The sequence below is a fragment of the Centropristis striata genome, chromosome 3 (genome assembly GCF_030273125.1).
Source record: "Centropristis striata isolate RG_2023a ecotype Rhode Island chromosome 3, C.striata_1.0, whole genome shotgun sequence".
Taxonomy (NCBI): Eukaryota; Metazoa; Chordata; class Actinopteri; order Perciformes; family Serranidae; genus Centropristis; species Centropristis striata.
Window position 1 is genome coordinate 8,289,623 of NC_081519.1, and position 72,089 is coordinate 8,361,711.

The 72,089-nt window shown below is 38.5% G+C and overlaps 6 protein-coding genes across 6 annotated transcripts in view; 1 reads left to right on the forward strand and 5 right to left on the reverse strand.

Moving 5' to 3' along the window:
* The first annotated feature begins 7,074 nt into the window (after positions 1-7,074).
* oxtra (oxytocin receptor a) lies at positions 7,075-18,110 on the forward strand. Its single transcript, XM_059330283.1, has 2 exons — positions 7,075-8,506; positions 16,760-18,110. Exons 1-2 carry the CDS (start codon positions 7,579-7,581, stop codon positions 17,011-17,013), a joined length of 1,182 nt encoding a protein of 393 aa, XP_059186266.1. The 5' UTR covers positions 7,075-7,578; the 3' UTR covers positions 17,014-18,110.
* Positions 18,111-20,661: 2,551 nt separating this feature from the next.
* On the reverse strand, positions 20,662-22,503 carry cav3 (caveolin 3). The gene is made up of 2 exons (XM_059330017.1): positions 22,387-22,503; positions 20,662-21,003 (listed from the first exon to the last, which is right to left on the reverse strand). Exons 1-2 carry the CDS (start codon positions 22,501-22,503, stop codon positions 20,662-20,664), a joined length of 459 nt encoding a protein of 152 aa, XP_059186000.1.
* Positions 22,504-26,250: 3,747 nt separating this feature from the next.
* LOC131969005 (caveolin-2-like) lies at positions 26,251-28,301 on the reverse strand. The gene is made up of 3 exons (XM_059330110.1): positions 28,107-28,301; positions 26,755-26,942; positions 26,251-26,515 (listed from the first exon to the last, which is right to left on the reverse strand). Exons 1-3 carry the CDS (start codon positions 28,299-28,301, stop codon positions 26,341-26,343), a joined length of 558 nt encoding a protein of 185 aa, XP_059186093.1. The 3' UTR covers positions 26,251-26,340.
* Positions 28,302-34,502: 6,201 nt separating this feature from the next.
* gpr61l (G protein-coupled receptor 61-like) lies at positions 34,503-38,929 on the reverse strand. Its single transcript, XM_059329542.1, has 2 exons — positions 38,628-38,929; positions 34,503-37,073 (listed from the first exon to the last, which is right to left on the reverse strand). The coding sequence occupies exon 2, from the start codon at positions 37,022-37,024 to the stop codon at positions 35,732-35,734; it is 1,293 nt and encodes a 430-aa protein (XP_059185525.1). The 5' UTR covers positions 37,025-37,073; positions 38,628-38,929; the 3' UTR covers positions 34,503-35,731.
* Positions 38,930-40,539: 1,610 nt separating this feature from the next.
* Positions 40,540-46,194, reverse strand: parp3 (poly (ADP-ribose) polymerase family, member 3). The gene is made up of 11 exons (XM_059328970.1): positions 46,029-46,194; positions 45,519-45,731; positions 45,292-45,417; positions 44,931-45,110; positions 44,626-44,764; positions 43,742-43,965; positions 43,014-43,169; positions 42,808-42,894; positions 42,544-42,721; positions 42,288-42,431; positions 40,540-41,546 (listed from the first exon to the last, which is right to left on the reverse strand). Exons 2-11 carry the CDS (start codon positions 45,711-45,713, stop codon positions 41,374-41,376), a joined length of 1,602 nt encoding a protein of 533 aa, XP_059184953.1. The 5' UTR covers positions 45,714-45,731; positions 46,029-46,194; the 3' UTR covers positions 40,540-41,373.
* Positions 46,195-49,606: 3,412 nt separating this feature from the next.
* Positions 49,607-72,089, reverse strand: part of grm2a (glutamate receptor, metabotropic 2a) — a 43,579-nt gene continuing 21,096 nt past the window's right edge. The window contains exons 3-6 of the mRNA XM_059328969.1: positions 60,970-61,807; positions 58,343-59,406; positions 51,803-51,980; positions 49,607-50,780 (exon numbers count right to left, since the gene is read on the reverse strand). Of these exons, the coding sequence (XP_059184952.1) occupies positions 50,707-50,780; positions 51,803-51,980; positions 58,343-59,406; positions 60,970-61,807 (2,154 nt within the window). The 3' untranslated portion in view covers positions 49,607-50,706. The remainder of the gene's footprint in view (positions 50,781-51,802; positions 51,981-58,342; positions 59,407-60,969; positions 61,808-72,089) is intronic.

Below are 72,089 nucleotides of genomic sequence, written 5' to 3' on the forward strand. Positions count from 1 at the left end.
TCTTCAATTAAATGGAATATTTCCATAATTCCCAAGCTTAATTTCCCATTCCCACGTCTCCGCTCTCGCAAGCATAATAACAACGATGGAAGACTAAATCGTCACTTTACAAATGTTGCTTCTGGCTGTGCGAGGCCTACACTGGCATCCAACACGGCTGGTACAACACATCTGTGCTGCTCACCTTGATTGCTACAGACGAAGATTACGTCCTAATTAACTCTGAATGTAAGATGTTAATGTTGGACTTAAGCTAACGCCAGCCTGTATCAATCACACTGCAGTTAAACAAAGCAAATAAAATGAATGATACATAGTTGGTCTTGTTGGTCACAATAACCCCGCCCTATCCCCTGACGTAAACAGTTTGTGGTTCAAGACCAGCAGAAAGTTGGTACCGCTCTGGAACCAGTTTCCCTGGCTGAGAGTCGGGTCTTTGGCTGTCGAAAACGTGAAGAACTGGATCAAGAATAGGCACCGGCTCCAAATCGGTCCTGGAACTGCCTTGGTTGAAAAGTACAACCACAAAGAAAGAGAAAACAAGTAACACTAAATAGAATGGGGCCATATCTGTGTTTATTGTGCTCTGGCGTATCAATATGGTGGCTTTGAAAAGGGGCTATAGCAGACATCTTGCCTCCATTCTTCATATCTTTGTAGCTTTTCCATGGTGTAGTTATTTACCTGTTCCAATGAGGTCATGTCTCGAGCTTGGTTTATCCGTCTGCTTTTTTGTTTGTTTGTTTGTTTGTTTGTTTGTTTGTTTGTCAGCAGCATTTTGGAAAATCTAACAACCCAATTTTCATGCCATTGTGTGGACAGGTATAACATGAGCCAAGAAGGAACCCATTACATTTTGGAGCGGATTGGAATCACACAGCAGATACACACTTCATTTTTCTCCTTTGTTAACATTGCAAGATAGAGCATCTGTTGTTAGCAGGCTGCGCTCTCTGATTGCCCTTAGTATGTATTTACCAGTGACTGAATATCTGCTAAACAGGAAGTGGCCACCTGATAATTGTGGACTTTATGAGCCGATGGAGAACACCATGTTCCCCATAAAATGATTTAGCAGGCTGCTGTGGATTGTGGGATACTTAGGGATGCAAAGTAAACGTTGTGCGCTTCAGATTCACACTGTACAGTATTTCTCAGCTGTATTAGGAGGAACTTTGAAATGGGACAGATGTTGCCTGCTTGTTATGACATATTTAGTCTAGAAATGCAGACATTTAGGAGGACCAGCACCTGAAATGGGACACAGCGTATTTCTATCTCCATCTTGCACATTGTGTACTTACACCTTAACTTAGCATGACCAAACTCCTGACACTTCAGTCTTACCGTGTAATCAAATGGTCCCAGTAAATCCTTTCTGGCAAAAGTCCTTTAAAACTTCTCTTTACTTTGTCACTGTTATAAAACCTTGAAAAACACATCAGTTAATTCCACATTTAAGACATTTTTTCACAAAATGGCGAGCCCTCATCAATCAACTAATTGCTTTCTGCTGAGCGGCAGCAATGTTCTAGCTGTGCTCAATTTTCATTGCTGATTTTATTTCACTGGGACAATTGCATTTGTTTTTTGTATTTTGTTATTATTTTTTTCAGACTATATCCAGTTTCATTCAGCACGTGCTGGCTCCTTTCATGTGGCTCACCAAAAAAATGAGTTAGTGACAGTTCAATGTTTTCATTTCAAATTCACAAGTCCCAGCGTTAAATTTAATGGATCATCATTCTTCTTTTTTTTCTTGTCCTTTTTGTTTCCAGTCAGCAGTAAATCATCTTCAGTCTTCATGTTACTGCTTTGACATTCCAGTTGCTCTTCCATTTTCCAAAACCCAAAGCCACAAAAAGGGGGAACAAATCTCTGGCGAAAGTACATGTCCGAAGGCCTTTTCCCGCAGGATTTGCAGCTGCTGGAAATTTAAAGAGCTGCACAGTAGCGCTGCAGGCAGACAAATCTCACTTTTCAGTACTTTGACTCTGTTCGCATTGCTGTTAGTGGGTTTAATAAATCATTATAACCATAGTGCATTTTCCTAATTTTTCAACAAGATGTGCTTTAAAAGTCAGTGTTTGGTTCCACATATCTTATGTCGTATATTACCAGAATACACTGAAACAATATTTAGGCAGCAGAATCACAGATAACTGATATTTTACTTTGAGATTAATGCAGATTCTTACTTTGTAGGTTTTGTTATACTGTAACTGTACTTACGGTTGCAAACCCTCTCACCTGTCCAGTTTCATTCATTAACTGAGGAATCTTTGCATTATGAGCTCTGCATTTATGTATGTTTGTTTTCTTGAGTAATTAAAGGGATAAGAGGAGCAATATCGGGAGAAATAGGTGATGTTTCAACCATTGAATGTGTCAGGAATAAAAATGTTGTGAGGGGACAGGGCAATTTATTTTGTATATAATATGTATATGTATATGTAATATGTATTTACACGGTCACCCATAAATTTGGAATTACATTGTTTTCTGACATAATCCTCTGTTAATTGTGGTTTCATTTTCATTGTGATATAAGATAAGATAAGCTTTTCCTTTATTAGTCCCATAATGGGGAAAGTTTCCAGTATAACAGCAGCACTGATACTATTAACAACAATTAGTAAACAAGCACTATAAAACTGAAAAATATTAACAATTTAAACAAAAGGAAAATAAAATGTAAGAACATTATATACAATGTAGACAACAGTCAACAGTTGAAGATGCAACCATTGCAAGGAGAATATTCCACATATAAATTAAATTTAAAAGGAAATGTGTTTGGAAGAGACTGATTAATAAAGTTCTGAGAAGATTTACACTTTATCTGTCAAGAATAAATCACATTGTCACAATCATTTCATGGAAAGAGGTAAAAAAAAAAATATATTATTCCAACATATGGCCGACTGTATATAAAGAACTTTTCTTGTAGCACAAAGTTCTTTAGATAAAAATAAAAAGACATTAGATGATAAAACATATAAGTGAATCTAAACAAGCAAACAGACATAATAGTGGGGCGGATTAGCTGAACAATCGTTCACTTTGTGATAAAAGCATGAAATTTGGTAGATGTGTTGGTGAATATGTTTCGAACAAATCTGGATATTGGGCCACCTCAAAAGCGCCCCCTAGTGGCCGTGGCAGGCATTTGTTATACAAATAAATCAATGATGAATAAAAACTGCCCTTTTAATAATACCAACTGGTGATGAATTGTATATTGCTGGAAAGCCTGATTAGTCACCTTTACAACGAGGTACAGCTTGTAAGGATCGTGCATTCATGGAATGAGCAACGGGGCTAAACGTGTGGGTAGCACCCCCCAAAAATGTGCATCCCCTGTGGGGCGGATTAGCTCAATAAATCACAAGAATTGTTTATTTTGTGATAGAAGCACACAATTTGGTGGATGTGTTGGTGGATATGTTTCAAACAAATCTGTATATTAGGCCATCGCAAATTCGCCCCCTAGTGGCCATAGCAGTCATTTTCTTCGTTAAAATTACAAAAAATATTTAAATTATTTCTTAAAATATTTAAAAAATTTAAACTAAATATACGAACGTAAATTAAAAAATGTAAATAAACATATTAAATTAACAAAAATCCAGTTAGACACTCAGTTATTATATTATTTCAGTTATTTTTCCTGCCCCACCACAATCGGGCTAGCCATCGAGCTAGCTAGCAAATGAGCTAGCTAGCATTTGCTTCCTGGGACAAGCAGTGCAGTGGACTGTCCATCAAGGTATGTCTAAATATTTTATTTCACCTGTTATAATTATGAATAAAATATGCTATGAACATCATAAAGGCTAAAGAGAAAAACAATCATCATGGGCCTTGGCGGAAAAGTAAATTAGCAAGATAGCAAAAATAGGTACTTAAGCTAGCTAGTTAGCTTGGAACATGTATCAGTGGCTGTTGGGTGTGAAAGCTTAATAAGACACTGTTAAATTATGTCCTGTGGAATGTGGACATCCCTCTCTGCACACACACACACACACACACACACACACACACACACAGGCACACACACACACACACACACACACACACACACACACTATATGTAATGTCTCCTTTGCCCATGTGGTTCTTTTTTTCTTTTTTTTTAAATGTATTTTATAACTCCATCACAGTTAGTCAGGCAGCTTAGGACCAGATTTGAGAAGAAAGGGGACACGCCGGACAAAAGCACCAACATTTTTCCACATGCTCTCTATCACTATAGGTTTCAACTTTTGGTAGGAGCCACTTCATCAAGATTGCAGATCGGAGATGGCAGCCATATAAGCCATAAGCCATAAGTCTATGAGAACCAATATATCTTCCAAGCCACTTAGAAGGTCAATCTTGGTGTCAAAATATACATTTTCTGGGTCAAAGAATCATTTAAAGCTATTTAGAATATCACTGGATGACTCACTGTAAATAATTTGTTGATCAAGATCTGACATGAGATGAAAGCGTACCCTTGATTTTTTTGAGCAGTGTACATGGCAGCTTAGCCACACTCTCCCGTGAACATTGATTCCAAACAGTTTCAACTCAGGATTCCCTGCTGCAGCACTTGAAGCGAGTTGCCCAGTCTGAGTGAAAATGAACATATCTATTTGATCAAATAATCTTCTAGTGATATTCTCAATAGCTTTAAATGATTCCTGGACCCAGAAAATGTATATTTTGACACCAAGATTGACCTTCTAAGTGGCTTGGAAGATATAGCATTTCTCATAGACTTTATATGGCTGCCATCACCGCAATCTTGATGAAGTGGCTCCTACTAAAAATTGAAACCTATAATGATAGAGAGTATGTGGAAAAAATGTGTTGCTTTTGTCCGGCGTGTCCCCTTTATTTGGCTAAGCCGCCTGACTAAGTCACACACCTCAGTACAAGGATTTTGCCAGAAAGAGTAACCTGCTACAAGTAACCCTAGTAGAATTTTTAAAATGTATGATTTTTTTCTCTGTCTAAATGTGCTTTGTTTTTATTGTTGCAGGTCATACAATATTGAAAATTATTTTTTCTTTTTAAGGAGCAACAGAAGAATACAAGCCAAAGAGGAGGCCGTAGCCTGTGAATGGGAATATCAAGACCTAATAAAATGTTATACAAAGTTAATGTTCTTTTCTATTAGACTGTAATAAAGCTTTTGTCACTTTAACATGTCTCTAAATTATATTTGTGGTGCTGAAAACATGAAACAGCAGCTGAAGGGTAGGCAAAGCATTCCTCGCCAGTAACCACCGGCGGCCATTTTTAAAAATGTCCGCTTTTAAATGGCCATTTTAAAAAATGGCCGCCACAGCCATCAGAATTTTTTTTGCGATGGCCCAATATCCAGATTCATTAAACATGTATTCAGCAATGAGTGTACCAAATTTGATGCTTTTATCACAAAATGAACGATTGTTCAACTAATCTGCCCCACTACACAGGGGATGCACATTTTTGGGGGTGCGACCCACACGTTTAGCCCCGTTGCTCATTCCATGAATGCACGATCCTTACAAGCTGTACCTCGTTGTAAAGGTGACTAATCAGGCTTTCCAACAATATACAATTCATCACCAGTTGGTATTATTAAAAGGGCAGTTTTTATTCATCATTGATTTATTCGTATAACAAATGCCTGCCACGGCCACTAGGGGGCGCTTTTGAGGTGGCCCGATATCCAGATTTGTTCGAAACATATTCACCAACACATCTACCAAATTTCATGCTTTTATCACAAAGTGAACGATTGTTGTAAAATATTGAGCTAATCCGCCCCACTATAAGAGAGACCATTAAGAATAAAAAATATGTGAGCTTTTTCTAATGGAAAAGCAAAAAATCCAAGTTGAGCACTGCACTTGGCAACACAAATGGGAACACGGAAGAAGTGTGTGTTGTGAGGAATTGCTGGAATGTAGCACATTGACATTAACATGGATGTCACACAACGCTGCCAGTAAAATTTTAACAGCAAGTTTGTTTAATTTTTTATCATGTGTATGAGAGGTTATCATTTTCACTTGTCTTCTACAGTAACCCAGTGACCATCAGTGCAATATAATGAGCAAACAAAAACACTGGGAGGCGTTCTCCCTCGTGTCATTAAAGAAAACATCAACTCAAACAAACTGTTATTCATGTCTTCTCTGATTGTTTGCTTCAATCCTCAACACATCAACAAGGTTTCCCCTTAAGCAACCGACTCATGAATGCAGACCAAGATGTCTTTTGATATGGACAGTTGACAGCAGTGAGTGTAAACATGGAGCATGTGCAGAGCTTTTCCCAGTCTCAGAGCTTCAGAGCTATAAAATATCCCAATATTATGTGCCAGCAAACTCATCCTCCTGTTCATAATCAGTGGGAGGGTGTTTCCTTGGTGATGTCACTCTGTAAAATGCATTTACTTTTTACTTTTACTTTTTTCCTTTTTTTTTTTTCTTTACTTACTTTTTTTAGACCTTGAGCATTTTAATTTAGTCTCTCAGTGGGAGTTCATAAATTATTATTTGTTATTTATTACTGTTTAATTATCAAATATTGAGGTCAGATTACATACTGGATATATTTAAGTATCCAGCAAAATGTTTAATCTCATTTGCTCTCCAGATTTTTGCACAATAAAAATATCTTATAATGACAACTGTATATATATAGTATATAATATATATAAATAATACAATACACACACACACACACACACACACACACACACACACACACACACACATTTTATATATATAATATATATAAATATATATAAAATTTTTAAATATATTTAAAATATTTAAATATATTTTATATATTTTTCCACTTCACTGTGCAGCAATTGCTTTCTCTTCAATCTGGACTACACAGCTGTGTAATTTCACACTTTATCCTACAGTACCTGACAAGATGAGGTGCAGGGCAGATCTGGGGGTTCATGCAGTGAAGAGGGAGGACTGATGAATGGCTCACATCGCCCCCTTGTGGCGGTGAAGGGTGAGACTGTTTATTGTTATCACAGACTGAACCGGGGACAGATATAACGGGCTGGAGGGCTGTTGTGCTGGTCATTTCCATTCTTACCAGACATGACGTTGGAGCATTCAATTTCTGTTGATTTTTTTTCTTGATTTTTTATTTTATTTTCCAGACTTTGATTTTGATTCTTAATGTAAATATATGTATTTTTTTCTCGACCACAGTTGTTTGGATTTGGGGTTTGGATAATTTCCTTTGTAATGTAAGTGTACTCATTATTTTAGACCCTAGTTTTGCTACCTTGTAGGTCCATGTTGTAGATTTTCTTAAGTTTACTTTTCTTTTGCGCCCACATTTGGCAAAATATTTCACCCTAGAAGTAGGCGTATTCAGTTTTTGAAAAGCATGGGAGACTGATTGTTGATGACTTAAGGACCATGTTCTGAGCCGCATCAGAGCTCACCCCTCGTCTTGACACCTGTGAGGACACAAGGAGGACTTAGTCACCTAAAGAGCCTTTAAGTGACTGCTCCAGTCATTGCATGACTGCACAACCCTGACGCATCTGCAGAGGACCAGACTGCGACAATGGAGAGTATTTCAAACGAAAGTGACTTTTGGCAATTTAACGAATCCTGGCGGAACTCAAGTCTCGTTAACGGGACCGGTTGGTTAAACCAGTCGAACCCTCTGAAGAGGAATGAAGAGGTGGCGAAGGTGGAGGTGACTGTGCTCGCTCTGGTGCTGTTTCTGGCGCTGGCGGGGAACCTGTGCGTCCTGCTGGCCATCCACACCACCAAGCACAGCCAGTCGCGCATGTATTACTTCATGAAGCACCTGAGCATCGCCGATCTAGTTGTGGCGATATTTCAAGTTCTCCCTCAACTTATCTGGGACATTACCTTTCGTTTCTATGGACCGGACATTCTGTGCAGGTTGGTGAAATACCTACAGGTTGTTGGGATGTTCGCCTCCACTTACATGTTAGTTTTGATGTCGGTTGACAGGTGTTTGGCGATCTGTCAGCCTCTTCGTTCCTTGCACAGAAGAAAAGACCGTATTTATGTGATCTTCTCCTGGGTCCTGAGCCTGATTTTCAGTATCCCGCAAATGTTCATTTTCTCCCTGATCGAGGTGGGCTCTGCCGGTTCAGGAGTGTATGACTGCTGGGGCGACTTCGTTAAGCCTTGGGGTGCCAAAGCGTACATCACATGGATCAGCCTCACCATATATATCATTCCAGTGGCGATACTGAGCATCTGCTACGGGCTGATAAGCTTCAAAATATGGCAGAACTTTAAACTGAAAACCAGGAGGGAGCAGTGCATCAGCCTGACGCCCAAAGCCTCCAAATGCAACACACTGGCCCGCGTGAGCAGCGTGAAGCTCATCTCCAAGGCGAAGATCACCACGGTGAAAATGACTTTTGTCATCGTCGTGGCTTATATCGTCTGCTGGACCCCCTTTTTCTCTGTCCAGATGTGGTCTGCGTGGGATCCAGCAGCGCCCCGTGAGGGTAGGTTGAATTTTAAAATTGGATACTGAGTGCGCGCCAATGCTGCGCAAAGGCTGGTGTTCTCATAATGTCATTACGCATCTGAAACAGTTTGAAACACTAACACATTACCCATCTTCCCACCATGCCTTTGCGCATTTCCCCATCGCGCAATGGAGAGGAATGAAGATGCCCCATCTCTCCTGCTGCGCGCATCATGCTCTTTACGCACGAGTGTGCAGGCTCTTATGTATCTTTTTGAAGAAAACTGAAAAACATTTTGAGATGTTTTTATTCTGTTTTCGTCATCCGGAAGGGCCGGGCACTGCAGGGGTTATAGGGCTGACTCATAGAGAGCCCGGTTCTGAACAAAACCAGGGTGCGGTGCGGAGTTTTCTTGAATGAGCTGATTGATCAATGAGTTTTGACCCTTAATGAAAAGTAAAAGCAAAAACGTACAATTTTGGAAAGTGTCTGCTAAAAACAAACGCTTGGAATTGCTTCGTGTGCGTCATAATTACTAATTTTAATGGAACAATATCTCCACAATGCACATTTATCAAAACACAGCCACTGTGTCCTCACCACCCAAGTTTGAAACACATTATTAGAACATGCTGTCATTTCCAAATTGACTGACACGTTTTCTGATGCTGTTAGGTCATTTACATCAACAGGAAAACTGTACTTTGCTTTTCTAATGTGTCAGATTGTTAGCTTCTGTATAATGATATGCCACAACTGCTCAGTGTGGTTAGAACACATAATGATAGGGCTTTTAAAGTGCAAAAAGCTGCACACAGAATTTCCCAAGTTTCCTCCCTGACCCTCCTCAAGCTGCAGAGACTGACTGACGGTTAATCATTAATCAGATTAGTGTGCGCAACCACGCGCCAAGCAGCTTTTATTTGTGTCTGTGGGGCACGTTGGAGTGCGTCGTTGACATTTCACCACAATAGGCCAATAAGCACTATAAACGATTCCTATATTCATCGATCCACTGGGCCGTGGCCACACCCATATAACAACACACACACATTTAATATGCCAATTTGACATGACAATGTATTTGCATTGGGCATCATTTCATTATTTCATTACATTTAGACAAGAAAAGGCACACTCGCATACTTGTGAAAAGTAAAGATGTGTTTAGCAGCTTTAATTTGTTTGTTGTGTCAGGGAATTTGTGTACAGGAAAAATGAAGAGTTAATCTAATTGGAGCTTCTAATTTGAAGGCTTTGCAGAATAATATGTCTGCATTCCCTCAAAGAAAATATACATAACTTGTTTTCCAAGTAGTTCCCATCCCTTTTAACTTTCTGTTCTGGTATTTCCTCCAATATTTGCTTCGCAGACTAAAATAAAATAAACTGTATAGCCTACCTACATGCTAAAAATAAGATAATAATGTCAGGATGTCTATATGAATAGAGAGTAAACAATCTTTGGTGTTTCAGGCCTGGGTCTGTTCTTGTGCTTCTGTGGGTTTGAATACAACGTTCCAGCTGACTGATTCTGTGTCTCTGTCAGCCTCCTCAAGCTGCATTGTTCCCTCTGTTTACACTTTGGTGCTAAACATTTGCAGAAGACACTATAGCTGCCATTCAGTTTTTCAGCTCTGAGGATCTATATGGCCATAATTGGCTCTGACGCTGCACCTGACATCGATATTCAAAGTAGCCAGAAAAAGAGCAACAGAAGCACTGCGGTCCTTGAATGGAAAAGAAAATGATTGATTCATTTTCTGTGGTGGAGCCAGGCCTCGGTGCAGGGAGGAGGCTGACGTCTGATGGCTGTCTTCCACGTGAACAGTGCTTAGAACGGCTAAAATTGGCAGTGACACGTGCCAGTGTTTGTGTACAAAAGATATGCTGGAGTGTCACCTGTGTGTGCAGATAAAGTGTCCATTAGAGTCATCGTCACAAAGTGAGCCCAGAACACACAGAACAGAAAGCCCTTTACTGAGGGAAGAACTGCTACACTGCAAACTTGTGTTTCAGCAAACCAGGAAACAAAAGGTTATTAGGAATATTTTGTAGCTGTAGTTAATTGTTGGTAACTGTAGTTAATGTAGTCACTTTGAAAAAGAGTCCAAGTTGTATTTATGTGTTTTGAATTTTAATTGAGGGCTGACTGGATCAGGTTTTTTACCTCTAAATCTGTTTGTGTTGTATTGAAAGATTAGCAGGCAGTGAAACTCATTATTAGTGTGTAACCTTCCTATATGAGCTAACCTGCTGACAGAGCAAATATTTAGATAGCAGCAGATATATAACTAAGTTAATATTACACAAGTCATTCCATATAATTACCTGTATTATCCTGACATGGCATGTACTCTGTCCTCAACATGTTATATTAAACTTATGGGGAACAAAACATTAATAGAGGACTCATGGTCATTTTCCCATGCAGTAAAAACGTCTATTGTTTCAGCATGCCATCGGAAATGATTGCCTTGTTTTCCTCTGAGATTCAACTAATAAAAATCCTTTTGACCAATTTGTACCATCAATCAAGCTGACGTTTCAACACAAGTGGAGGTTTCTAACTTTAAGGTCACTGTCTGTCTTTAAAAGGCCGCTCTTGTATAGGATGTACTACACACTTTACCCACCTTGTTCCCCCATTACTACAGTAATCCCTCCAAACAATTAACAACACAGTGCATAAGTTGTCAAAGTTCTTAGAGTGACATTTTGAAAAATATGTTTATTCACTTTCTTGTCAGGCATTAGAAGAGAAGTTGGCCTGTCTCCGTCTAGAGATATTTCTCACTTTCTCAGATGTTGACTGTTTCTAGTTACCTGGCCAACAAACAGTTCAGCACATGGCTCCACATTAAACTGCACATTCTGGTTTGTACACTTAAATAGTTTAATTAGTAAACTTTAGCTAATAGTAAATAGAAAAAATATGCTTATCGTAAGGAAATCTTATAGGAAACCAGTGTTGGAAAAAGTATTGAGATCACTTACTTCAGTGAAAGTGCTAATACCAGACTGCAGACTTACTCCACGACAAGTAAAAGTCCTGGATTTAAAACTTACTTAAGTAAAAGTACAAAAGTATCAGCATCAAAATGTACTTAACATATCAAAAGTAAAAGTACTTGTTAAGCAGAATGTACTATATTTTATAAGATTATTTGTATTGCTGCATTCATGTAAGAAGGGTTTTAATTTTTGTAAAGATAGGGCTCATTTTAACCACTTAATATACTGTTTTATATATATACTGTTAATATAAGGTTTAATTTTTAAAAAAATATCGACCTGAGAAGTAACTAAAGCTCTCAGCTAAATGTAGTGGAGTAACAAGTACAATATTTGCCTCAAAATGTAGTGGACTATTAACTTACATTAAATGGAAATACTCAAGTAAAGTACATGTACCTCAAAATTGTACTTAAGTGCAGTACTTGAGTAAATGTATCTAGTTACTTTCCACCACTGTAGGAGACATATGAAAACTCAATGTTTGCAGTGCCTGTATCCATACATCTGGGTGTCTGGAGTGCCTACCAACCACAAAACTGTGAAATAAGACAACACAGTTGTTTTTTTGACAGCTGGCTGAATCAGAAAGTGATTAAACAACTAATTTTATTGATATTGCCCCCCAGTAGAACTCTCATCCCACACTGTCAGATACCAGTGCTTTGTCATGGCCACAAAATGTGAAACTGACTCACCAGGTACCTCTTTGCATCAGCTTTGTATGTGTCAGGGATGGTGTGTCACTTTGCACTAGTAACATGCATGGTGGCTCTTGAGGAAGCAGATAATTGAAGCAGTAAAACCACTTGACTAAGGTTGGAGTAAAACAGGGTTGGGCTTAAAAACAAGTACTTCGCAACATTGACTCTTGGTTTCACACAAATATGAACACTGGTCTCCTGGGAAAAAGGAGGTTTGTTTGACCCATTCACCACCAGTCACGGCCATGGCAGACCTTCTAGTACTTTGTAGTACATTTGTTACTCTAAGCGTGTAATGTTGCTGTGCATGGGTATACATTGGACTTAATGGAAAGGCCAGTGTGTCTCATGCAGACACTAAAGGGTGCTTCATGCATTGAGATCACACGCTGAGGGCTGTGACAAAGTGTTGCTATCTGAGGAGTTAGGAGTGAGACCGAACTGGGTATACAGACAGACATGAGAAAAAATGTTGTTTTGAACATTAAAGCACAAGGTCGCCCATAAAGTTGGAATAATTTTGTTTTCAGACACAATCCTCTGTTAATTTTGGTTTTATTTTCATTGTGATATGTTTGGAAGAGATTGATTGATTGATAAAGTTTTGAGAAGATACTTTATCTGCCAATAATAAATTGTCACAAAAATTTCATGGAAAGAGATAAAAAAAATATTTAATTCCAACTTTATGGGCAACCGTGCATGTCCTATCTAAGAGGCAAAAATTAGATACAAGTATGGTTTATAGTTTGTACAACTACTAACTTGTCATTTGCAAGTGCCTTTGGTGCTCCAAGTGTTAATTGGAAAAAAGAAAATGTTAGTCTTTGTTATATTATGCTAAGCTTAACTTACGGATTGTTCACTGCAGCATCATATTTACTTGAGAGTGAGAGATCTCTAACCAAGACAAAATGCTGAACTACTCCTTTAGCCAAAATTGGACTAGTGACGTGGCACACACTCTATATGAAATCTTGGCTTGGTTACAATGTCTGCATTAAACCAATTATTAAGGCCATAAACAAAGAGCCAAATTGCTTCATCCCTGGAAGTTTCAAACCTAAACTGCTGATTTACTGCTAAGGAGCGTGGACCTTTAACAGATTAGACGTTTACCATTTTTAGCACCCCATTAGGCTTATCAATATCATTTTTGGAAATGTCACTGTCCCATTCTTCTACGCTTTGTGACATCAGAGGAGTCTCTGACTTCACATTGAACGGCCAGACAGATTTCATTATTTAAAGGACAACAACACCTGAAGGTTAAAGCCGGACTCAAACACAAGCTCCAAGTAAAATGTGAGATGAGAAAGATCTCCCCCTGCTGAGCCTGGTGCCCTCTGACTCTGACTCACACTATTGATTTGTGTTAAGTGCTTGACGGACACAAAGCCCAGCGTTCAATCTCTAAGTGTTACTTCCTATTTGTAGTGCTTTTACAAGCAGCAAGAAAAGGCAGTATCACACATACAGAAAAACTTCTTAAAGCTGTTTTTTCTCACAAATATCACTTAATGTTAAAATGAAAATGAGATTACGGCAGTGCTTGTTTACCTCCAGGGAGCAGGAATCAGCACTAAGTGTTCTCGTTAATGACTCGCTGAAGAGTCTTTCGGGGCTGCCCGGTATCTGCTCTGACAGTCAGACAGATCTACCACCCATGGGGATGATCATTCTGCCTTTTCATTTGCAGTGTGATTCATCATTCTGTTGTGAAAGACACTGTGTGCTAATTCAGTAAAGGCTGAGTCTTGAAAGTCCCCCCTCCCATTATTCAAATTAGATCCAGGCCCTGCTCTCATCCACCCTGATAAGAATACTCAATAACCACCAGTTGGTCTTTTGCACCGTCTCCAATGAGGCGTATTCCACCTTTTCAGCAGGATTAAAGTCCGTATTAGAGAAGGTTTCTTGCTAAAAATAAAATCTGGTACATTTTTCTGCCATTTCTATTTGCATATCTAAAAGACAACTCTACAGCCCTAACCCAAAATTAGATTATCAAATCTATGACACAACAGAAAGAGGCTAATCAAATGATCTACACTCAGTTAGCTCATGTTTTAGTGTCATTAATCAAACCCTTAATGTCGAATGATCAGTTCTTATTAATCCTGTGTGTGACTTTCGAGCCCTTGCTGAGATCATTTGCACTGAGCCATTATGTTCGGGCTCAGGAAATGTCATTAGAGACAACATGAGAAAAGCATGAGTACAGAGTGATGAGCAATCAGTGAGACAAGGTTAAATACGGGATACAAACCAATTGCATGAATCCGAACCTCATTTGCCAAATGTCAGTCGGATGCTGTAGGTGACGTAGCGCAAATGTCATCCACCGCGCCACACTGCTGGTTATTTGTTGTGATAGATTGCCCCAATGTTGTTTGAGGAACATTTTGACATTTACATTCTTTCACGTTAATTTCTCACTTTTGAGCTGCAACTGTCACAAAACTTGATCTTTATGCATTGACACTATACAAATTGACATTCTTTTAGATCGGCTTCTTCATTTAAATCATCATTTAGCTCTTATTTATTGGATATGGAGTTTTTTTAATTGACCGCCAACAAAGAGTTTTTATGAATGGGGTCTACTCAGACAACTTGGTTTTAAACACTGGAATTGGTCTTCTGAACAATTATGCAGCACATGAAGAGAATTATTTTAGCCAGGTCACTGTTCTTCAGGACTGGTGTTTGCCAAGTAGATCAGAAATGAATGTGACCACAACAAAAGGAGTTATAATACGAACAAAACACAATGAAACCGTTAATATCCTCCCTGTCACAGTCAACAACCAGCTGGTCGAAATAGTGTAAAATTTTAAGTACTTGGGTACAATTATTGATGAGACCCCAACGTTTAAGGTAAACACTGGAACATTTTTAAAGCAGCCAATCAGCAAATGTATTTAATTAGAACATGAGGAGTTTTGGAGTCAGCCATAATAACGGGACTGTGTTTTTAGAAAAGCAGTAACAAATACATTAAATGTTGCCAGTAACATCAATGCTAATAGCATGAGAACATCTCATAAATAATGTAATTGTAAGTAACTGTAACTATGTATAGTGTACCTTGAGATTGAAATTCTCAGCCTTACATACAATCTGATCCAAAATGCAGAAAATAGATTGAGAACTTGCTATTGGTCTTTATGTGGCCTTCAGAAGACTGAGATGATGCCTCTTCATGTGACTTCTGGAACATCCCCAAACATTTTTAGAGGTCAGATCATGTCAGAGTAATAAGAGTGAGGGAAAACCTGCGGACATGACTAAATCGATCTATAGAGAGATCATTTGATCAATCTCTGGGGCATGAATTTCTGTTCTAAACTTCAAAGAAATCCGAAAAAAGAAAAAAAAAATTGTCATCCTCATTATGGTGCTAGATCAAAAATCAGGGAATCACCAAAATTGAGATGCAACCTTTTGAGATAATTTGTTCCAAAAATGATTTCAATGTTTATAAGACTAGTGCAGTGCCTGTAGGAAGTATTTATTCGTATAGTGGGAGATTAAGTAGCAAATCGCGAATAACAGAATTTGCACATTACATGCAGACCACTACGTCTGCAACGCCATAAAACACGTACTTTTCATAAGGTACACACACCATCCAGCACATATTGAACATTGATATTCGCCGGAAACTATTTGAATATTATTGGAAAATCAAACCTTGTAGCGCACTTTAAAACTCTGAAAGATAGGTAGGCTAAATAGACTGTAGGTGAGATGAGATAAGTCAGGCATGGAAATCCACAGCGAATTGGGTTACTGACCAGGTGTAGGCCTATCACACAATGTGGCGGAGCTCCCCTAAAAGGCGTCCGATCGGAAACAGTGCAATGCCGCAACACGTCCTGTGTAAATAATGATGATATTTTGAAAAATGAATTCAAAAATCTTCAAAATCGAGGATGCACATCTTCATGCATGCGCAAGCCACTTACGAAATCTTAGGTCAGTCTGACTAACGGTCAGTGAGATATGCCCTAGACACACACACACACACACACACACACACACAGACGCTTCTTGCTTTTATAGATAGATAAGATAAGATATGACTTTATTTATTCCGCAGTGGGGATATTTAGTTGTCACAGCAGCTCAAGATTCAGCCACAAAGATATAGAAGACAGAATAAGAATAAAAGAATACACAAAAAACACACCATAAACTTAAAGAAGAGGAAAGAGAGAGAGCAGCTGTAACTGGCGTCCACTCACCCGGCACCATCTTAAAAAATAATAAAAAAGATATTGCAGACTGTAGTGGATGGACTACCCAACCAACATTTTCATTCCCACAAACATGTCACCAGCAAGGCTAAAAAACAGAAGTTTATACCACAAGTAAAACGCATGTGTGTGTGCACATGTTGGATTCTGATAAGAACGGCAGATAAACATTCAGCCAGCCACTAACACCTTTACTTATTTGAATCTAAGCTTTAATGGAAAAACAAGCTGCTGGTTCATTGTTGTCGTCACGGTACAGTAACTTCCCTTTCCTCCTTCTCTTTCTCTTTCTCCTTCCTCTCCTGCAGCCATGCCCTTCATCATCTCCATGCTGCTGGCCAGCCTCAACAGCTGCTGTAACCCCTGGATCTACATGTGCTTTGCCGGTCATCTGTTCCAGGATCTCAGGCAGAACTTTCTGTGCTGTTCCACTCGCTACCTCAAATCCTCCCAGTGCCGCTGCGAGCGTGACTTTGACTCCAGCCACAAGAGCAACTCCTCAACCTTTGCCATCAAGAGCACGAGCAGCCAGAGGAGCATCACACAGACTTCCACCACATGAGCTCCCGCTTTCCTCCTCGCCATCGCCTATAAAGCATCCCTCAGTCAGATACCTCTCGCCCTGAGGCTTGCTGTTCAAGTCCTTATGGGAAAAAACAACTTTTAGTTACATTCCTTTACAGTGTACAGTGGAAATGGAATTGTGAAATAGAAAAATGTACAGAATATTATGAAGGGTGCAAGATTTTATCCATAAAGACGTACGAGATAATCACGGACCAAGCTGAGCGATCACCTGAATCCTTTTCTTTGTCATTCTTGTTTGAGATGTACAGTGTATATTGACATATTTACAGTGCAGAGGGAGCACTGTCAGCCTCCTACGTCGTACACAATTGATTCGGTTGTTGTCACCAGCAAAGCTTGTGGATTCTGTTTGTCTGTGTTATGATAAAAATACTCACCTGTTATAAATATTGCGTACAATGTTGTTCACTTTGTTACATTTGCAGTGGATCGCTTACATGTAAACTGTTACTTGAGATATTGTTCGATGTGAGATGTCATGGCCGTCACTGGTAAAAGTTTAAAAAGAAGCTTGAAAAATACATAAGGAGGGAAAAGCAGCACAAATGTACAGATGACCGCATTATTTACACCTGGCTGACGCTCATTAGAGCTCCAAGTGCCTCCTGAAAACCTTGGTAAGGTGTCTGGAAATGTTCCAGAGGGATGTTTGTCAGCCCTGAATCAATAACGTCACAGAGTTCCTGAACATTTTTGGCAGTACACTGAAACTTGGAACTTCCTGTTCAGCTCCAAAATGCATTATTGGGCTGAGATGTGGAGACTGTCCAGACCGCTGGAGTGACCTAAAGTGACGCATGTTTCTGGAGGTATCTTGGGGCAACAATAGTTGCGTGACATGGTTACAAACTTGCAGGAAATGACAATAAAGGTAAACTTTGGCCATGACTTGCTTCTAGCGTTCTTTGTTGCAAACGTAATTAAGTCTGAGGCTGTTGTTCTGTCAGTTGTGTTTATATTCATTATACAAATATATGAGCTGTTTAGGATATAAACCTTTGTTGTTTTAATTATAGCACATCAATTCTTATTGTCAAAATGAAAAGTGACCTGAATTAAAGCAAAAACTGCACAATAAAAACAATCCAACACAATATGTCTGAAATAAATACTGAAGTTCAATTTTAGGTGACAAACTGTGAGACAGGTTGAGATTCAGGTTTTATCTCTAAGTACAAAGTGTACTGGTACTATACAAGTATTTGGAAATGTTGTGTTTAAATGTGCAAATAAGGCAGTATCTCATTAAATATGTGCCGAACAGAAACTGAACAGATCAACTGATCAGATAAATCCAGGTTTCATTTTGTTGACATATTAGAGTCAAATGTTTTTACAGAGGGAATTCTCTTTCTATCACTTCATAAATCAGACAATACTGTCAACAGCCAGGAAATTAGAAATAAAATGTTCTATAAACAAACCCCTGTGCAAAAACCTTCAGATGTTGGGTAGGAATTGCAAAGAAAAGTTTGGTGAATGTAAGTGCAACTGAAGTGCAGATTTCGGGCTCAGGTTATAAGAAAAACCTCATTTTACAATTAAAATAAACTTCCTCAGCTGATTACTCAACTAAAGACAATATTTTTTTTATATTTAAAGTCTTCTGAAATGTCATGTTTAAATTTGCCAATGAGGCATTAATGCATTTGGGAGAAATGTTTATAACAATAAAAGCTTACGTAATATGTATTTTGGATATTTTCATTCGTCTGAAAGAAGATGTAGCAGCAAAATACCAAAGCCTAAAATCTGTGAACTATTATGCATGAAAAAAAAATGTTTCATATATTACAGTACGACTCCACAAACTAAAGCTTCACATATTACTGGAGAACTATCAATACAAGCTTCATACAGGTTAGTTATTGCAGGAATATTAAAAGACCCTACGCACGTGTGTCACACTTTATTTTAATATTGTATGGATTACAGGATGAATTGAAAATGATATTTTTTACAGTTATAATTTGGGGGAGTTTATTCCCCTTATAGTGTTAATAATAAGGTGACCTTCCAGGAGATAATCATGCATCAGTGGAGTCTCATCCGGCTACATCAAAGAGCTTCACTATAAATATCATGCTCAGAGATTATTAATAATTTTTCCATTCTTAAAGATGCCAGTAAATGTGTAGGGTAATTCATGTTTACAGTGTGTTGGTAATTGCTCACATTTAATTAATCATTTGCAGGAGGCAAAAAATAGATACATAAAAGCACATGATGTGAATTTGTGAAGAGTTGGTTGTAGTTTTAGTCGACATATTCACTGTCTCTGTAGAGGTTTTAGCACATAAATCACTCGCTCCTTAATTACAATGGCTAATACAGTTCATTAATCAGAATAATGCTTTAGCACAGTGTCATGTTTCTGCTCGGATAAACTCTAACTGTGCATCTTCCAGCAGCGCAATGAAGGACGAAAATGAGTCACTCAGGAGGAACACACTGAAGGGTGTGGTGACACTGAATCATCAATAACACGTCTCTGATACCAGACGGAAGTGCATGAAGGGTACACAACAGCAACCCCTAGTGAGTCACAGCTTCCAGGTCACTACTTGTCAAAAAATATCACTGACACACAGTTTAGATGTTTGGTGAATCTTAAAAATGTATTTCATAAGCCTCTCGAAATAACACACACACACACACACAATATTTATATATACATATATATGTACTTTCAATCAAACACTGAATCAGGGGTGTAATATGCTTATTTTATCCATTTTATATAATTTTATCAATTGTAAAGTGTCTTTAAATTACAGCCCATTTATAATTCTCTTTTCTTCACTGCAGGTGCACAATAGCAGCAAAAGTATTTTATATTTCTGCACGATTAAAGTTACACAGTGGAACATGGGGGTCATGGAGAGGTTTTTCTTTTACTCCATCTGTTAGTAGGTCCATACTTTTTGCACATATGGACTGAAATGTGCAGGAGTTAATCACACTTTGATCAAAGAAATACATTATCTTCATGGTTCATTCTCACATCATCACAAGTCAGCAAAAACTCTATTAGTTACTGTAGAGACATCACAAATTACAAAATAATTACATTAAAGAAACCACTTTCAATTCCTTTCTTTTTCTTTTCAGTTAAGGTTACATATGTGATTGTCAGATCCAATTCATTCAACATAGAGTTAAACACAACCAGACACAGCAATGTACAGTATTTTAAGAATGGCCAAATGTATTGCATACAGGCAGCATTGTCCACAGGTGCAGCAGTGTTGAGGAGTTGGTTTCATTTGCTGTGAATGAGTAGCTGTTGTCTTTGGCTTTTGTGATACACATAAATGAGGGCGGACAGATCCACGTCATGGCAGGTGGCTCTCTTCTCCCTCAGAGAGGAGCACTGAGCCCTACAGGAGTGCCAGATCTGTCACAGAACCACGCCGCCTGCTGCAGCTGTCACAGAGCTTCTGGTGGCAAAAGGCACCAAGGGCGTGTCAGGGCTCAGAGCGGAAAGCTTGAGGATGGGTGGGTGGGGAGCGACATGTTATGAAGGAAGGAGGAGTAAGCAAGATGCCAGGACTGATATTCTGATGTATAAAAAGATACCGTACTTCATCCGGTCATACTATAAACACTACTGTGTGAGTTCTTAGACTTCTTTGCGCAGTGCAACACGCACACTGCTGCACATCTTGCCCAGGGATTCGAAGAAGGGATCACAGAAGGTCTGGATGCAGAGGGAGTAGATGCGGCTGATGCACTGCGATTCAATCAGACAACTCTTGATGAGGGGAACCACAGCCCAGATGTGGCAGAAGGAGATGCATGCAAATAGGAAGCCCCAGAGCAGAGCGACAGGGATGCCGAAGATAGCAGACAGGATGCGATAGCACCAGTACTTGGACACGGTGAAGGTGGTGTAGCTGAGCTTCCACACCCCATCCAGACTGTGTGTACTGTCTGGCTCTGCAATGACATCCTCAAAGTCCACCTAATAGGAAAATTAAAAGAAGCCTTCATTACTACATACCCCTGAGTGCTTTTATCCATCTCCCTCCACCAGAACTCTGTGGGCCCTCAGTAATATGCACATGACAATGATAAGTGTAAAGATTAGGCTTGTGAAAGCTGCAGAGTGTTAGGATCAAATTTATGCAGAGAAACCAATTGTGCTTTGCACATCATAGGGGGAAAAAAAGCTTAATGTTATGCCATAAAGTCAAAGTTATGAAGTGGCTTTTAATGCCGGGGCCAAATACTTCTAAAAGCTCTTTTGCAACACATTTCTTAGTAAGTTCACCTCATCTAAAATTCATGGGAGCAACTGTACAATGGTACAATCTGTTTTCAGTATGTGTCACCTCCCGTTGAAAACTGCTGTGGCATTCTAAGCCGAGCCATAAAATGCTAATTAACTCAGTAATGACAGCCAGTAGCACTGCACATCTAAAACCTTTTCTTTTCATTTCTTTTCTCTCAGACCACTGGATACAATCAGTATGGGAAGTAACATGTCGCTGTCCGTTTTCCTGTAGAGAGCCTGAGATCATCTTCTGAATGAATGGCTGGACATGAACTGTTTTATATTTTCTCTGCAAGGTCTGGCTTCTTTCAGCTTCTCAGAGGGAGTGCTGGAGCCAAATTCGGCAAAAGAACAATCAGTTTTCTTTAGAAATAAAAGATGAACAAGCACAGCTGTTAACTCAGAATATTCCCTGACTAATTATAGAAACAAGTTTCAATCTATGTTACTTTATTTTTAAGGTAAGGCAAAAAAAACAAAAAAAACAGCTGTTAGCAGAACATGACTACATGTAAGAGAAATGTAAATGTCCAACTTACTGTATAATTTACTGTAACTCCCTGACCAGACTACAGGGATTAAGGTTAAGGTTAAACTTCCAGTTTAAAACATGAGCAGGCATGTAAATCACTTCAAACTGAGCCATGCAGACACGAAACATATGCTCTGCTCATAACTCATGATTTACCATCTTCATTGACTCTGTTTACATGAGCCCCTTTCAGTCAAACAAAGTATTATCTAAATGTATGTCCTGTCCTGTCCTTGCAGAAAATATTTTGTGGTGATAACATGGCAACAATCACAGCAGTCAAACCTAAATAAATCACAGCGGCACAGTGTATCAGTTTCTCGCTCTTCTACCCCATTCCCAAAATAAACTTTTGGTTCTGCACAGGCAACATGAATAGCTCCTGGTCTATTTAAGGATGTCCCAGACAACCTGTTCTCCTGTCTTTGTTCCTATGAACCACTTTATTCATTTTCTCCCCACGCTTCCACACATGCTAATACAGGGGTTATGATCTTAATCCTCTCTGTGACAGGGTGGCGTCTCCATGCTGCACATACCTTCACCACGTCCTCATTAATCTGCTTTGGATCTCTGTTGATTAGATCAATCTCCTTGGTGTGGCTGTCCTTCACAATCTTCTCCTCGTTGGTGTTGTACTGGTACTGATCAGCCATGGTGGGGCTGCTGGTCCTGGACGGGCCGGAGACGGTGAGAGTAAACCTTCCTGGATCAAACTGCAGGGAGTCGCCTCGCTTGTGAACCCCTGTATCACCACTGTGACGCTCCCGCTGGCATGCCAGTGGACAGCTGCTGCAGACGTCCTGGTAAAAATGGAGGCCTGACCCCCTACTCTGCACGCAAACACACACACACACACACACACACACACACACAAACACACAAACACACACACACACACACACACACAGAGTGGACACACACACACAATGTAATACACACAGACAGAAAAGGCATGCCTTAAAGGAGAACCCAGGGTTGTGTCACATTTCACATAGGGTTGTGGGGCTAACTGGGCAGGGTTTACACACTGGCACGAACTTCCACCACAGAGTGAGGCAGGGAGCACAAACACACCCTCCTGCTCTGTGGACTCTATGTTGAACTTAATTAGAAAAGAAAAACACTTGCACAACAGAGCAGAGACAAGAAGTATACTTACTGTCAACAAGGATTACAGTATGTTAATGTAGATTCAAACTATTAATATATTTTATCATTCAGTAGGAGATTCACTTCAAACTGAGGCAATATCTTCAACTCACCACTTTCATCATGCTGTAAGTCAGGTGGTTAGTAGGTGTTAACTTAACTGACTGTACCTCTCCTTTTTTTAAAACATTTTTTGTTGTTGTTTTTTTGTATGTGTAAATGCATTCAATATTAAAACATTCACCCATTCATTTGCACCATCCCTTCACCACAACATATACAAACATATTCAGCATCTTCTGAACTCATTGTTATTCATACATTTCCTCATGGCATCAGTTTACGTACAAATATACAATTTTCAATAGAGATAACTAACCCTTTATTTGTATAAATGTAATTCGTTGTCCTTTAAAGTTGCAGTTAATTTATTCTGGGGTGCAATATGACTGTGGTTTTCTCTACCACTGTTTTGTTACATTTTATAGAGAATTAGGGTTGGGGGGCAGGGGATTTTCAGGGGGAGATAGCAGGTCAGTAAATGCCAAATAGAAGTGGTATACACTATCTGAAAGCTGTAAAACTGAAGATTAATATGAGATGCAACTCAGTACTCTGTGTCAAGTTCTGTGTCCTGCTCAGAAATCTATAATATTATTAATCAATGAATTAAAAGTCCATGTTGATGCTCAAGTATGTCTTACCATTTGTTACAGCAATTTTTGGTTTGACACCATTTCTTGTGATGAATTTAGCATTTTTATTTGGATATATTTCCATCTCAGGATGGATAAAAATTGTCACAAATTTCTCCATGGATTTAGCACAAAGTGGGTATGTCTGTAAAGAGGAGACTTGTGGGTACTCTCAGAACCAATTTTCATTCTGATATCTTGAGGTCAGAGGTCAAGGGGCCACTTTGAAAATGACAATGTCAGTTTTTTATCCTCTAACTTTGAAGCATTATATTCCCCTTCCTGACACAATATCATGACAGTGTTGGTACAAATGGATTCCTTCTCCTCTTTTCAAATTATATGTCTCTCTATATAGATACTGGGGGTCCAGAGTACATACTTCTGTAGATTTTCACATATGTGTATAAATACTGCTCCATAAATAATTCATGTGTGTGCACTTCAAAAAAAAGCGTGTGAGATCCCTATTATCTGAGTTGGACCCCGGGCATTAAGGAGAAGCAGCGGGGCAGAACTGATGTTGCCTATGTGGGTTTATTATACACCGTGAAATATGTTAGGTGGTATAAGGACCAAGGGCACAACAGGTTAGGCTATTAAAAGGAACCTTATTCGAACTGTATATAAGAGTCCATGTTTGGTATTAACCAGAATGTTTTGTCATGCTGAATTTTTTTTCCCCTTTGTGTTTATATTATGTCATGGTTCATACCACTATATTAATTGATATTAAACCCTTCAGTAAGTTTGTGTTCAGTATAGTTTTTTTAATTTGGGTATCTGATATGCTGGGAAGGTTTGACATGACTGTACGTCCTCTCGCCATTGCTACCCGACAGCTGACACACACTCTATAAAGTATTATATTGCTGCCCTCAGACGTACTCAGAGTTTCTGTTGTTTTTGTATTATTTCTTAACCTATTTATTGTTAACTGAGCCCATGTTGTTCACAGAGGACATGTTAGGAGGCTATAATGCATGCTAAATAAATTTGCAATTGCTAATGTCTGCATATGTTGCACCCCAAAACATAAAATATATATAAAAAAATATTTTTTGCTTTCATAATCCAAATCATAACAACAACGTAGTTCAATCACAGTGGTGCACAATAGAGAGACTTCGCACAAGGCGGGTCCTGAGCCTCTTACTCCAGATATCTCTGATTTTAGCCTGCACAAATATATAAAATCCAATAGTCCCCAGAAATAAACTCTGATTCAGTCTTCCTTAAGCTGTGCAGTTGTTGCTATCAGTCATAGCTTTCTACTTCAGGCGGTCACATAAACAAACTCATACAGAGTGGTGCTGCCAAAAGAGGGGGGCGAGGAGGAGGAGGTGCCCATGAAAACTGGTACAAGATCTTTCAGCACCCCCAGCTCTCTGTTGCTATTTATCTCAGTCAGTGGGGTGTAAGAACGAACAGTGCAGGAAGCGTGACTTCGGAGCAAGTATTGGTATTTCTTGCCCCGGTTCCCTGGTGGCAGAGACAGGGACGAGAGAGGAGGGAGGAGCGCATGTGATCGGGAGCCAACCCAATTAGAGGAGTATTCTTGGCGTGGCAGTGGAGAGAGTAGAGGCCAGTTAGGCATGGAGGCAGAGGTACAGAAATAGCTCAGCAGAGAGTCATGGTGGGCATACCTCTGTCTCTACGGGTGTCTATGCAATCAGCTGAGGCTGCACTGGCTCCTGTCTTTCATTTAATGTAGACAGACATGCCAGGCTCTCAGGCCTATATTTAGAGTCATATAGAATGTAATGGTTAGAGTGGGTATCAGTAACTCGGCTTAGTGTAATAAACAGTGCTCAGTGTGTTACTCCACACATACAAAATTATCTTCTTTTTTTTTTTTTACTATACATTTCAAAGCTCTCACATACCTTTATTCCAGAGAGCAGTAATTTTTCACTGTGTTTTTTTCATAAAATCCTCAATTTTGTGATTGCATCGCAAAAGCTTTTTGCTTTGGTTTTGCATTTTTTATGTGCATGAAATTGTTTTATTACCATTCACCCCCCAAAATATTAAAACATGCTTGTTCAAGCCCTGGCCTAGAGTTACTTTGTAACATAAATCATCACGAAAGGGACAGCTTGACAGTCATGGAAAAATTTATTAGAAAACCCTTGTTTTCTTCAATGTACTGTTAATTTTAATGCCTGGTACAATTAAATGTACATTTGTTTGGACAAATACAATGATAACAACAAAAATAGCTCATAAGAATTTAATTTAAGAGCTTATATCTAGGCATTTTACATGGTTTTCTTGATAATGATTTTGGTTATTATCTAGAAAACCATGGAAAATGGCTAGGTTGGCTGCTTGTTATCGTTATATTTGTCCAAACAAATGTACCCTTAGTTAAAATGAACAAGAAGTTGAAGAAAAAGGGGGGCCCAATGATTTTTTCCCATGACTATATATCAGATATTATGTCAGTTGAGCAAAATACAAAATAATCACAGACAATTGAAATTAGCTGAATGAAAATAATAAGCAATATTTTTTACTAATATTAGTTATAAGTACAAAAGGTCATACATTCCACTAGCATGACCGAACACAAATCATTATTTATAAATGATTATAAATCAATTAACACCTTCTCACAGGATTTTCTCACTTTTAACTAAACATTTACACACAATGTGTTTTTCTTTCTTCATCTTGTGCCAGATGGATGTTGATTCGACCACAACATTTTCCAACACTGGTAAAGAAGGGGCTGATGAGAATGTTCAGTATGCTGCCCCACACAGTCTGAACCCAGTGCATGTTGATGAGAAGCAGCTGCACACAGGGCATGATTAACCTGGAGGGATACAGGAAAGTGGACAAAAAGTGAGCTCATCTCGTTAATAAAACATAGAAATCCTTCTACACTTTTGAAACTATTCCCACTTGGGAGAAAAACAACATGTATTAGGGGAAAGGTTGAGATACCATTTGTAGTTCAACTTCCTACTAAATTACCCTTATTTACCAGAAAAGTGTTTAGCAGTTCACCCATGCCTGTAAGCTTATCTCATCTCAGTGTGACGACAGTCCTACCAGATGTGCAGGCAGCTGAGCACGGCGAAGAGGATCCCTGCTGCCAGTGAGACCGGCACAGCCAGAAGGAGGGAGATGAGGCGGTAGATCCACAGTCTGGACACCTCAAACAGGGCGTGACTCCACAGCCACACTCTATCAAAGCTCCGCACAGAGGGAGGCTCTGCAATCACATCTTCAAACGTGACCTCAAGACACACGCAGAGACATTGTGAGGGATTCTGAGGGACAGGTTTGCCTCAAGCTTCTGTGTAATATAATAGTGAGAACTGGGGGTTGGGTATGTAGGCACTAAAGCTATATATTATAACATCTTAACATGCAGACTGGTGGGTCATGCATGCAAAAGTTTTAATTACAACACTCTTTACTCACTTTTATATTGCAGTGTAGGATCTTATCACCAGGGGGAAAATAGACTTGTGTATATGATCATGTCCACTTGAGGTCAGTATAATGCAGCATATTGATATTTACCACATTAACTTGATCTACTTAGTCTCATATTGAATGAAAGCCAGTGGCGGGCCATACCCAATTAATGCTTTTTCATTCTGCCAGGACCATACATGCATAAATATCCAAAAGGCATATTTTCATAGATAGATAGATAGATAGATAGATAGATAGATAGATAGATAGATAGATAGATAGATAGATAGATAGATAGATAGATAGATAGATAGATAGATAGATAGATAGATAGATAGATAGATAGATAGATAGATAGATAGATAGATAGATACATGTTCTGTATTTTTGAGATTGTAAGAAAAGTTCAGGATTTCATTCTAAATGTACAGTCTAAACAGTTTCAGCTACTCAAAGGCAAATTATTCCTGAGATGTTATTATGTTTAAGTTTGGGAAAAACCATCTGAAGGTGCTAAGTGTTCTCATGCTATTAGTATTGATGTCACAAGGCTACATCTCATGTATTTGTTACTGCTGTGCTAAATTCACACTCCTGTTATTGTCAGTCTTATTACTGTTATGATTTTGAAACAATGTAAGAAAAGAAAAGATACAATGACCTAAGATTTGCCATGACACATTTTTAATTAACATGTGTGTTAGATGCAATGCTGATAGAACATAAAGAATTAATGTTTTTAAAGATTTAAATCGTATTCATCCTCATCATCGCTAAAACCATACGTAGATTTTCCGTTCCTGTCCAACTTTCCAGTGTTACATGTGAGTCAGTGGAAACAGTAGGAGCGGTATGACCATTTACAGTGGGTTTGTTAATCCTACTACCCTCTCAGGATTTCCAGACAGAAGTAACATACGTGTGAAGCTTTACATGTGTTTTATGTTGGTTTAACCCCTGTGACAGTGCACACTCATTACCTTAAGACTCTTGTTGATTCCTCTGGGATCCCTGCTGTGAGCCATAGGCCTCGTGTCACTGTGGGTGGAGTTCAGATCTTCAGATTGTACACCCACCTCCATCAGCTCCTCTGCCGGTGTTTTGTCTAGTATTGTCTGGTCCTCCATTTCCACTAAGCTGAGCTGTGTCTCTGCTCTGGTGACTGCTGTGCTCATGTCATTGGAAATATGGAGGATGAGCAGGGCGTAGCAGGAGGATGGCTCTCCACTCTAACCTCTGTGGGCTTGTCCCTGACACCCAGGTGGAACATAGTGGACTGCTGACTGCCTTGCTCCCTGCCGAGGAATGCCTTTATTGGCTTTTAAAGGCTTGTCTTTAGTGACATTTTCCATGTGACATACTACATGGAAAGTCTCATTTGGACCTGTGTGAGAAATGGCCACCGGGCATCACTAATCAGACTTCATTTCCTCTATAAATATTAAAGGAGTGAAGATGATCAGAGGGAGTACTTGGCACTGACAGAGTTGGCAGTTGGCACTGTTGATCCATAAAGAACAGACTTATCTGCGCTTCAACAGCTTCATTCATTAGGAACATTAAAGTGAGCCTATTTAAGAATATGAACACCACCAAAGACAATATCAGCTAATCTGATAAAGATCTCAACCTGCAACAACTGACTTTTGAACCATTACCTTGTAAAGTTGGTATGACCTTGTTAGCAGCAAGTTGTTTATGTTCATATCAAGCAGATACAAAGCTATCCTGATTTAGAATAATGTTTCTGTTCACCTGATGAATCCAAGTACGTTTTTGGCCCTCAGCCAGGAAAACTGGTTCCAGAGCGCCACCAACTCTTTTCTGGTCTTGAGCCAGAGGCTGGGGGCGGGATTATCGTGACCAACAAAAACAACTCAAATGTCTTTCATTTTACTTTATTTTAATTGTTTAACTGCAGTGTGATTGATAGGGGCTAGCAGTAGCGGGCTAATGTAACAGACAAGTGTTAGCTTACAACAAAGGCTAATGGCAACATCTTATGTTCAGTGTTCAGTACTAGATAGTGAAAACTTTGTCTGTGTGAAACATTTTTATGTAAAAATGACACAATGAGAGCGGGGAGAGTGGACTGAAACAGTAGGGTTAGCCAAAAAATGTGAACAATGAGCTGAAAGATGCCCAGGGGAACTACAGTCAAGTTAGAATGCTCTGTGAGTTTGGATTTTCAGTTAACCTTTCTCAAAAAATGACAGTTGCTGTAAATTGAGCAGAAATGCTCAATTTACTCTGTACTCTTCTGGGAGGCAATAAAATGCACATACACTAAGAGAAAAAGCAGTGAAAATTTAAACAATCAAATGTTCATTTTAAGATGAGCTTACACTTCAGCCCTTTCATCCTGTCTGTTAATATTTTTGCTTGCAGCTAATAGAATCACAACAAACCAAGTTACACAAAGTGAACCTGGAACCTTCAGGGGCCCCTCAGGGTCCAGGGCCTCGGGGCAGCTGCCACCTTCACCCAGACTTTTATATCTTTTTTGGTACATGTAGTCCACTTTCTGTTACATACCCAGCACTGCCTTTAATTTACACTGACTGTGAAGTCATGTTTGTATAGTAGTCTGTATCAGCAAGATTCATTTGTACATTTATTACACTACATTACTCATTTCTTTCCAAGTTTTCCTAACGCTTTCATCATCTTATCTTATTTGAGTAGTGGTTTGGTTGGTCTGTAACACACGTTAGAGCATGAAATTACTTGTCTTTTTACACCAGGAATGTTTATTTTTCAACTAGTCAACTTTCAGGTTCTCCTGCTTAATTAAATTAGGATAAACTCCTCAGACCACACACACACTGCTTATATGGATTATAATGTCTAGTTCATAGATGGAATCAGAATCAGATTTATTGCCGTGTAGGCTTTACCGTGCAAGGAATTTACTTGGTATTTTTGGCATAACAATTAAAAACATTAAGTAACATATAACAGTAAGAAAAACAAATAAAATAGTAATATGGATTATAATAGGCCTACATAATATAGATTACATATTTTAAAAAAGATTTACAATAACATAAATGAAAATTATGTTAATTATGTTATGTGTGTCTTTTTTAATTAAAAAAGCAGTAATGTTTGAAACAAAGAGAAAGGAATGTGTAAAATATTGCCTTAGGATTTTGCAGATGTTTACAGAATAAATTGCAATGAGTATGTGGAATGTACATACATAATTATCAAAAAGATGTGTTTAACCCTTCTGTTATGTTTGTTTCTCAGGAACAGCATAATGTTTAATTATCCAAAAGTGTCAGAAACCAAAAAATCTCAATAAACATTGTTTATATTTCATGATTAACTCCATTACTAACCATCTCATTCAATATTTAGTGCAATGGCGTTCATTACCTTTCACAGATAATGGTTCAATGAGGATAATTCACTTTTTTTTTCATTTAAAAAAAAAATGCACCATAAAACTTTTTTTATGTACATTGGAAAGACCTACATATAAAATACAGTAGTTGTACATGACATTGAGTTTTTGAAAACAATTATTTTGTTATGTTGATAAAGTAACATGAATCACCTCAGTATCTATGTAATATAAACATGCAAATATGTGAAATGAACCATTTCATTTTATATGTTGATTACACGTATTAAGCCAAGCAGAAGAAGTTTCATCTCGAAAAAAATACTTTTAACTTTTTTTAAACTTTGAAATGGGTCAATTTGACCGGCAACATAACAAGTTAAGACAGATGTTACTGTCACACTTGTTAACAGGCCTTGTTTATACTGATGAGCAGGTCAGACCTGGCCGCAGACAGACAGCAATCTGAGACGTCATTATGAAAAGAGCTCGACCAGACACCTAGTAGACAACACGTATCTCACTGTTTGTTGAAAATACCTAGAAGTGTTCTGGTGAGAAATGTCTGAACTGAGCACAGAAAGGAGAATCCACTGGTATATAGCACACTCTGTTGGCCACGGTTTGTATTTGTAGTTTTTAAAAAACCCTTCATGTTTATGATTGTTTGAATCAGCTGCACTTTCCACGCACACATACCACAAATAGCTCATTTACGCTCAGTGCTTCCAATAATACTAAAGTGTTTGTGTTCCCAATCGCAGCAGCACGGCAGCAGTAGTGGGCTCTGATTAGCTGATGATTAATGCTGTGTGTGTGGAAACCATGGTGATGAAGAGCCGCCGATACTGTGCTGTGATTGTGGATGAAGTCTGTAGATCCTCTATTGAACAAATGTTGGTTTAGTTTAAATCTGGTACCATGCCTGGTTTGTAAAATAACGATTTTATTAAAAATTTTGGATCATGGATGAAATACAAAACACTTTTTCATCTTGTAATGCTAAAATGTTTGTAACTGTTAAATATAATTCTTTAATTTAATTGAAATTTGTGTTTTTATTTACCTAAATTCTGTTGTTTCTATTGTTTGTTTACTGAAAAAATGACGATAAAATGTAGCGAAATCACACACAAAAATGGACCATGGATGAAATACAAAAAAAAAACAAGCAGTACTGAACGGGTCCTCGCAGTACACGCGTGTCGGGGCATGCTGCCGTCGGGGTGTGTGCGTTACAGGGGCCAGTCTATACCACCCCTATGAATTTCATTGCCTTAAGTGTTATAGTGTGGCCACGGTACCAAATATGAAATTAGACCATCTAGGGGCCGATCAATAAAACCTTAAAGGGTTACCCTCATGAGGGCATTGACAATAATTGTGGAAAGTAACTATGTACATTTACTCAAGTACTGGACTTAAAGTAAAATTTTGAGGTACTTTTATGTACATTTTATGTAACTTTATACTTCTACTCCACTACATTTTGAGACATATATTGTGCTTTTTATTCCTCTACATTTAGCTGACAGCTTTAGTTACTTTTCAGATCAAGATTTAAAATTAAAAACATGATACATTTAAAATGATTACCCATTTTTATAAATTAAACCACTTAAAAGTTTATTAGGTAGTTAAAATGAGCGGAGTGGAGTCATTTCACAGTGTGGTATTAGTACTTTTACTGAAGTAAAGGATCTGAACACGTCTTCCACCACTGTCTTTTTTACTTCTTTACTTTTTTTAAACTTTTTTTTTACATTTATTTTTTTTCTTTATTTAATTTTTTTTTAAATGTATTTATTTATTATTATTTATTTATGTATTTATTATTATTATTATTTTTAAATTATTATTATTTCTGCGTTTCTGCGCATGCGCGGCCTTTCTGCGCTTCTGCGCATGCGCACCCTTTTTTTTTTTCCGCTTCTGCGCATGGGCGGCTGTTTTCGCTTCTGCGCATGCGCGGCTTTTTGCATTTCTGGCCTTTCTGGACAATGCGCATGCGCAGAAACCACGCATGCGCAGAAGCGGAAAAGCCGCGCATGCGAAGAAGCGCTGAAAACCGCGCATGCGCAGAAGCGCAGCAGGGCCGCGCATGCGCAGAAGCCGGAAAGGCCGCGCATGCGCAGAAATGCAGAAAAAATAATAAAAAAATAATTATAAAATAAAAAAAAATAATAATAATAAAAAAATAAATAAATACATAAATAAAGAAAAATAAATGTAAAAAAAAAAAAGTAAAGAAGTAAAAAAGACAGTGGTGGAAGAAGTGTTCAGATAAAAAGTACAATATATGTCTCAAAATGTAGTGGAGTAGAAGTATAATGTTACATAAAATGTACATAAAAGTACCTCAAAATTTTACGTTAAGTCCAGTACTTGAGTAAATGTACATAGTTATTTTCCACCATTGCTACCTGCCTCTTCTAACTTATACATATCAGTTAAGAGTCCTCCTTCAGACACTGTATGAGGATTAAAGGGATAGTTTGTGCATTATTATACAAAACTTGGTACAACTATTGTCAATGCCCTCCTGAGGATAACCCTTTAAGTTTTTATTGATCGGCCCCTAGGTGGCAAGATGCCTTATTACTTGTTAATTAATGGTTATTAAGGACCTTACTATAAAGCGTTACCCAAACTAGTAAGATTTGTATTTTTGAAAGCAATTTTATTTTACAGCATTTTTTCCACACCTGCCTGGAACTTTTGCACAGTACTGTAGATTGAAAAACATATATAAATGTTGGAGGGGGACTAACAGGCACCAATGAAAAATGATTCCAAATTAAAAAAAAAAAAAAACCCACTTTACTTACCCACCATTACCAGGATAAAATTTGCTCCACGATCACATCTGTCCTTCCAGATGATCCTAGAACAAAATAGTCATGTATTTCTAACCTGTTTTAATGCAGCTGCAAGGAGATTTTTTTAGCAAGTGATTCAAAAGCCCTTAGATCACAAAAAGAGATATGATGGTCCTCCAGACTGTGTCCTTATTTTTATTCATTGATGTTTGGTTTTTACAGATGCTGTATTTAGATCCAGTTAATGTTTTGTTTCAACCTTGTTTTTATCTTTGCATGGGCACAAGGGTTCATGAAATTCAAATCTCACCATGCACTTTTATAGATGTTGTCTGCAACTGTCAAGTCCTGAATTCTCATTTTAAAAGAGAAAATATATTATATGAGACAAAGAGAGAAACAGACATTTATATTTATGAATGGATAAAAAGTCTCACATCATGTTTTTGTGCTGTGCTGTGGTGTGTGTGTGTGTGTGTGTGTGTGTGTGTGTGTGTGTGTGTGTGCGTGCGTGTATGCGTGCGTGCGTGCGCGTGTGTGTGTATGCATTCACCTCAAAGTATTAAGTAAACAAGCACAGTGCTTTAAGAGTGGTGTACCCTCCTGTTAGTGACATCCATACAGCAAAATGGTGTTTGCCGTTATGTGCTTTCACCACACTCTTTAATCCCCGTGACCGCTGTTTGTGAAAGACTAATACAAACAGCAGAGGCCATAAAACAGCACTTTGTTACCACTCTCAGAGGGTTATCAATGCCCAGTAATGATTTCCATTGTAAATTCACCATCTCCGCCTCCCTGTGCCTGTGTCACTATTATAGAAGTCCATATTTGCATGGACTTGTGCTACTCTGCCCTCTATTCAGATGTTAATGCGCTGCTGTCTGAACTTATAGACCTCATGTAATCAGTCTGCATGTGAAAATCAGGCACTGACCAGAATTAGTAGTCCCCAATCAGGACCTAAAGCTCATACATCCAGCCTAAAGGTGCTCGTTGCTATGTGAGTCACAGGCTCACTCAATTTCCATGACGACAGTGGCCAATGACATTCACCATCTATCAGCATATCTGTTGCACACAGGAACTCGGAGGTATTGTCCCTCAGATTCATGAGAGCTTGTCACTGCAGAGGCCACCGTGTTTGTTATATCACCGCTTGGCAACATTTACATGCGACACTTTACTTCAACAGACTGAGCCACGAATAAAGCATTTGAATATTCATGTTGTTATTGGCATGAAAAAAAGGATACAGTGGAATACAAATTATCACTAATTAAATATAATAAAAAATGTAAATAATCATCCAATCATAACCTTGTTATTGTAGTTACAATCCAGATTTTTCGCCTTTAAAAACATATATAAAACCATTTTTACAAATATCATTAACATCAACCCATTTGGAACAATAATGAATTTTATGCACAGGGGAATGTTTATCACTATTTCAATACTACATGTTACAGTACAGCCATAGCACCTTGACCTAAAATCAGAAAGCCTACCTGAATTAGACAATAAAAGGCAGTGGATATTTAAAGGATAGGGTCACATTTTTTCAAGTCTATCTTTAAACCTTACTGACACATGCATTACAAAGGAGTGCTGCTCCACCTGTCTATAACCTTCTCTTAAAGAAGTGGACGACCTTTTCGGGCCTGAAAAGTGAAGCCAAAGCACAAGTGCTTCATCCTTTCACAGTGTGTTTTCAGTTCATGAAAGTTAATTGTAACACTTTGGTTGCCCAAAAGTGTTTGCTTTAAACCCTTTTTCACTAGCCAAACTTATCTCAAATTACATCACAGTTAATATGAATTACAGATACAACTTGCTAACGAAGCTATATCTGGCAACTTAGCATTTGCTATGCTGAACAAGGCTGCACAGGCCTGGTAACCTCCCTCCTGTCACTTCTGGCTCCAAATATCCAAGATCACGCTGGTCAAAATGCCAAACTTAAGGCTACAGTAGTTCACAAAACAATGAGTGACATATGTCAACTTATTTATTACGGTCTATGGTCCATACAGGCCACAAAGAAATCTCTTTTAAAGCAGTTTTATTGTCAGTGTTGTGTAACAAAATCCAAAAATTATTGTTCCATGCAACACACCTCTCCAAATCCAGCTTAATATAATATTAGTTCTCAGGAGACCGAATTATCCAAATCAAGTGGAGATTTTTTTTTCACAGAACAATGAACATGGATTTTTTCCTCCTTCATCTACACTGAAAGAAGGGATGTGTTTTGTGGCCAGCATAGGCAAGAGGAATGATTACAGTGACCAGAAATGTTTTTAATGTACATAAGAGCATGCCAGTATTGTTTTTAAGACAGACTTCAAAAGTGAACCTATCCGGCCTGCTAACATAAAAAACTGACATGGCTAATATGTTAGCACTGTGGTCCATAACTCATGTTGGTCAACATTTAAGCGTGCTCCTCAGGTATTTGTCCCGGGATCTTTACCCCCTGGTCTGAAGTGTTCCTGGGCCGGGAGTTAGCACAGCTCGATGTGGTTTCAGTCGTGCTGGTGGTTCTCTGGATGAACTGGAGGAAGTTCTCCTGAAGGGAGCCCTCGTGGCTGGATGTCCCAAACTCCGCCGGCTGGGTCAAGCAGCAGCGGCGAAACTTTATCAGCTCCTCTCTGATCTGCCTGTTCAACAGGCCGTAGAAGAACGGGTTGACGGCAAAGGAGGAGTAGGCCAGCCAGGTGACCGCCTCCTCTAAGTCCCCGGGGCTGTGCATGGAGCCAGTCAGAGACATTTGCAGGTGGAAGATGAAGAAGGGCAACCAACAAACAAAGAACTGACCCACTATGAATGCCAAAGTAAGGGCTGCTTTTCCTCCACTGAAGGCCCTCTCTGGAGATAGTCTTTGGGGCAGAGTGCGGGTGGTGGTGATCATGGTGGTCTGGCTGTTGATGGAGTCCGAGCGACTCTTAGCAGGGCTCGCATTTGCCCACGTTGTCACAGCAGGGACTTGCTGCAGGGCTGCAGAACGAGCTACCTTGTACACGGCACCGTAAACAGCAAAAATAACCACTGTAGGAACCAGGAAACACACCACACTGAAGAGCACAGCAAATACACCTCTGACACGACTGTGGCTGGCGTGGAGGGAGCAATGAGCCGCAGCAATAGAGCTCTGATGTCCATAAGCCGGCCAACCAAACAGCGGGACCATAGCCAAGAGGACTGATTTAACCCAGATTAGGATCATGACCCCTATGGCAAGGTTGATGGTCATCTTGACTTCATAACGCATGGGGTGTACGATATAGAAGTAACGCTCCACACTGATGGCTGTGACGGTGAGAATGGATAGACAGATGAGGAAAACATTAAGAAAGATGTAAACCTGACACTCCAGGACAGTAAACACCACGGTGCCAAAGAACGCTGAGCTGGATATGATCCCAAGAGGCATGAGGAGGATGGCACACAGCAGGTCCACTGCACAAAGGTGACACACAAAAGCAAACCTCTTCAGATGAGGAGCACGCGCAATAGCTACCATCACACCAGTGTTGGCCAACAAAGCAATGAGGTTAAGGGTTACCATGCAGAACAACCCGAAGAGGTCTTTGATTTGTGACTGGGAGCTTGTGACAACGCCCACCTCGGCAGGAACAGTAGGATTGAGCTCCCATGGGGCCGTGGTGAGGTTAGTCACTGAGTGATTTGGCACAGAGGCTATCATGGGACCAGTCTTGTCAGCCATTATTCATTTACAACCTCCATTTGTATCTCAGATGTCATATGCGGATGTCCTGGGTAAAGAAGACACAAAACAGTTATTTATAAACATTTTAAAAGCAGTTCAGACATTGTAAGTTGCATATAACAGTACTTGGGGACCCCAAAATCAAAAATACATTTTTACTTTCTTGTATGTAGTGCTATTTATGAATCTTTATTGTTTTTATGCTGAGAGTTGCCCAGTTTTGGAGACATTGGCCATAGAGATGGCTCCCTACTCTTGAATATAACTAAACTATATGACAATTTTATTTTGTGGTGGTTAAAAGGCAAAAAAAAAAAAAAAATCAACAGCAGTGTCTCTTTCCAGAAATCCTGAGCCCTTTACTCAATGTAATCCACAGAGCTTGTTGTGAGCATTTTCATGTAAGAAATCTTTGCAACTCACACCAAAACAATCCAGATTGATAAATACAGCAACAGGTAAGAGGAAAAATATCTATGTTGGATTTGGGAATAACTGCCGCTTCAAATATCAACAGATACATGGTAAATTGGATAAATAATAAATAAAATATAGCAATCCTTGTTTATGTTAAATCAGCATTGGTCCCCTTGATGGTTGTTTTACACTAATGCTGATGTTAAACATAAGAGCTGTCAGGACAATAAGCTTTGATATGCCTTACTATTTTTTTTTTTTTTTTAGGTTAAACCTAAGTCCAATACATTTTTGCTTGTTTGGCATTACATATGTAAAGACACTCATTTCAATGAAACTAGAAAAAGTAGTAAACCGATGATATATTTCACTGTAAACCTTAGATGTAGTTTTACAGTGAAATTTGAACACTATGAACAGCAATATACAGTATTCTACTTTGTGATGTCATACAGTGTCATACTGTATATTGCAATGCAATCTGGAAGAACAAATTAGTTATTACAGCACTTAAAAAGAATGCCATTATTTACAAAAACTCACTGTAATTTTAAAATGAAAAGTTGTACAGTGGGCCGTAAATAAACAGTAATTTACTGACAAAACTGTGAGCAGTATTGTGTTGTAAATTTACAGACATACAGTAACATACTGCAAATGTATTTCCAGTGATACACCATATTCCTAAAATAAATCTGCTGCCAGTTAATTACTGGCAATTTACACTGAAAAGGTTTGTAAATGGCAAATTATACTTAAGGACAGCCAATATCAGTAAAAGGAACTAATGGACATGTACGTTTTGTTGGTGGTATTGAAAAAAATGAAATGTGAAGTTAAAAATTCATTAATATTGGCAAAATGCAAGTTGATTGTTCCAGGTGCTGAAAAGTTAAAAGACAATCAAAGCTTTACCTGCATCCATCTTTAAAACCCACAGACAGACACACTGTTTATGCAGATTTTTAACATTTGACACTTTGTCACAGTCTATGTAGTAAAAATGTTGTTTTTCAAATATCAATCCCTGACATCAGGATTATGCAACAGTGTGCTGATATCAATACCTTCATATCTCATTGTGTGGTAGAACATATTGATTGATTACCAGTTGAGAGTAAATATCCATCTATAATATAAACATACAGCATTAAAAACAATGATCAAGCATGAAATGACTTACCCATAATCCACTCTGTGTTTGTGTGGTTCCAAACAAGTTAACCAGGCTCCTGCTGAAATCCCACATAAGTTTGGATAGAGTCGGCCAAAACCAGCTTTGATTTGTTGTGTTTCCAAGTAGTAAAATAATCAGTCCTCCATCAGAAAATCCATACCATTAAGTCCAGTTAACTTTGTATCTGAGGTTTAGTTTTTCTGTAAGGCAACTCCAGAGGTCTAGACTCATCACACATGTATGTCTTCAGTTAAAGAAGTACTGATGACTGATTCCATGATGGTTTTTTATGTTAAATGATGCTTCCTCTCTCTCCTCACCCATCCTCCAGTAACACTCTCATTCCTGTCCTGTGCTGTGTATGGCAGTGACTGTCACACATTGTATTGTGTGTGACTGTTTTTTTTTTTTTTTTTTGCTTTCAAATAGACACACACTCCACTGTCCCCCTTCAAGAGCCTGGTCTTCCCTGGGTCTTAATTTCCACCAGTTTAAAGGGGAAACTCAGTCAGCTTCTGTATCTGTATCTTTGCAGTATTATGTATTGAGACCAGACGCAACTGTAACATTACTGATAAAAAAACTGAACTGCCGCACTGACAAAAAGTGAGGCATTGTCTGTAGTAGCCACAAAATATACCCAAAAATAGAATGCATGACAACATCTGTAGATGTGAAAGTTTTTTTGTTTTCTTTTTCCCCCTAGTAACTTGTATTACATAGCAGCAGTCTCAATTACTGAAGTAAACAAACTTGTACTTTTGTGTTTTGTTATATAAGATTACATTCCAAGTATAATATTCTTATCTTATTAAATGTTTTAGTGCAGAAGTCCAGAAGGTAGTACAGAATGTTTTTATCCTCCCCAAAAAGTCTTAATCAGGCTTAACTGGACCACTGTGTGCAATTCCTCTAGCTAATAGCAGCTTAATTGAGCTGATTACTGTAAAACAAACAAAAAGAAAAGTGTGAACACTAGTCATTTTATGTTTCCCACAATCTGATTAACTGTGTCTGAGTTACCTGCACTTGTTTAGATTGTTTTATCTCACTTGTAGAGTCAAACTTTCATGCAAAATTAACTGAATAGACCTGTTTATGTGTTTTTGTTCTCTAAGACTTTCAGATAAATTTCTTTCTTGCAGAGACATCAGTTCCATTCCATTCCAGTAGCCAGTTTAATATATATTTTTAATAATACTTAAATCTATGTGGTATAGTGTGGTCTTTTAAATATATAATTGCTTTTTCCTAGTACTTAATGGATCATTCTGTATGACCATACAAGGACATTAACGGTTTCCTCTCAATAACATCCTAATTACTGCTTACTGGTAGTAAGGAAGGTGTTATACATGAGCAAGACATAATTTTAGTTATTTGGCCACTTGTATTTTTGTGTTTTATATAAGAATAGAATATTTAAGTGAGAATGACTATTCTTGTGGTTCTATCACATCAAAAAGCCCATCTGAGCAAAGAAAATGGTAATTGTAGAATATTGTCTTGCAGAATAAGTGTTTTATAATGACCCAAAAGGCTGCTCATATTCATGCAAATAAGAAACTAGTTAATGGTGACCCCACCTTAATAAGAAGGGCTTATTTTTATTTTTTCTTACCAATCTTTATTGCTTGAAGAAAGTTTATTAGCATCTTATTATTTTAAAAAAAATCACAAACCCATGTCACCATTTTTAACGTGTATTAGATTAAATTAGATTGTCTTTAATCAAATATTGCCCAGCACTGTATTGAAAATATCTTGCATGAGAAACATTATCAGTAAAAAATGACCAATGAGAATATAACCTGTTATAATCAGTACTCCGATAGCTGGAAAACACCTCAAACAGCAGATATCCAAAAAGACCAGAGTCTTTAAGCTCAACATCACAAGGAAAAAACTTTGCAACAAGTCAGAGGGGCACTTCAGTTTATTCATTAATCATTGGTTCAACTAATGTCTTAGTGCAAAAATGCTGAGGCCATTACATTCCAAAGGGACTTACTCATTACAGACACCATATGTTAGCATTTGTAGCATAGCTAGAAGACCTACTGTATTCATGATTTTCTTCTTACATTACTTTGCATAGCAGATGCACTTTCAGTGTTTTTTCAAATATTAGATTTGTAACAGTGCTTGAACATTAGCCGCAAATTGCACTTTATACTTCTGTCTGTAAACATACATTATCCATTCATAAAGTATCATATTTCACTTATGCTCTACTGTATAGTTAAAACTGCAAAAAGCATGCCAAAAAGCCCTTCTACATATCCAAGATACAACATATTATTTTCTCTCTGAGGAGCAAGTTTATATAAGAGTTACTACTTGGACTAAAAAGTGCAATAATTAAAAGGTACGCTACTCAAGCCAGAAAAGAGAAGCGAAATAGAACTTAAGGTGCAGCAAGTAATTTCAAAATAAAACAGTGCAAATATCTAGAACAAGAGAATAGTAATGTTTCATTTTCTGGTAAAAAATGTTAAAACAGTGAGTCAGAATGCGTTATAACGGAAGTGCAGTCTATCACACTGTGGCCAATTTAACAGTGTGCAAAATATAAGGCACAGAGAAGTCATGTATGAATCATGATAGGGACATATGAACAATAACAATAATAACAAAGATAATATGTATTATTCTAAGAAAACAGCCTAGCCAAGCTTTTTCGGAAGCCCATTATATAGAGGGAATGACAAAAGTTTTCTCTTTCAGAGGACTTGCGTCTTTCCCTGAGTTATTAATACATTTTAAGCTCCAGCAGGTAGCGAATGCGACACTGGCTCTCTCTGTAGATGAGATATTCACTGTTGCAGAAGGAGCTATTTGAGAACTGTGGCTGGTCTATGGGCTTACCCTGAGGCACAGCAACCTCCTTGCCCTCCAAAGTGATGATGACGTCCTTGGATGGATCTGAAAACACAGGTGTTAACAAATTATGTTTCATAATATTAACACAGTGGCTCTGTCAGTGTACTGATACTTAACTTAATTAGACTTGATTTACTATACTAGCTCATTTCTCAGGAATCACTCATCCAATCAAACGTGACACTGCACTTCCTAAGTGAGAAATCAATTGCATGAACATTTCATGAAATATGCGAAGGACATCGTATGCACAGACAGATAATCAGAGATTCCTTCCTTTATAGTTATATTATGCTGCTATAGCACCACCTATTGGCCAAATGATACTATTATATTGATACATTTGTCATAGTCACTCAGACATGGTATCTACACATGAACACAAAATGTGGCTGCAATAGCACAAAGCATTCAGGAGATATGACATGTTTGTAACAGCCCTGTCTGCAGCATTTTTAGCAAACTTTTATAAAACTGTATGTAACATGAAAAATCTGATATTTGGTGACAATTCCTCCAAATTTGTAGAAGAAGTAGCAATAAAAAAAGAGTTTGTTTTTATTTTTATATATATGAGACACAATTCAAAATACCCATAGCCTCTAGGAGACAGACAGTTCAAAAATTACAGAAGTTCATTTTTATAATGCCAGAGTCTGAACGAATTGCACCTCATTCAACACTGCTCTCCGCAGCATAACACCCACCAAGTGTAAAGTAAATCTGTAGAACAGAAATGAAGTGCTTTGTAGTTAGGAAAATACAAATGAGAACGTATTGTACCTGGCTCCACTGATCCTCGTGCCACCACACTATCAAAGCCTTGAGGGGCCTTCTTCAAGGAGCTATTATCTCTAGTGATGTTATGTTGTCTGCCGAGGGCGACCTCGTTCAGAAACATCACTCCGGTAGTTTTAGAGGTGCTCACTAAAAATACATGAAAGAAAAATTTTATTTTTTACAACACCACAATTTTTTTAGGATTGTAATCAATGTTATTATGATCTTCTTCAATCCATGTCTTGTCATAAAGCCATACCGTAACCTGCAGACTTGGAGTTTTCCGATGCAAAATAGATACCACGACCGACACGGCCTCCTGAATGGGGCATTATCCTCAGGCCGCTCTTCAGGATAGCTGCCACCACTGCTATGTTTGTACCGTGCCACAGCAGACGGCGGTTCTCCAGGCCGCCATGTTCGCTAAACCGATCTCCCTGCAATGTGTAACATATGCGTTAGGTCACATGACTTCAGTCTTTCCTGCATCACATTAAAAAAAACCACTGACTCCAGTTCCTACCTCCGCCTCTCGATCGACTTCCCAAACATCAATAATTTTTGGTTTACGATAGTCACCTCCAGTCTCTTTCAGGTATTTTTCTATGATCTGCAAATAAAAAAAGATAATTAAAGTGGATAGGAGGACAACATTAATTAGAATATGATCTGAGTGATTTCTAATTTTTTTGTTTTTTGTCTTTTTTGTTATCACTTATAATACAGTACCTTGAATGTTTCTGTGCCCTTGTCCATTAGACTGAGCCTGCATTTGAGAGAGGTGTAGTCCTGGTCCAGAGGGTGAGGAACTGTCTCTATCATCTCTTCCTGAGCCTTTTCAGTCTCTGACTTCAGAGTCTGAGCAACCTCGATGTCAGCCAGCACCTTTACAGAAAATATAAAAGAAGAGTGAATTTAGGACTTGGGCCCTGTACAGGCCGGGCAGCACCATGTGCCAGATCACTATTGGACAGCTTTAAGTACAGGTGCATTCTCAATTCGCATTGAGAATGCAGTTGAAAGCCAATTACTCAGACCACAGTCAGAGGTGTTCTGGGCCGCATTTAACCACATTTCGGTCTGCTGCTGCTGTATTTCTCATGCCACAGAAACCACTGAGAGTGAACCTTGTTTTCTGGATATTACAATATTATTATTATTATTATAATTATTACAATGCAATCTGTGATGTCAGTGTTTTTGTTCCATTGCTCCACACTGGCAAAGACAGCAGTGTTCTTGTATTGTTACGTTGCAACATCAGTTTTACAAGCTCTAAGTTTACTCTGTGTTCATTTGTATACAGAGCAGGGAAGTGACATCCGATCACATGTGGTCAACCGAGATGCAAATCGAGACGCAGTCTAATGCCAGGTTTGAATAGACACACCTAGATTAGGTCTGAACAGGGCCTGAAAACATCATAGAATGAGATCTTATTCCAACGTTTAACTCACCATGAGCATCTCTTTTTTTTTCTCCACAATCTCTGCGTTGTCGATGACTGGTGGTCTGCTCCGGCCAAAGTTGTGTGGGATTGTGGTGAAGAACTTTGAGGAAAGTTCTTCCAGACGTGAGTGTTTGCTTTTCTTGTTCATGGCTTCCTCGATCTCCTCCAGCACTTCAAAGCCCTTTGCAATCTGAACCTTGCTGAGCATGCCCAAAGGCATCTTCTTGATGTCTGTGCAACATCCACACGCACAACATTACAAATCAGACCAGTTACCACCAACAAAGGGTTTTTTTGTTTTTGTTTCGGTTTGTCTGTTTGTAAACAGGATTATGGAAAATCTCCTTGACCGATATTCATTTAACTTAACAGAAGGGTGTAACATGGGCCAAGGTAGAACCCCTTAAATCTTTGGGCTGATCCTTAACAATTCAAGATAAGGCCCTTCTAGTTATTATATGTTTTCTTTGTTTTTGCTAGGAAAAGGCATCTGGCACTATATATGCCTATGTTTAAGGTACAAAATCTTACTTCAATTACTTCAAAACATTAGAAAAAAGCATACTATAAGATTGATCTTGCTGCAAAGCCAAAGACACAGATCAGCTATGTTCGAAATGCAGAGATAAGGTGATGCATTGTGCAAATGCAGACTTCAGCCTCTGTTTGTGGCAATGGTCAATCATTTACTGGTCACATTATACACCCTTTGATCTCCTGCATGTCTAAGGAATACTGAGATCAAGCTAAAATATGCAAAAAGTCAGTTTAAAGGCACAAGCACTCTAGCCCAACAGGCATGTTACAGAACAGGTAATTATGTAACCTGAACTTTTGCAGGCTGCAGGAACCTGTTTGTATTAAATGGCTGGTAAACGGAGGCACACCCACCTAGGTTCATACATTCCATCGCCTCCTTGAACATGTCATTGCTGAAAATGAGCCCGATGAGCCTCTGCGTAGATTTGTCCAGGGTACAAGCTTCGACATTTTTGGTAACTTTGACATTCTTTCCATCGACCACGTCCACCTGCAACATCACAACAATGTACAGCCAGTAACAAAAAGCTGGTAGTGAATTTCAGTTTTTTCTGTAATGAAGTCCATCAGGGAGTGTAGTGACTGATTCTATGACATGATGCTGCTAGGTTTAATATTCGAAGCACCTTGTTCTTGTTAGATCTACGCTACGTTACCTTGACCTCTGCGTTCTCATCTCCATCCACCTCGATCAGGGTGTACTTCCCAGAGTGAGACACAAAATTCGCCCGATCGCTCCAGTTGTTCTTGGTCTTATCCTTAAACTTTTTCTCAAAGTCCTTGACAGCAGCCTCAGCATTACCACAATTAACAAGTTTGCTTTGTCCCATTTCCCCCTGAATTTAGATAAGAGATGAGGCAATCAGGAGCAATTTGCTTTATGTAACAAAATTAAACATGAGCTGTACAAACTGTCAGTCCAGTCTCAAACAGATGCTTTTTTTATCCAAGTGGGCATGTACAACAGCAGATAAATTTCAAATATACAATATATGGGGAAATCAGTAGTTGACTTACCACTCTACCCCATCTGTTCCATGAATAGTAGCTGTTACTTTGTTTAACAACTTGAATGACATAAAACTTATTATTGTTATGCCCAATGTTGGTCTGGTTGAGCATGCAGTCATAGTCCTCATAAACCTGGTGGAAAAAATACAGAACATTTCTCAATTTCTAGGTTGTTTTTTTTTTTACTTTTAATGAGGTTTGCATAAAAATCAGTAATTAGCTTCTTTGCTTACCTCTCCGGAGTTTGACAGTGAGCAGTGCTCATCCACCTTCCTCTTGCCTTTCACCTGTGGCCCTGCAGCCAGAAGGGCCTCTTTTGCAGAGGTGAAGGCATCTTTGGGCTTCGGTGCCTCAGGCTCCTTTTTCGCCTTCTTGCTTCCTGCCTTGGCTGCCTTGGCAGCAGTGGCAGCTCGTCTCTTTGGGGGCATGATCCTTGCTGAAAAACCCTGCACAGAAACTTGCCCTGTTGGTCATGTGGGCATGTTGCTTGGACAAGCTCAGACATGCCTACACTGAGCAGATAGCCCTCTCTCTGCAGCTCTTCAGCAAAACAAATGAATTATTTCTCCATGCATGTACTTACTAAGTAATAACCACGCAGCTAATATATACAGCCAGAATGAATAGTAATTCACCATGACGCAACAGTAGTTTTGCTATGTTTTGGATCAAGGAAGTGACAGAGCCTCCGCCCTCCTGTTTTTTCCAAACATGACCTTATTTCGCCTCAGCTGGGAACTCACCTTTAAACTTTAAATAATGGCAGCAAGGCTGAGAGAGAGGGCAGCAGACGGTCAGGGTCTCCTCGCTGTTGAAGCTGTCGTCGGGCTGCCTGGAGGCTAAACTGTCTGAGTCAGATTTTCGGTAAGTTTACATCCAGTTTACAGTCAGAGGAAGAGGAGGAGCTCCACTGTATTTTTCCCTTCTCCTCTCCTCTCTTTCTGCGGATCACTGGATGAACCGCGGAGCGAGATAACTGCTACTGCCACCTAGCTCATTCCAGTATGTATTGTTCTCTCCAAAACTAAAAAAAAAGAACATATAATAATGATAATTTAACGATAACAATAACTATGATAATTTTACTCTATAATATTTTTTTTTAGGTCAGAGCTGCACAGTCTGTTGGGCACTTTAAAACATTTTTTTTTTTACTCTTTTATTTTCTTTTTTATCTCTAACTCTGTTTTTAGATTGAGTTTTTACTACCATTTTATTGCTTTACTGTTATAAGTATTTTATTGTTTTCATTGTTTTTATTTATAGCTATATTGATATATGATTTTTATTGTATTTTAACTGTACAGCACTTTGGTCAACTGAGGTTGTTTCTAAATGTGCTCTATAAATAAACTTTGACTTGACTTGACTTTAAATTATTATTTAAATAGCGTCCAGACGGAACATTTAAGCTGACCAAAGGTTAAGTTAGCAGCCTGTATTTTCTTTTTCGATATTAAGCAACGTTATTTTCTAGAAGAAAATAAATAATAAACAGTGGTAAAGAAGCAATATTGCTGAGTAAATAAATACAAGAAAAGGCCTAGTTATGTAAAAGTCAAACGTATTGGCATCAAAATATCAGCCGGTATTATGCAGATTGAATGGGTCATTACAGAATCATACTGGTTTATAGCGTATTGCTGATACATGCATTAATGTCACTTTAATGTTGAAAATGGTATAGATGGAGTTAGTTATTCTGAACACTTTCCCTGTAGATAATATCATATTATGCTACTTGTTCGTTTGTTTACAAACAATTTAAATCTGCAAAATCACTAATGACTAAGGTTATTAAATAAATCAAGCAGTAAAAAGTTAAATATTTCCCGCCCAATTGTAATGGAGTAGAAATAGTCAAACTAAGAAACTACATGGAGCTCAAAAATGCAGCCTACTTGACTTAAAAGTAAAAGTAAAATTACTTTTCAGTACATTTCACCAATGATGATAAGGTATTTTATAATAAAGGATACCATGCTAACTAAATTTAAGCAAATAACCAGCAGCAGGGCAAAGCTGCAGACTCCACAGTTTACAGTTGAGGATTCCTGCTTTGATATTTTAAAGGATAAAGTCATAAATAGTTTTATAAGATAACTTTATCTTGCCAATAACACATAATTAGCAACTTTCCTTACAGACAGTTTTGTTTAAACTACCACTGAAATATTGTTTCAAGTTCAAAATTGTTGTTTTGAAATGTAAAACAGATTTTGAGGTCAGAGCTGCACAGTCTGTTGAGCACTTTAAAACATTATTAAAAACCTATTTATTCTCCTTGGCGTTCAGTCCCAGCTAGGTAAGAATCCTTGGCTTTTTTTTTTTTTTTTTACTTTTTTACTCTTTTATTTACTTTTTTTTTTATCTCTAACTCTGTTTTTAGATTGAGTTTCTACTACCATTTTATTGCTTTACTGTTTTTAGTATTTTATTGTGTTCATTGTTTTTATTTATAACTATATTGATATATGAATTTTATTGTATTTTAACCGTACAGCACTTTGGTCAACTGAGGTTGTTTCAAAATCAGAAGAGCTTGTTGTATCTGAAGATGGGAGAGAACATTGTCGTCTTCCTTTAATGCTCATAAACAATAAATCTCTGAGGAGCTCAGCACTTTATTTTTATATTATATATATTATACTGTACTTGACATTTCTTTTATATATATATATATATATATATATATATATATATATAAAAGAAATGTCAAATAAATATATATAAATATGTATTCAATTTAAGTCCCAAAAGGAAGAGATATTCCATGACCTCCTTATTTTCTCTTTTTTCCCCTACTTTCCTCACTGTTCATTTAAAAAAAAAATGTAAAAAGAAAACAAGCTCCCTATATGGCTCCTCTTCTTTAGTAATACTATTAATGTGCAGCTTTTCTCTGTCAAATTCACAAAAACATCAGCGAAGATGAGAGCAATTGTGCAGCTGGGTAGTAGACATCTTGAATTTGTATTTGCGCATGCCTTTCCCAGACAAATTAAAAAAGAACTTGACATCAAAAAGACTAATTAAACTTTCTTGTATGCATATTTGTCAATTGTAGCAGAGGTGGTGTTGTGTTGGCAACAATTTTCATCACAGCCTCTTGTGTTTGATCATGATATTGTGTTCTCCCTCTTAGGAAGCTGATTAGATAATGTGACTCGTTCACCGGGACTGCTGCTACCTACTGTGTCATATGTCCAGGTAATACTGTGAAATAAAGCTTGTTGGTCAAAAACATATTCTGAAGAAAATATCTTCTTATAAAAATGTCTCTAAATATTTTGCTCAATATGGTGGGGCTCTTTTTTTATGCTCTACATGAGAGCTGTCTCTCTTTTTTCATACAACCACACTGTAAAAAAAGATAAACGATAGCTACTCAATAAAATTGAGGCAACAGATTGCACGCAATATTATTAATTAAATCTAACTACGTTGCAAGTTGAGTTAATAACAACTTAACAGGAAGTGCCTGTCAATTAAAAACAGACTAATTCTATTGTGTTGGATTCATTGAAAATGATCTTGATTTAGAATTACATACACATAAAGATTATATTTAATGTGATCAAAATAAGTAGATTCTACCTCAAACATTTTTTACATTAAAGTTACTAAAACAACTGCCTCAAAATCAAGGATGCATTTAGATGTAATAATTTTATCAAATATATTAAATAAAATGAAATTACTACATAATCATTTATTACAGTGCAGTTCATAATATGATGATGGTCACTGAGCATATCTAAGAAAAATAAGACAGTGCTCTTATTATTGGTCCAATTCCTCCGTATGCAAATTTACAGCCAGCCCCGGGCTCCCTACATGTTACAATGTGCAGCATCAAACCATTTAGACACAAGATGGCAGTGTTAAACCACAGGTACTGCACCGAAGCATCTGCCTCCTGCACCCAGGGGTACTGACTGCTGTGTGTGTGTGTTCTCGGACAGCTTTGGTGGATTTTATCCCATATCAGCAGATGATGATATTTGTGCTGGTAATTTTCATGCAGAGACTGTTTGGTTATGGCAGATGGTGTAAATTGAAGCTGATAAATATTAGAGAGCTCAGATTTAAAAACCCAAAGCGAGTCCAAATTTAATTTGCATTAATATCATCATATATTTTGAATAGTCAAGGATCCTGACAATCTATATTATACATAAATCAAACGTTTATATATGGCTTTCTTTTAGGGCTGTGGTTCAGTGGCATAATTTCTGCTCATAACACATTTGATGGTTCCAATGACCAGGCAAGCGCCTTGCATGACAGCTCTGTCATCGTCAGTGTGAGAGTAGTGTGAATGGGTAAATGAGAGGCAAAGTAAAAAGTGTAAATTGCTTTGTCCTATGAGATTGAAAAGCACCATGCATGTGCAGTTAATTCAGCTTATTATAGACACAGGTGGATGGTAAATTGCAGGAAAAAAAAGCATAAAGTGTCTTCATATTGAGACAACATTCATTTAATCTCATTGAGATCAAGATCTGTTTTGCAAGAGAGGCTTTAGTACAGCAAACATAGAAAGAAAAACATAGCCAGTGATGTATCAGAGACAGTAACTGACATCTCTAAATAGATTTGAAGATGAAAGTTTATGGTATATCATTTGGTCTTATGGAGCATTGACTTACACATTGATCCAAAATCTTCTGGTGACGGTAAAGGCCAGAGCATTTTATCAAGTCATTTTCCTACATCAAACCATTTCTGTGAGCCTTGGTGCATGGAAAGATCTGAATTTGATGTGTTTCACTGTTTTATTCAGTTTTTTCCTTGAATTTGTCTGCTGTCTGTATTTATCTGCTTGCAGCAGCAGTCAGGCAGGTGTATATGACATGTAACAATTTAGTATGACAGCATGTTTGGCAAATTCGTGCAGGTTACTAAGATGGCAAGGTTTATTCCATTTTTCCCAATGTTCACAGTGTCAAGCCAAGCAAATCAACACCTCAATACATTTGTGTTTATATTATCCTTCAGAATGAGCATGTCACGGTGATGTTCAAATAAATGTTCAGACTATAAGTGATTTTGGTATTAATAAAAAACACATTTTATTTACATAAATTACAAGAAAGCACAAACTGGTTCACCAAAATCTACATTAAAAACGTCTTGTATATATTACATTTAACAGATTTACTATAATTTACTCCATTGTTGCAAGTAGAATCTTCAATAAAAACAAGGGCTATATGCGACTTTATTGGCATCTCATTTCAAATCGCTACGAGTCAAAGAACAAAATGAAATAATTGGGACATTGTACTCACAGCACTTTGAGGACAACAAAGTCAGGACAATCGTCTGTATGACCTCTTTAATATCTGAGACACCTGATTCAGGACTAGTGATTATATAACTCTGTTTACAATGCTTGGCAAGGAACTCAGCTGATCTTCACAAGGAGGACGTTGTGGAGTCCACCACCTCTCGTCCGTTACACACTGTTGGAACAACATTGGAGGCTGATGCTGCAAAAAATTAAAAAGAAAAAAAAGTTCTTTTGGATCAAACAAACAATACAGAAACACAATATAACACATTCCACAGTGCAACTGCTTACCGATGAATCAGCAGTATGATACTTAGAAACTGCTTATTAACAGAAGCTTATGATGACCTTTATTTACATTCATTGTTTGGCAGTGACCTTGAGTGGCCGTAGAAATTATGATGGAACCAAGGGGGAAGTCAGGCAATGTATACGGTCGCCCATAAAATTGGAATAATTTTGCTTTTCATTTTTGCTTATCATTTTCATTGTGATATGTTTGGAAGAGATTGATTAATAAAGTTTAGAGAAGATGTACACTTTATCACTGTCATTCAATATGTGCTGTGTGTGAGTCTGAGTGTGTGTTTGTGTGCGTGCCTGTCTATGTGCGTGTGTGTGTGTACGTACAGATGTGTATGTGGGGGAGGGAGGTGTGGGTTTTGTCATTTTATTGTCTGTTTTTAATTCTTTTTTTTTGTAAAGCACTTTGTGTTACATTTCTATGTATGAAAAGCGCTATATAAATAAAGTTTGATTTATTGATTGATATCTGTCAAGAATAAATCACATTGTCACAATCATTTCATGGAAAGTCCAACTTTATGAGCAACCGTGTGTTATAAAGAGCAACAAAGTCCCCATAGGGAGGAGGTCAGGGTGGATGGAAAGGTGAAACAAACACAGCAGCATCTACACACTGCCTTACAATAGATGGCGTCAGTAAGACTTGGCTAGGCCAGAGCTATGTCATACTAAATCATCCATCTTTGCACTACATCTTAGCCTTTCTTACCTAAAGATGTGCATAAACAGCAGGTTATGAAGTTTTTTTAAAAATACAAACTTGTGAAATTATCGATTATCTTATGGGTAATGGTCATGAAGTGCTGGTAATTTTCAGTAAGTGGTATCAACTGAAAGAAATTCATATTATGTTTTACTGTTTTTGGCTATGGTCTTGAAATAGGTGCAATTTTGTTGTTGAATATCAGGTCGTACCTTGAGAGAAACTGGAGCCTGGACCGGTGGTGACGCTGAAGCGGGTGGTGGCCGTTCTGAGATTGCTGACATTCTTCTGCGGCTGGAACAGGATAATGTGGACCTTGGGAGCGAACAGGCAGCCCAACACCACCGACCCACTCAGACTGACAGAGATGCACATGGTGGTTGTCTGCACCTGGGGGAGGAGAGAGAGGTGCGAAATTCACAGATACTGTATTACTCAGTGGTTTAAGTTTACTTTTATGCAACAAAAAAGTAAAGTGAAATCTGGACGGCCAAATGTTGAGAGAAATTCTCCCTCAAAACCACCTCCTAATTTCACAGTGTGAATGTTCTGGTACAGCTCAAGTCCCAGGGTTGAGGTTGATATTTTCAGTGTATATTCAAGTGTTTGTTGATCCATGGAGCTGATATGGAAGTTCACATCAACCAGAAAAAGGTAAATGAACTCAACAAGTGTGGAATTATATAAGCGTTGGCATCAGGGTTGAGGACCATTTTACTGTGCAAAAACATTCATTTTAATAAGAAAGGGGCTCAGAAGTCAGAAAATAAATGATTAAGACATCTTTCATAATTAAGAATCAAAGCCAGGTGCAACAGAGGAGGAAGCAGGAAGCTATCAGCTGGAACTGCTAAAGAGAGGTGTTAAACAACCTCCTTATTTGCTTGTCAATCAACTGCTTAACTCTCGCTCCTTCTTCTCCTCACCCTGCCCACATCTTGCTATGTGTCATCGGTCTGCTCCTTCATTTCCAATCTCAGATCAGATTTCTTTTTTGTTTTTTCCTGGATAACAGGATACAGCCCGGCATCGTGTGGTGTGCGGCAGGTGCATCCCATTTTCACAAGGCACAGCAGGTGTTTGTTTTCACCCTGAATGCTAATCTTGGTATTAAAATAATGTGGGCACCAAGTATTGCACTGTGCACACACTGTTCTGCAACAAAGAGAACATGATAATAGCAAATAAACAGCAGCCATTAGTTTAGGCAGGGTGACACAAAGTCAGTTTACCCAATTTTAAATGATAGAATAGTGTTTACTTATGTTTCATAAATGTTTACCAGTTTTTCCCACCCTTAAAATACACAATAATGTACTAGTATTCGACACTATTCAAACTAGACACTAATTCATAAAGATATCCATAAGGTCATAGTGTACTCCATCACTGAATCTATCTCTGTATCATGTATTGTTGGTTGTCATGTGCGATGATTCAACATTAAAATTCACCTCATGCCATCTCTGAAATACAGTACACACACCGATGTGCTCAGGTTCTGGGCTGAGATGTAAATTAAAAAAAAAAAAAAAACAATATCACTTCTACTATATTGTATATCTGACCTGTATATTTGACTACATGGTTATTATTGGTTATATACAAAGACAAGGTGACAGTTGACACTGTGCACAGAGGCTAAATGTCCTCTACTTAATTCAGAAATAGTTTTGAATAAAACCGGGGACAGTACCGCATAGAAATGACCTGTTAAGTGGTTTTAATAATTCACATGATGTTGCTTTGAAAGAGCAGAGGACAAGGAATATGCCTTTGCAGTTATATTTCTCCAGATGTCTTGAGCTGGAGTGTGGAGAACAGGATGTAGAGCAGGGCTACAACGGTTTCTGCTTGTCTCTGTTTTTATTCTGTTTGGCCTTTGAAGGTATTATTTTATTTACGAATACAGCAGTGCTGCTTCAGATATAAATAATGTCTGTTTTCAGGTAGCTTTATTCCTCCAGAGAACCTCACAGCGGAGATGAGATTCCTCTTTTTATTGGGCTTCGTGCTGTACACTTATTGAAAAGCTTTATTGCATGAACCATCCAAGAGACAGCCTTGGTAGGATGACATGGATGCTGAATTGACAAAACCCACAAGACATTCACTGATTCACCAGTTTGTCACAAGTGGAACGATGTTGTTTTTCCTGTAATTAGACATTTGAGTTAGTCATCCTTGATCCACATTGGCTTCACCAGCTGATCAAGAACTCGTGTATTTCCTCCACTAATGCTACGTTGCTAGATTTATTGCATTATTTCCTCTGAGGCACTGCTTCTCAAAGATTTTACACCTCATAACATCTCATGAAATATTATGCCCTCCAAGTACCACCATTATGACCAACGTTAAAATACAGTAGTGTAGGCCTGGCAGTTCACACAGGAGTTAAATTTATTTCTAATATCATTATTTATTGTTTTTTGTCAGCAGTCACACTAAACTTCCTCCATCCTAGTTCACACTACATGACTTTAACCCTGATCTTCCCCTCGTCGTTTTTTTGAGCTCCTGGACAAAAGCCCCAGATCAGAGGCAAATCTGCAAATCGGCTGGGTGCTCACCCCCCCTGAGCAACTATCTCCATGTGTGAACTGTTCAAAGATGTGAGCCAAAGGGCTTGCCGATGCATCGCCGGCACATTCCAGATATCTAGCAGGCTAAATAACTGGATCTGTTGTGGAGTCTGTCTGGGAGCTATAGTGAGAGCACAGGACACGGGTTGAGAGAAGAAAAATTGAGCGCTGTGATTGTGGTTTGTGTGTTTGAGATCGAAAAAATGAGAGAACGAGTGTCCTTGTAAGTGCTTATTTTTGAGAGAGAAAAAAGGAGAGAAAGGGAAGGTGGAAGATGGATGATTCTGAAGTAATCATTAATATATTCAGAATGCAGCTTGGTCAGTTTTTGGCCCAACTGCCCACAACTGTGATATCTTTTAATAAGCTTGAAGCACAGACTGTATAAAGCTCAAACCCAGCCGACATGCGTCCCCACGGCTGACCCTCTCACCACCATAAAAAGCCTACTCATCTGCCATTCCTCCTGGTGAAAGATCTTGTGTGTGTAGCAGTGTAAAACCACAACAACTTCAAGGCAACAAGTAGTGTGGTGTGAAGAGCAAAGCAATCTGATGACTTTAAAAGTCAGTCGGTCTGAAGTAGCAACAAGCACTTCTCTTCAGCCACTTCAGTGTCAACAGGGCTGCTGGAAATATTCTCCTCCTAAGCTGCAGAAAAGGAACTACATTACAGTGATCATAGTTTAAGTATTTTCATTTGAAACATTGTAGTATTACTATACTATATGATATATTATTATGTGTACATTAATTTATACAATTATTTTAGATTTTATCCACGCATCACTAGTGTGTGTGAGCAGCAGCATCAATGGGCTTCATAGCATTCTATAGACAAAAAAAATATGGTTTTGAATTCAGTGAGCAGTTTAAAGAAGCAATGTGTAGGTTTATTGGCGTGGTGGGCCGTCAGGGCCAGCAAGGCCTTCTCTTCTGGCCTAATATAACCAGAAATCATGATCATGATTATGATAAAGGTTAATTTCTAATACTTTCCCTAAATATCTAAAAGTATTCATATTCCCTTCATGTCATATTATGCTCCTTCCAGTGCTGTTGTTTTTAGGTTAGAGTTTTTATCCAATCAGAATTCAGCTATCTTATGTTGCCAGGCTGTATGAAATCTGCCCGGGCCTTCAGAATCAACAATGCGGGCGTCTGTGCACTGTAAGTGAACGGGCAAATACAGTTGATAGATAGTTGCGATAGCCAATCAGATCACGAGTTGTGTCAGCAAGGCCCTCTAGCTGGCCTCACGTTGAACGTGACATTTACGCGTCCTGTGATTGGATATGGATACTTACTAGTTTGAGCCACGGCAGTGCTATGCAGATCAACAGTGTCACACCCGGGACTGTTAACGGTATGTAAATAATCTGCCGCATTGGCGCAGCTGTGTGGTTGTACTCAAAGCAACAGGTCACAGAAAGTCGTGATACGTCACGTTTTGACATGAAAAAGTTTTTTCACAAAGAGACTTGTTTATTGTGTCGCTGTTGCCAAAGTATGGCCGTCTTGTTAGTGTCTTTCTGATATTAAACTGCGATTTTGCAATTTATTTATTTTTAAAATACACCTCACATTACGCTTTATGGGTAAAAAAAATGGCGGACTTTCACCCAGGATAACCAGGTTCCTGTCCCATGTGAAAACAAAGGTAAATTACTTTTTACTTAACCTCCGTTTTTTAATGTAATATCCATGGCTCATGTCACTTTCGTAACTATTTCACTTCTGGCATTTACGTACGTTTATTTACTTTTTAAACTGTGTTTTATAATGTCTTACCAAGATAATTTTTTTTGCCCTAAACCTAGGTCAGTGGTTTTTTAGCCTAAATTCAGCAAAACTGCTGCCTATTTTTAGTACCGAGGTACCTTTAGCTGCAAAATGCATATTCGTGCCGCTACGGCTGATATTGACAAATGGTCTATTCTGTCGTCTAGGTTGAAGATCTTGTAGAGAATCTGCAGTGGCCTTAAAGAAATAAAAAAAAAAAATGTAAAAAATAAATATGGGGAAAGGTAAGTGTTTGAGTTGTCCATTCTGGGCTACTGTACAAACACATGGCGGTGCAACATGGTGAACAATGTGGAAGAGGAGCTGCTGCCTAATAGAAAGAAAGTTATGAATAGTATAGTACATTACTGCCAATAAATCAGAGAATTATGTGGGAAAGATTGGTTTCCAGAAAGATGTTAATGCGACAGGCAGTGTTTGTAAAGATCACAGGCAATACTTTTCTGTAGCCTTCAGTGTTTTCACAAAAGTGCTGTGTGTTTAATCAGTTGTGTTTGCTGCTGAGATGAGATGACCAGCACTGGCATATGAGGAGAGCCCTCTCCCTCAGGGTGTGTGAAATATCTTCAATTTTTCATATGATAATCAAATGTGTTATTCACGGCTCAGTAGTATTTAGTATACTTTAACATTTAATGACAGACCACAATCAAATCTGTATTTGTTATTCAGCTGGAGACTTGCATCAGGCTGTGACAACAATTTGAGAAGTGGTGTAAAACTGAGAGAACACTAGTAATATGTCCCTGCCTGTGAAAAACTAGAGACACTGTGCCAAGTCAGTTGCTTCAGTAATTATTTATCGGTCAAAGGGGAGCTTTGCGTCTAACTGATGAGCCCGTTCTGGCTGTGAATTGCTCGTGTTGCCTGGAGGGCCGAGAGGAAGGGTTCCTCTGAGCCTCACTGTAGTCCCAGGACAGAGGGCACAGCTGGGATTCAGCATCACACTCTTTCACACTCCATTCCACACAGCTACGCACAGGGACACACAGGGACGTTCAGTCCTCATGGTCCTGCCTGCCTTCTCCATGTTTCTGCAGAGGCGGCTGTGTCAGGGGTATTCCTCTGTCTATTTCTCCCTTCTGCCTCTCTCTTGCTGCACGCCGTTCAGATCCCAGAGGAGTAAAAGCCCACGACTCAGGACACCCTTTTCTCTGAAGTTCTAACAAATCAGTGTACAGTATGTTTCTCTGTCTGCTGATCACCGCCAGTATTAATTCTGCAGGGCCAGAGATTGAACACTGTTTTTGCTGCTTTGTTTACTATTGCACACATGCATATCTATCTGTCTACTTATCTATCTATCTATCTATCTATCTATCTATCTATCTATCTATCTATCTATCTATCTATCTATCTATCTGTCTATCTACTTATCTATCTATCTGTCTATCTACGTATCTATCTATCTATCTATCTATCTATCTATCTATCTATCTATCTGTCTATCTGTCTATCTACTTATCTATCTATCTACCTATCGATCTATCTATCGATCTATCTATCTGTCTTTCTGTCTATCTATCTATCTGTCTATCTGTCTATCTATCTATCTATCTGTCTTTCTGTCTATCTATCTATCTGTCTATCTACTTATCTATCTATCTATCTATCTATCTATCTATATATCTAATGCCTTATTCCTCATAAGTAAATCAGTGTTAAACACTGGGGGGATTTATTTTGTTAGAGGTATTGTTGCATGTGGAGTAGTTTGTAGAAAAGCTTATCTTTTCTAGGGTTAGTTTTAGAAATGGTCAATGAGTTGCTGTGTTTTACCTCCATTTCACTTCAGTTTAACTATACATTGCCTCTTTATGTATCTTCTGTTCTTAGAAAACCTAGAATACACTGTGTGAATTGTTCAGCGACTAGATATTTGGTAGCCTGTTTCACTTCTCCATGACTTGAGCATTAATATTTTATAATTTACTCTCACTTCATTAATATTTAAAATTTAAAGGTAAGTTAAGGTTGTTGAAGTTCTTATCTTGGGGATCCCCTGACAATCTTTAGTATGCAGCTAATTATGAAGAATTAAAGCAATGCAGTAATAAAGAATATATATCCCTAAGAGCCAGGGGCAAAGCAGACACAGCTGACTTTTGAATCAATACTGGCTAAGATTAGTTTGTGATTCCATGCATATAAAATCCAAATTCAAGCCCAAAAGAAGTCATTATCTGCGAGGATGTATTCTGCTCAGATTGAGAACCTAAAGCCATTTGAAAACAAAACTTTATAATACAAATCACAACAACAGTGTGTATTTCATTTAGGATTTAGGAAATGATATGAGAAGCATGGGTTGTGATTGTTTTACTACATGCCCTCACTAAAGAACGTAAAACTGAACTTAACTCACCCTGTAGTCGCTGGCAGTAACGTAGAAAATAGGCTGGAAAGCGAGCCAGATGATGCAGGTGGTGTACATGGTGAACCCGATGAACTTGGCTTCGTTGAAGTTCTCGGGGCACTTGCGGGTCTTGAAGGCGTAGACAGTGCAGAGGATAATGAGGACGCAGTTGTAGGTGAGAGACATGAGCATGCTGGAGTCCTTGCTGTTACACTTGAGGGTGACCACGTCTCTCCTCTCCGGGCTTACTTCCTTTCTCACTCCTGGGGTCTCCACCAGCAGCCAGACCACCACGACCACCAGCTGGCAGGAGATCAGAGCACCGCAGATGGCAACCTGGGAGGCCGGGCTGATGAATCGAGGCCGCTGCGCTCCATCCTTCACCCCGCTGAAGATCCGAGCGATGCGATTGGTCTTGGTCAGGAGGGCTGAGTAGCACACAGCAAATGAGGTGCCTAGGCCTAGCCGACGCAGCGTACAAACTGCCGTGGACGGTTTGGCAATGTAGATGAAGGTCATGCTGTAACACATCAGCACTCCCAGCAGAAGGATGTAGGAGAGCTCACGGCCACTGGCCTTCACCACGGGTGTCTCATTGTGTTTGAGGAAGAGGCCAATGACGAAGAGCGTACACATCATCCCCAGACAGGAAATGGTGACGGGTCCAATGGCCCAGGCATCTTCCCAGCGGATGTACTCCTCAGGCAGATCATAACAGCCTGTCAGGTTGGCCAGGGGCCACTGCCCAAAGCTGCAGTCAGCACAAGTGAACTCATCATGCAGGTACTGGTAGGGCTGACAGGGGATACAGATCCAGCAGCACACATCTCCAGGCTGCATGCTCTTCACCTCGTTCTTCCTGCAGGGGTCACTACACTGGGAGGTTGGCGCGACCTGGCCAGCCCAGGGGATCAGGCTGGTGTTCAGGGTCAGACTCTGAGCCCAGTAGCCGACCTTACGGTAGACATAACGTCCATCTTCTTTGTGGTAGTGAAAAATGTTGTAGCGGCCGAGGCTGTCCCCGAAGGCATCAAAGCGGACTACATTCTCTGTGTCTGGTGGACGAAATGGCGCTGAAGGTGAGAAGAAAACAAGAGTGTTGGAAAATAACAGGTAGAAAGGGGTCATTGTATGGAAAGAGCAACGAGGATATAAAAACTGTGAAAGCAAAGCCGAAGCATTTGTTACATTTTTGACTGACTTTTTTTGGAGCAACAAGACTGTGGGCTTTGTACCGTGAACTTGTGCACATTTTTCTGCTATACGGTCTCAAATAACATTTATCTCTTTGCTTATTATGTGTCTCAGCTGACATTTGTTTCACAGTACCGACTAAGACTGTGACAGGACACAGGTGCAAATTGTCAATTTACATGATGGAAGTCACAGTTTGAGTCTGTTAAGTCTGATGGGAAGTTCCTGGCTTGAACACTGATATTGGAAATTCAAAACAGCTGGTACATTATATAAAATAATGTTCAATTTTCCTTGTGAAACAGCAGTGCAGGGTCTTGCATAGGAAATAGTAATTACTAAGTACTTTTTTAGGGCTGCAACTAAAAATTGTTTTCATTATCACTCAATTTACTGGTTAATATATAAAAAAGAAAATGGTCATGATAATTGTCCACAGTCCACAGGGACATATTTAAATTTACCATAACAGGTAGAAAAGAAAAATTTAAGAAGCTGAAAATGTCTTTTTGGGATTTGGGTTAAAAATAATGACAATTCTTAATTAAGTTGCCATTCTTTCTTTTTTTTGCAGATCAGCTGCATAAGTTATTGACTTATAGTTTCAGCACTAATAATATTTGAGATTGATAAGATTTATGTCCCTATTGTGAATTGTATATTCAACAGTCATTATGTTATATGTTATAGAATATTAAAAATCCTTACATTTACTGTATTATGTCTGTTTCTGTGTTTTCTCCTTAAGGTTTTATGTTGCCTGCAGCGACTGACTAATTTCAGGCCTCTAATCCAGGTCTCTAGATTTGTTTTGTTTTGTTTGGGGTTTTTTTTCCACAAATTGCGAACAGCAGAAAGGCACAGCTGGATAAGAGCACCCTGGTCCACTTCTATCTTCCATCAATGAAAATGTCAGTATTTCCATAAATCAAATGCTCTCACTTTCATTTACTAAAGTGAGAGCATTGTTGGCTCTGTCATTTGGGATGTGTTGATTTAAAGACTGTTACATGTTTGGTGCTTTTGTGGACAAGTAATGTTTGCATGATCAGCATCCGCAGTATTTAAATTGAAGAACGCTTCTCTAGTCAAGATGCATGAAAAAAATAAATGGAGCCTGCAAGCACAAGGGCAAAGTAATAGTTTTATCTTCATAAATTGAATAATTACAGAGCTTATCTGCAGCTGCAGTGTACAAACATGTGGAATTGCACTAACTCAACATTTCATATGAATGGGTAGAATGAATCTAAATTGAGATAACCTAATTTGGCAGCATACAGAGCATGCAGCGTGCACTCGGGGAAATTAAAGATTGCGGCTTTGGTAGTCGTGAGGTTTTTGTTTTTTTCAGATGAAAGCATAAAAAGAAACAGCTTTACATTATGAAAATCTGTTGAGCAATGCTGTTATAGTATTTTGTTCATTAAGATTTTACTCACCCTCAAACTTGACCTTGAGAATGTAGTCCCTGTAAAACTTCCTGCCATTGCCAGGTTTAAGAGCCTCACACACCTTGGTGGAGTTGGGGCATAAGGCCTGCCTCATGTTGTGTAAGGCGGCAGCTATTGCATAGACAGCATTCACTACGAACATGATCTTGGATTCTGGCTGAAACTGAGCCTCGCGGAGTGAGTGCTTCCCACAGCCCAGGTCATGGAGGCTGCACTGGAACTGGTTTTCCCAGTACTCTCTGAACCAGGGATTCCTGGTGTTGTTGTAGGGGTGCAGGGAAGTGAAGTAGTCATTAAATTGGGGGATCGGATAGGAGGCTAGTTCGATGGTGAACGCCCCGTCGGCCACAGCCTCGCTGCCTCTCACCACACTCTCCTGCGCTCCCCAACCGTCACTGGCCACCCAGGTGAAGGTCACGTTCATGCGATTGGCCGCCACCAGAAGCTCGCGGGCGTCTTCGCTGCGTGTGAATAGGATGACCACCTTGGCGTTGGACTTCTGCTGCAAGGAGCGGATCACGTTCTCGTAACTCCAGCGGCTCATGGAGCGGCTCACCTTGGCTGAAGTGGCGATGCAGATCTGGCGGGCGCGAGCTTCCTGCTGGAAGGCGTCAATGCCAGTCTCGCCGTAGTCGCCTTCTGACGCCACCGTCGATACATACGTCCAGTTGAAGTAACGCAGGATCTCTGCCATGGCCTTGGCCTGGTAGAAGTCAGGGGGCACGGTGCGGGCGAAGAAGTCATAGCGGGTCTTGTCGCTGAGCTTGGCGCTGGTGGAAGCGTAGCTGATCTGAGGGATCTGGAAGAGTCGCAGCAGGTTGGCCACCTGGGATAAAAAGACACCGGAGTGATTATGATTGTGACTTCACGCTACACACAATCTCAACAAACCTTGATTACGGGTACCAGAAGTATTAAATGGATAGTTTGGATTTATAGCAATGGGGCTCCGTTTTCATCTTTCTACCTTGCCTTCAGACCGCCCTTTCCTCTGGCACTACTATTTTCCCAACAGTAGATTTTAAGTATTTCTAAGCATTACTGCAACTACCCCATGCTGTACTTCACCACAGATCATCTCTTTGGGTTAGATAGGGTTGGAATAGACAACAAACACAAGAAAATAAAAATGAATGATTATTAGATTCAGACTGGCAGTTGGCCAGTTTTATCGGTCAATATTAGACAATCACAGACATATCAGTATCTGCATATGTGTTTTCCAATATCCGCCTATTTAAATAATTTAATTCAGAAAAAAATACTTGTGGTGATTTAGAATTGTTGTTATCTAGTTATTTATTTCATTTTATTTGTCCTTTATTTAAATGGCAAGCAATTGACTAATACGAAACATGCAGTTCTGATAATTATAGCTATCTACTATATTTTTGTTATATTTATCTCTAGAATCTGTTGATATAATGTTAAATATTCTAGGAAGCATCCCTCTGGAGCACCTTTGCATAGTCATATAGGTACAAAATTGTGCTTAAAATAAATTGTGCTTGGAGCTCCTGCTGCTATGAGTGGGACTGGATTTCCCTTAAATTACTGAGGATACATTTGGGAACAACTTCCTACACCAGAAGAAGCAAATTAAAAGTTTTTGGCTCTCATTCTATGTTATTGCATAATGACTAATCTTGCGCAACCAAAGTCTCTGCGATAAAGTCCATGGCACACACACTTATGTGTAGGAATACAGTTCTACGGGTGAGAAAATGTAGTGCCAAAGGAAAGGGCTGTCTGACTGAAAGGTAAAGCTGATAAATTATTCCAGATATAGTGTACACTAAAATTTAAATATATATTTTTTTAACTGGTCTTTTTATAAGGTGGCTAAACTACATTTTCCCCTCAGAGGTACATTGCGGGACTCCTGCCTGGTCCTCCACACTGCAGGCGTGCTGAGCTCTATCTGCTGTAGGTAACACACTGACTGTGGATAATACCTCATACGACCCCACTTCCAAAAATCAAAACTGTCGCTTTAATGTGCATATTTAAATGAAATACTAGTTGGAAAACAGATAATTGACTTATGACACTACACATGGAAAACATACACCTGCATACTGTGGGAATTTTTTAATTGCTCATCATTAAATAAATAAATTAAATTGGCTACACAGTGTTTTTTCCCCTGCAGATGCAATTAGTCTCACCCCATTCAGTCTCTAATTTCTTCACTGGATCCCTGCTGGGCTTTTCACAACTCAACTCTCCTGCTGACTGAGTGGCGAATCCTGCATCTGCCAATAATTGGGATTGCTGCCTCATCTTTTTGATGTATAAGACTGTCAATAATGTTGTATTTGTACGGAAGAGCCACAGGTGTAGCCACAATGCACACAATTTACTGTACAAAAAAAATGAACATATTTTCAGAAGGTTCTTGCTCTGCTGGTGCAAGGAGAGAAGAGTAGACAGGGAGAGACAGACAGGGGTTGAGGGCAGGGATTGGGAAGTGAAAGGAAGTCAAAGTATCAAAGAATCTTGAAACTTGCGTTTTCTGTGTAATCGGTTTTGTCAGTGTCGTGACACTGTGCAGTGTGCAGAAGCAGCAACTGACTAGTTTTTGCTTCAGGCACTTCTGTGGAAGCCTAAGGGGAGCCGGTCTGATCAGTCAAGAGGATGCCAACCTAAATCTGGTCGACTTTAATGCCGGCTCTCACACCAGCACACTCATGACACGGCATCTTGAATGCCAATGAGTCCTTCCTGAGAAAGTCTGAGAGGAAACTCACATTCAAATGCATCAACTTTGAATTTTTATGAATTAATGAGCCCAATATTGTGTTGTATTGTTGCTGCAAGGAAAAAAACGTGTTTCAGCCCAATATGATTTGACAAATTATTTCAAAGCATTAAATTTGAAATCTTGTGTGCTTTATTAGAAAAAAAAAATGAACATTTGAAGAGTCTTAACTATTCTTTGTTTTTATTAACAATAGTAATGTCATCTTTGGTCAGAGCTATGGAATATTAAATTAAACGTCTTTGCTCACTCCATCTTATGAACTTCTTTTTAAAATACAAATGATCAGTTATATTATTGTATCAGTCATAAGAAGCAGGTAATTATCGGTTATTGTATCAGCTGAAAAAAGTCCATATTGTGCATCCCTCGTTTGAAAATTGTTGATCATCATGTGATGCTTCATATACTATGCTGTGGGATTACAACAAGCTGCCATGAATATAGGAAATTATGAAATTATCACACACAGAAAACACACACAGAAAACACACACACACACACACACACACACACACATATATATATATATATATATATATATATATATATATATATATATATATATATATATATATTTCTTCCAGTAGCCGGTATGCAAATAGCTGGTATTGGTCGCAAAAATTGTTAAATTACTTGACAGCCAGCATACATCAAATCTAAACCAAATGCTCCTGGTACGGATTAACAGACAGGTCAAGTCAAACGAGATAATCAGATTTTTAATTGATTAGTATGTATCCTCACTGAAAAAGAGGGCAGAACACCGAGGCATCACAATAAATCTAGTGTGATGTGCCTCAACGGATATTAATCATGGGATCTTTGTTGTTCTGCGGGGATGAATATTAAATGAGCCAATGGCAGTGATTTCCAGACCACTAGATTTATTGGAATTAATGAGGGAACGTTTCACAGAAAAATGAAATGCAACAGCGCAATCAGGACTGGACTGGATTTTTTACCACCACCCCAAACATTGTCACACAGAGGGAATGTTGAACAAAATTAACAGTTGGACAACCAAGCTATTTCTGACTCATCTGTGGTGCAGCAAGTGGAAAAAACTAAATGAAAGTCTAGATTATTGAAACACATGAGTGAGCATTTTACATCAGTTCAAAGGTTGCTTTTCCCCTGAGAATTTCAGGTCAGCTGGATGAAACCTGATTATGCAGACAGGCTAATAATCACATTTCTACATTAAACTGCCTCCCTCCTTGAACCGCTTTGACAGCCTTTCTCAACATGTGGTGAAACAGCTGGCAGCAGCACACTCGCTCTCTTAGGAAGAAATCAGAGTCTGATCCAAAGTGGCAAGTGTCACATGAACATTATCTGAATTATTATTTTCACATCACTTCATTCTGTATTTTAAAATAATGCAAAACCTATTCCATTCCTGACAAATTCTCATAAAGTGTTTCTCCACAATTCCCTCATAATTGCTTTTGAAATCTTTTCAAGTTATTTGCAGTTTGTTTTATATTGAGGCCACTTCAAGTCTTGGATTTAGTTGTGTGAACTCTGACCTCGTCTTTGCTTTCAGCATTATGGTGCAACATACATAAAATATATCACCTGATAATTATAGAAATTATAATAGTGGAATGGATGAGAATATTATACATTTTCACTGACAAAAATTTTTTCAAATCCAGACCCAGAACTCACTCCTAATATAACATTTTCTCTGTTGTTTCTGTGCTAAAAAATGGAAGTCCCTGATGACAAAGTTCATTTTATCATCATGTATTGCCTATTAAGAAAATATAAGGTTCCTTCAACATGTGCCCAGATTAAAAAGATGGGAAGCAATATTTTTGAGTACTTACAGTGAAAACTGTCCATCAGAATTGCCTGACCTTTTTTTTTTTTTTTTTTTTTTTTACAAAAAAATAGTGTTTTTTAAGGACATGTAACCCTGATTTAAAGTCAAAATCTATCCAGGAACAAGCAGTGGTCATTACTGCAGTACAGTGTAGAAATACACTCCTGCATTAATATCCATACATTAGTAGAAGTGCAAAATTATGAACATCAAAATATACTTAAAGTACCAAAAGTAAAATAAGTCAGTATGCAGAATAGCACTCAGAAAAAACCCCATATATAATAGTATTGGATTATAACTAGTAATGTATTAATGTGTTAGAGTTCATTTTAATTACTTTTTACTGTTCAGTAGTCTAATCTACAATAATATACTGGGTCGTTGTAACTTGTTTTTATTTATCTGAATCTGCAAAGTTATAAGGTAAATGTAGTCAGAAGATGATTTGTGAGGCGATGCCATCTCTCTTGTTAGCAAAATAAACAAAATCCATCCTCACTGTTAACATCAACCCTCTAGTAGCAGAAAGAGTGCAGGGGTAACATGTGTTAGTCAAGACTGCCTGACTTATTGAAAAATATAAATCCATGGCGATGTCCATGGTGCTGAAGTAGCAGATGGATTTGTAATTGTGACTTTTTCCTCCCTTTCTGTCGGTTACCTCTTATATCCAAGTGAGTCATTCATAGCTCAGTTCGCTAGTCACAGGTGAACGAAACAAACTGAGTACATCCCCTCTGATTGTTGAATAAAGTGGAGAAAAAAGTACATAATTTGCCTCTGAAATTTAGTGGATCAAAAGTGTGAAATTACATAAAATGAAAATACTCAATTAAATAACCTAAAATTTTAAGTACAGCTCTCTAGTTAATGCACTTATTTACATTCAACCAGTGGAAACCAGCAATTACAGTTTCACCTAAAGAAAATGGTAAGAAAGATATCTGATACATCTGCTTGAGGATGATTAGTTGGATAGATGCTGACTGAACAGTGAGAGGTTTTAAATAAGTTAACACCTTCATAAAATTGCTGTCTTGGACATTTTTTGTTCAAGAACACATTCTGGTGAGCAGTTGGTATGTTTGAACACAAAGACAAGTCGGAAGGGCTGAGAGGGCTCCTGTAGGGGAGATACAGCAGGTTCTGGTGGGATTTGAATCCAGGCCAACAAGACTGCATGTGATACTTAAGCTTAAGGTGTTAGCTATCTCTGAGCATTAAGTCTTTCTTGACAGAGAACACATGTTGGTGCATTAACATATCGGCAGATATGCGTGTAAGTTTAGGTACAACTTAGCATTAAACATTCAAAGCAGAAGGACTAGACAAAGGGAAATGCTTGGCATAGTTTTGTTAATGTGGTAATTACACACAGGTATAAAAGTTTAAAAAAAACATTTTGCTGAAATCTCGCTATACACGTGGTAGTGAATGAGCAATTTCTCTGCAGGGTATTAAAGGGAGCTGTTTGCCAGTATAGTAATCCACTTATATGTGGTTTATTGAGGTGATAAAGCACAGTGCCAGATGTGTCACCAACACAATGGGCTTATTGGAAATCATTATATAGATGTTCGCATGGCTTATATGAAAAGCCAAGACCCTCCCATCTGCCAAAGCCTGTGACTGACACTGTGTCAGTGTAGAGAGTAGATATTAAGAGGCAGATATGGAGAATTATGGAGATATGGATTCCATGAACAAGTCTTCTTTTCCACCACTTATACTCATATATCATATTTGATATGTTGATAGACATATTTTTACTATAGTGATGCACCTTTAGCCAGGGGCCCCTCGCTATCTGGTTACAGCTGAATGGAAATACTCACTCAAGAATCTCAGCTGTAACAGGTTCAAAGGAGCACAAAAGTCCTGGAGCTTAAATTACTAGAGGACAAGAGGAGCAGACAAGAAGAGCTCAAGGAATGAGGCGCATTACACCAGAAAAGCTGGGCCAAAAGAGGGGAGAGATGTGCAGTGCTTTTAGGGCATCTGTGGCAAGTTTATATCCTGCAAACATTGCTGTTCAGCAATTTGGTCTCAGAGGGTGTTGTGTCTTCCAGCCGACAGCTGCAGGTTTCCAGGAGGCTGTGAGAATGTGCTTGCTGATTTGCAAAGAATTCAGTTTGTGGGCACAGAAACATGTCCAACATAAAAACAGACCTGTATGTGCATCTTTGTCTCTGCTGTTGTAAATAAGATAATGTAAGTATGCATGTGTGTGCACAAGCAAATGAAGATAAAGCAACTTATATTTTAGTTATAGAGTAAATTAAGTCAGTCAGTGTCTTACAATATCCGTTACTACAAAAGGCACTTATATAACATGTATGCAATTGTTTACTCATTTCATTTTACTCCTCAGCAACCTGTAACATCTATTCTAACTACCTCGCCCACTAAAACTTGGCAGAAGAGTGTAGCATTGGCCACGGAAGAACCCATTAAATGTTGAAGCAGATCTGAACCACAGGGTAGATATGAAATAATTAGTTTTCACTTTTGTTAACATTGTGGGATAGAGCACTCATGTGGCATTCATGTGGTGTCAGAATAATTTTTAAAATTAGTTTCCCAACCATATTTCATGGCTTACATGATCTTTTTTCAAATATGCCAAAATTAGAAACTGCTATCAATGTGTTGTTTAAAAACTCAGCAATAAAAGACAACACATCTTGTTAGTAGCGTCAATGTGGTTTCTACATTACGCCTTATAGCTCATGAACCTGAATTTCCAACTTTGGACATGGGACCATTTGAGGAGTACATGAATGCACCTGTGGTCTTGACAGAGGTCTGCACTCTCTGAGTGCCATTCTAGTTCAATACGATATGGTTTGGTGTCAGCTACACTATACAGTCATGGAAAAAATTATTAGACCATTGTTTTCTTCAATTTCTTGTTCATTTTAATGCCTGGTACAACTAAAGGTACATTTGTTTGGACAAGTATAATGATAACAACAAAAATAGGTTGTAACAGTTTAATTTAAGAGCTGATATCTAACCATTTTCCATGGTTTTCTTGATAATAACCAAAATCATTATCAAGAAAACCATGGAAAATGTCTAGATATCAGCTCTTAAATTAAACTCTTATGAACTTTTTTTGTTGTTATTGTTATTGTTATATTCGTCCAAACAAATGTACCTTTAGCTATACCAGGCATTAATATGAACAAGATATTAGAGAAAATAAGGCTGGTCTAATCATTTTTCCAGGACTGTATCTTCTTATTTTTTGCATTTTTGTGACATTTTTACATTAAAAGCTTTACATTACATTAAAAGCAGCCAAATGGTCAGCCTTTTTATGGCCTCTCTCACTTTAATAAGACAGATGAAAGAACAGGAGGAGGGTTAGGCATATAGACTTAAGCATGAGCTGGTTCTGAACACCAACACCCAAAATCTCGTTCCACTCTGTAGGAATTGTTGATTACATGTAAAGCAGAGATCTGATTCTTTCATAACACTGAACTGCAAGAACATAATAAAGAGTTATGATTAGCCACACAGTATGGCTTACAATCCCACACATTCAGCTTTAGGGATCATCCGGCATCAGACAGCACCTTATTTAATTAACAAAATTAAGAAGTCCCCCAGTGGGGCTTTGTACTGGAAGGTCTGTTACTGAGAAGATTACTGAGAAAGTGGTTTCCTTTCAAGCAATGAGAGCATACAGGACCTGGTAGCTGTATTTGACACAGAGACACCGAATAACAGGATGTTCTTTTTAGCTGTCATATACTGTTTTTACACAGATACCCCAAAGGCACCAGCCAACACCATGAGCTCAAATTATTCAGACTGCCCATGTGAAATGTCAGAATACAGTTGTATAACACAACATAAAAGCTATTTATACATCAGGGGGGGGGGAATTAAAAGGCCATAAATTTGTATATCTCAAAAAATATTATGAACATTTTCATTGTAGCTGATTTTAAAAATGCCAGAAGTGTAGAATTTTCCAGTATAGATATTTAAAAACGACTTTCATTTCACAGTGCATCACATCTCCATCACAAGAAAGAGAGAAAGAAAGAATGTGAGAAGAGGCACAGTTGGGGCAATAGTCGAATAACAGAGCTGGAGATGTACAGAAAATAAGAGACTGAGAGAGACTGCGAGAGTGTCCTGCCTGGTCCAGGAAATATCAGGCCTACTTTGTAGAGATGTCATGATTTTTTCTACATGAAAAGCCCATCTGCTCTTCCCAGAAGACTGTCTCAGTGTGCTTCCACAGCAATAACACTGTATTCCCAGAGCAGCAGTCCTTAGCTACACTCAGTATCACACATATACAGCCCGCTGCAGTGCACACATGCAAACACACATACAGTGCATGCATAGTGTATAGTATGCTCCGGATCATTATTAGTTTATTTTTTATGATTTAGTTGCTTGGCAACAGCTTTATCAGGGTGGAAATATGATCTGTTGGATACCTAGAGCGAGGATGTTTTTTTATCCTGCCCCCTCATCCTGCTGGATGATATGAATCTCCTTTATGCTGCAGTAGTCTTTCAAAGCCCCCGGAGTCACACAACCATTCAGACTGTACCACATGTTAAGCTATCGCTGCTCTTCCATTCATTTACAATGTCAGTAACTCAGCTTTGACGTCCGCCTGCTTCCATTCAGTTCATTTCTTTCCTCTGCAACTTTGTGCATTGACATCTCTTTACACCTGGCTCTGTCCCGTCATTCACAGACATGCTCAGTGTGGTCCAGCAGTAAACCTGTTACATATAAGGTTGACTAAAAATCCACAAACACAACGAACCAAATTGGGGTTCAACTGTCTTCAACCCATCCTCTCGTTCATATCTGATATTGGGAAATGAGCGGTGGTCATGATATGTATTTCAACTACGCAAATAGTGGGTTCTGCCAACCCACTGAATAATCCAATCATATGTGAATTATTTACCATTTCGGGAGCACGTTCTTTACTTTTACCCATGAATAATGCATTTTCACTGCATAGCTTTACTGATACGTTTCATCATTATTGTTCTCTCCGGCATGAATTCTGTCATGTGTGTACCCATGTTTTAATCCTTTGTATGACTCATGTGTGCTCCAGAGATTGGCACCGTCTACCTGCGGATGAAGACGATTCTATAAATAGGGTTGTTTGTGGGAAGAGAGGAAAAAAATGAGATTCTTAGCCCATAAATTGACTTTATTATTCTGCTCACACAGTTTAGTCTGCAAATGTCAAGCAAGTGTGTTCATATCAGAATCTATATCTTTAAACTGCAGAATGCATCCTCGTGAACGTGTCTTCTTCTGTCACATTTATCAGTAAAAATTACCACATCTCAGATGGTGTGCTAAAATATTTGAATAAATCCACAAAGGTGCCATGAGAGAATAAGAGCTCTCATCCAAATACCCTGGAACTAGGACTGTGTACCAAACCACTTTTAGGCACTGGCCGAATCACCTTCGTACAGATAATGTACGTTTCACAAGTACGAGCATCATCAGAGTATAATATCTGAAAATCTGTGCTTGTGATGAAGGAAAATTCTCATTGGGTTCTTTTACTCTTGTGATCAAAAACATCTGTAGCTTATTATGGGGTTCTTCCAAACAATCCCAATTATAGAAAACAATTATTTGCTAATCCTTTGTGACATATTTCCATTATAAACAGTAAAAAGACAATATATTTTATATTCAAATTAATAAATCTTTGTTTTTGTAGATATTCACCCGAAATTCTGAATTGGAAGAATTATTTTGTTATTTATGGTGAACTATAACTTCCTTTGAATCGGGCTGGTAAATATTTTTCTAATCAATAACAAATATATCAACTTCTGATCAACCCATATATATTTCAAACTTAAAATATTAACTTCTGATTTACTAATTCCCCAGTTAAAACTCCACCCATACGGTGTAAAGATTGTTGGTTGAACAGATATAGACACAGATAATGGTGTACTCGCTACCCCCAGTATCGAGTATCGAAAAATGCTTTGCCATTCAATACCGAAGAAGTAAATCTCATCCGTCACAGTGAGCAAAAAGCGTACAGAGAGGCTTGTACTAAGATCTAATAATGCTGAAGATTGGCTGTCTAACGTTACACATTGTAGAGTCATAAAGGAAAAACACTACGTCACGCACAGAGATGAGGCTCATCTGTGTGTCTTGTTTCATTTTTAGATGTTGTAAAGGAACTGAAAAATAAAACACAAAGATTTGTACAATAAAGTCAGATGTTGTCATTTCTATTTTTTAAAATGGATTTCATAAAATTGGTATTAGAAAAGGCATTGTTCAGGAACCGGTATTGAAGTAAGGGTATCTGCACCTTTACTGGAATAGAGAGCAAATTAAATAACGTATTTTTGTCAGCCAACACGGTAGTAGCATCACCATGGGGTCTATTGAGAATTGGCCTATAGGATTTTTGCATTGGATTTTGGATCATTGCAGAAAATAAACTCTGTGGCTAACACATGTTTCTGATGCTAACCA

Bases quoted from the DNA above. Each gene is read 5' to 3' on its own strand.
- oxtra (XM_059330283.1), top strand. From the start codon at position 7,579: ATGGAGAGTATTTCAAACGAAAGTGACTTTTGGCAATTTAACGAATCC. The intron at 8,507-16,759 runs GTAGGTTGAATT...CCTCTCCTGCAG, and splicing joins TCCAGCAGCGCCCCGTGAGG to CCATGCCCTTCATCATCTCC.
- cav3 (XM_059330017.1), bottom strand. From the start codon at position 22,503: ATGGCTGATCAGTACCAGTACAACACCAACGAGGAGAAGATTGTGAAG. The intron at 21,004-22,386 runs GTATGTGCAGCA...TTTTCCTATTAG, and splicing joins TTAATGAGGACGTGGTGAAG to GTGGACTTTGAGGATGTCAT.
- LOC131969005 (XM_059330110.1), bottom strand. From the start codon at position 28,301: ATGAGCACAGCAGTCACCAGAGCAGAGACACAGCTCAGCTTAGTGGAA. The intron at 26,943-28,106 runs GTAATGAGTGTG...GTGTGTCTTGAG, and splicing joins GAATCAACAAGAGTCTTAAG to GTCACGTTTGAAGATGTGAT. The intron at 26,516-26,754 runs GTAGGACTGTCG...GTATCCCTCCAG, and splicing joins CTCAGCTGCCTGCACATCTG to GTTAATCATGCCCTGTGTGC.
- gpr61l (XM_059329542.1), bottom strand. From the start codon at position 37,024: ATGGCTGACAAGACTGGTCCCATGATAGCCTCTGTGCCAAATCACTCA.
- parp3 (XM_059328970.1), bottom strand. From the start codon at position 45,713: ATGCCCCCAAAGAGACGAGCTGCCACTGCTGCCAAGGCAGCCAAGGCA. The intron at 45,111-45,291 runs GTAAGTCAACTA...ATCTAAATTCAG, and splicing joins GGAACAGATGGGGTAGAGTG to GGGGAAATGGGACAAAGCAA. The intron at 41,547-42,287 runs GTACAATACGTT...CTGTGTTTTCAG, and splicing joins ACGAGGATCAGTGGAGCCAG to ATCCATCCAAGGACGTCATC.